At 37.0% G+C, this 72,089-nt stretch overlaps 3 protein-coding genes across 3 annotated transcripts; 2 read left to right on the top strand and 1 right to left on the bottom strand.

Moving 5' to 3' along the window:
- Positions 1–22,000: 22,000 nt before the first annotated feature.
- On the top strand, positions 22,001–24,585 carry LOC139693410 (uncharacterized). The gene is made up of 3 exons (XM_071591544.1): positions 22,001–22,231; positions 23,028–23,181; positions 23,745–24,585. The coding sequence occupies exons 1-3, from the start codon at positions 22,114–22,116 to the stop codon at positions 23,941–23,943; spliced, it is 471 nt and encodes a 156-aa protein (XP_071447645.1). The 5' UTR covers positions 22,001–22,113; the 3' UTR covers positions 23,944–24,585.
- A 4,429-nt stretch (positions 24,586–29,014) lies between these two features.
- Positions 29,015–41,188, top strand: LOC139693414 (integrator complex subunit 12-like). Its single transcript, XM_071591548.1, has 5 exons — positions 29,015–29,221; positions 29,608–29,906; positions 31,214–31,406; positions 35,499–35,682; positions 40,721–41,188. Exons 1-5 carry the CDS (start codon positions 29,066–29,068, stop codon positions 40,948–40,950), a joined length of 1,062 nt encoding a protein of 353 aa, XP_071447649.1. The 5' UTR covers positions 29,015–29,065; the 3' UTR covers positions 40,951–41,188.
- A 23,001-nt stretch (positions 41,189–64,189) lies between these two features.
- On the bottom strand, positions 64,190–67,694 carry LOC139693416 (uncharacterized). The gene is made up of 3 exons (XM_071591551.1): positions 67,607–67,694; positions 65,546–65,996; positions 64,190–64,424 (listed from the first exon to the last, which is right to left on the bottom strand). The coding sequence occupies exons 1-3, from the start codon at positions 67,692–67,694 to the stop codon at positions 64,418–64,420; spliced, it is 546 nt and encodes a 181-aa protein (XP_071447652.1). The 3' UTR covers positions 64,190–64,417.
- Positions 67,695–72,089: the final 4,395 nt, after the last annotated feature.

The raw sequence follows: 72,089 nt of genomic DNA, 5'->3' as shown, positions 1-72,089 counted from the left end.
CGAATTTTCGGATGTAGTTAATCACTTCTCCGAAAGTTACTGGGATGATAAATCAAAGTTTCCCTTCAATATTTTGGTAGGAATTGTTTGATTTAATATTCAGGTAAACAACACAAGTTAGTATGATAAGCTTTAACAGGTTAAAATGAAATAATAAATACTGAGAGGAAAAACTCCCTTGGGTAATCCTTCGTTGAATTCCATCAACAAAGAACTTATTTCCAAATATATATTTATTTATGAGAAAAGTAAAATATGCAAAAATGTTCACGGAGCCAATGCCGGTTTGTGAAAGCAATACCATTTGATAGCACTAGTTAATGTGTTTCCAAACCACTAACACGACTTCAAGTTTTTGCTGAAGAACAAAATTCTGATGCAAATATTGTGACCTACAAAGGTATGCCTACTTTTCGAAGAGATTTGACTGTGCGGACCTTGATGCCTAGAAACACTCAAAACTAGATAATATGTTAATTATTCAAAAATGGAAATGGAAGATAATGCACTCACAGGAGACGTCTCAGTATGGCAAATATGGTATTGACGATAAGTGATCCCCGCTTAAGAATGCCAAGTATTGTGCCCGATGGGTGGATCAGGAAAGTAGCTCTAGGATCGGGATTTGATGGAAGCGCGTGTAGGGGAAGGCGTGTGGGCGAGGGGGAATTAGGTGAGTGGAACACAGGGTAGATCAAATGTGGGAAAGCAAATAACGAAGAGAAAATCAAGAGCACGGACGTCAATTCATTTACATTTGATGGAAAATAAATGTTCGAAGGCGATAGAGCAATAAAAATATTACGTCTTGCTCTTTTGAGTTTCTTTAAAAATTTAATATTTTACCTCGTTACAACCTCTCCTTAAAACACTATTTTCATTCAGGAAGGCCATAAGCAATACATGAGCTGGAAAGGGAGGCCTTGGAATTACAGATTGTCTACATTCCTCTAGCTCCTCCAAGAGCAAAATTGTGAGGAATCTTGCTATTCAGTACCATCATCATCACGGGTTAGCGATCCTAGGATTCTTTTGTAGAAGCTCTTCAGAATATCCCCTGCCTTTTCCTGTCAATCTCTTCAATCCGTTATAACTCTTTTACCGACATTTTCCATCACCTACTTCTCGTAATTAATCTTTGGATTTCCTCTGTTATTTTACCCCTCCAAGTTTCCTTCAATGAGCTTCAGTAAAATTTCGTGCCCCAGAAAAAGTCCATTAAATTGACGTGTTCTTTAAGTTTGGTCTTTAGGCTTTTCTCTTCACCCACTACTCCAAGTACTCCTTCATTTCTTACACTGTTTATATTTACTGTATTATTCCAATATTAAACTTATGTTATTGCGAAATATACTAAAAAGGAAGAATGGATTTTGTTAAAAATTGGAATTGCACGTCGTGCAATTGATATAATTGGCGTCATTTTGTAAACACCTTTTTTGTAAAGCCTATTATTTGAAACGCCGAGGCAAGAAGATAGATTCCTCTTCCATTTAATCAATGGGGCTTTGCCTCAGCATCTCAATTCTCTTTTTTCTCATTTCGTAAGAAATATTGTCTTCATCGAGTAAATTTGTTCGATTAATAATGAATTTTCCCTCAATAATTCCTCTAAAGTGTACATTCAAGCATTCAACAAAAGGGGACTATGCATGGGTACCCAGTGAAAAAAAATTGTATCCTTGTATGGACTAGATAAATTGACCCTAAAAATACTGGACAGCATTGATATTGATACCCCTGAACACCGAATGTACTCAGGGGTATCAAGAAAATATTAGGGCTCTGGTGGTCCCTCTTCCATAACGTCCTTGGGGGCATCTAGTGAGTCTGAGTGCCTGAGTTCAGTGGTTCTCAAATGAGTACCTCTGCGCTGGAACGAAGCTGTAGGGGCATGAGAGTAGAAAGATGAATCTGCTCAATTTGTCATTTATTTAAGTGCTTTATGCGTAAAGTATCTATTTACCTAGTTGAATGTGATAATTTGACGACGTATTCGACGTGAGTGACCATTACTCTGGAAAGAACCGATATTAGGGCTATGGGAAGCAGCCCCCAGATTTGACGCTGTAGCTTCTGCAGTATTTTGACCTTTAGGATGACCGCAAAACTGTCGAGCATGGAATGCTCGAACACGAGCATTCCATTATTTTATTTGCCAATTACATAAGAATAAAATAAATGGCAGGCTTTTCATTGCCCTTTAACACCAAAATGTGCATGGGTTCGCACCGATTATCTGATTTTATGATCAATGATAATTGCGTGTTTTCCTACAGGAATCATCACAACTATGTTATCCTGATATGTCTAAATATTTAAGATTCACTCATGAGACATGTGTATTTTCAGGCAGTGAATTTATGGGCAGACTAATTGGTTGAAACTACGCGTTAATAGATGAAAGAAATTTTCTAAGTGGAGAAAAGATGGAGACGCGTATTCGTTTGGAATACGATAATGGTTTAAAATTAGCAAATGTGTCTTAGGTGGAAGTTTTAAATCGTTTGGATTTTGAATTTATTCAGATAATCCTCTTGAATATTTTACGGCGGTCACACATGAGGAGGTGCCTGAGTGAATCGACGTGGCAACGTTGTTCTGGTCCGGGAAACCCCCCGATATTCATAACTGCGATTCTGAAACGTATTTGAGAAGCGAAGGAGGCACTTCCGAGTTTCGGTGCTTACGGAGGACGGGAGTGGGGCCGGACGCACGACTATAATTAAAGCCCGCGCAATTCGTGGATTTCGGCAGCTAATGTATGTTTACTTTCCCAAATGACTTATGCTGTGCGGGTCGGCAGAAGTAAGGAGTATTTAGAAGGAGAGGAGCAATCATGCATTGTGAGAAAGATCGACTTCCGGCATTTCACCACATTGAAAATAACGCTCTGGTATGTTATAATTATTTACAATCAGCAAATAAGCTGTAAGTTGTTAAACATTTTTATGCGTTCCATTCCAACTATTATTTTAATTTTTTTAAAATCACATCTCACGTAAATTGAAGCTTAACTTTCACTAATTTCATCTATTGTTCTCGTAGAATGCACAATATCCCTATTCATCCCTATTTTTAATACGGATATGTGATGAAGCAATTGGTCTTAACCAAACTTGGGGTTGATTAATATAATGAGGATGTAATAAATAAGAGATCCTGGACTTATATTAACTCTGAAAGCTCCTTTATTATTTAAGAATTTATATCGTTGCAATTAGGCAAGTGGCAACGGCCAAGTCTGGTCAACGGTCACTCTTACAATGCACATGGATGCATACACAAGAACAGATATGAGACAAAATGGTCTTATATAGAATGACACTTAAAGATTACCAACCGCACCTTGACCATCACACAAGGGCTAGGCTCATGCCATATCTAGCGGAGAATTATAAAAGTAAACACGACATTATTCCTTTAAATGAAAAAAGATATCTGTAGCATAGTGACTTGAAAGCAGTGAAAAAGTACATTACAAAAAAAAAGCCAAGTTGAGAGATATGAACAGAAGAAATTCAGGTCCGAATTATAGGGAAAAGGTTTTATATTTTGAGGTTTATTTTGATGGTGTAAATTATTGTGTAAATTATATATAAATCACTGTGCGTGATTTCGTTACATTATTATTCCTTAGAGATGATGTTGTCCTTGACTTTTAACCCCGACAAGAAGCGAAAGACGACACTATCAGCATGCTCTGTTAACACGAGAGTGAACTTCCCTGCAAACCAGTCTATGCCCATCACGGCGAAAGAGACAAAGTCGAGAGCAGAATGATGTAGGCAAACGCGTAATAGTTCAACAGGCCATTTAGTTTTGCTAATTCGAGGAAATGTGTCCTATCGAGTATGCTAGAATGCAACATGTTAATAGTATGTTGGAAAAATATATAATGTGGACAATGTTGTGAAACAGAGAACTAGAAAATTCTAACGAGAAACGAGAATTAATGAATTATTCTATTAAATGGGTTGAAATAATTTTCTTTAAGAGTTGATATAATAATGAGAGCATAAATTTAGTTTTTCGTGCCACAAAGGTTGAATTCGACTTTCGACGTAAGCGGAATACATGTTACATCACGATATTATGTCCATACCACAGTCTAGGCTCGGCCTTCATTTTAGGCTGTAAGTACTTATGCCACCGAAATGGCTGAAGAGGCGGAAATAATTAAAAATTGACGGAAAAATACTAATGAAGAGAAGAGAGGCTTCGAAAAAAAGATGATTTCCAGTAAATGGTTAAGCACCTTCCTTTTGGCGAAGAAAAGCAATCACACTATTATCTTTGATTTCTCCTTTCTGAGATTTCGTGCTGCGTGTCCGTATAGTTCTACGCTCCTCATTTCTGAAATAATTCCATATTCATTTTTCCGTTCTACGGTCTTGTTCTACCATCTCAAATGTGGTTTGGAAAGAATAAAGAGAATTATAATCCTTTACGGAGGCATTTAGAATAACTGAATCAGTCAAATAGCCCAAAATCACAGTTATTAATCGGTGCCAACGATTTGTCAGATCAATACTCGTAGTTTACTGAAGTTAATTTTCATTCTACAAACTTAATCAGCCAAATTTAAACTCCATTTCTCGAAGCAATGAAATGCTTATTTTTATATTCAAGTGCAATTTACGATGAATGATTGATATGAGCAATGATTGGTAGGAAAATAATTTCATGAGAGGATTACGAGGTAACAAGTTTCCAAAGTTGGCATCAAAAAATCCAAAAGATTAGAAATCACCTCGGTGACTTTTTAAACATTTAAATTGAAAAAATACTTTTGAGTTTGTGCCATGGCACACGCCAGACGACAACAAAGGGAAGCCCAAAGCTATCAATGGGAGTATGCCTTCGAGGAACCTATTACGCGCGTGGATACCACGAGGCGAACGTGCCCGGCACAGTTTTCAAAACACTGATTTCTAGGAAAGAGCACCCTAAGCATTTGAGGTAGAAATGCGAAGCCTTAGGGAAACCGGATGGAGTGGGCAATGTGCTTATGAGCGAAGGTCAAGACTGTGGGCTGCGCGCGTATGACGTCTGCTGCTGGCAGCCACTTTAATTGTGATTCGAAGCGCTTACTTCGGCGGAAAACCCATCGGGCACTTCGCGTGGAGTGCGCGGAGAATTTTAATACAGGACAATGGTTTTTTGGCTTGTGCGGAATAAATATCAAAATTTTCGCTTCTCGCTGGAAAATAAATATGAATTTTTCCTCACAGAGTGTAAGGTAAACTGAAGTGCACGGAGTCGTTCAAATTTTGGCACGAGAGTTGGTGTTTTTTTCCTACATGCGTTTTTTGCTAACATAATGATTACCTTGACAACGTGTAAAACCACATTTTTATCTTCGCGGGTAGATTGATGTATTTATTTTCTAATACATAACTTCTGCCATTAATGTGTTGGCCTATCCTTATGATCGCATCATTTGTTTCGCTTTCTTTTGGTTGCATGTTTAAATTAAATTAATGCGTAAGATGTTGCTCATGTAAAACCATAAAACTAATAAATGAGATTCAAAACAGATGTATTTTTTATTCAAAATAGAGTACGTAAGTGCTGGACTGTTTCCGAACTTCGCCTGTTTGCTAACAGACAAATTCTAATGCATGTAAATAATCTGTTTTCCCCGAAATATTTTTCCAGAAAAAATGTAAGCCATCTACTCGCAAATATTCTCCAAGAACTTATCGTCGTTCAAGGTTAATTATTAGTCCAAGGGAAATTAGATGGATACCTCTTTACACCAAGGACTTTTTCCTTAAATTTTCGTTCTTTTATCATTTTCTATTATTATTTCATTACGGAGCTCGTCATAGATGAGCCTACCAGAATATACGAGTATAAATTCATTATTATATATATATATATATATATATATATATATATATATATATATATATATATATATATATATATGTGTGTGTGTGTGTGTGTGTGTGTGTGGGTCGCGGTAGTCCAGTGGGTAGAGTGTTGGACTGCTGACCAGAGGGGGGTCCCGGGTTCCATTCCCGGGCAAGGCACTCTCGGCACCTGCAGCTCCACCTAAGCTACATTTTTCGGGTATCAGATCTTCCTGGAAAACCATAACCGGCACAGGGAAAGGAATTGGCCCCCCTACCCTGATGTGTGAATTTCACACGCCGTCGGGCTTAGTACTGGGTGAACTCTAGCATCACCTACTAAACCGACCTTCGGGTTGATTACTGTGTTTATGGTTTTTTATGGTATATATATATATATATATATATATATATATATATATATATAGCATATATATAAACCATAGTAGCTCCCACTATATATGTATACTATAATTATATATAGATTTCTATATAGTGGGGTAAGTGGAAGGATACAGATTACAAGTGGAAAAAAGATTTCAAGACCGAGGTTTATATATACGATGCATATAATTTAATGTATATAACAAAACACAGAGAAACGCATAAAATTGAAACTAACACGTATTCTAAATTTTCGGTGGCCGTACCACCTTCCTCTGGGGAAAGAAGTAACTGTTCCTTCTTTCCCCCGAGGAAACACACCATCTACATATATAACATATATACATGTATCTCGTATGTTCTATGCGAGGTGTAGGCGGTGCGTGTACAGATAAAAATTGGTTTGATCTTTTACTGTTGAGTATTATTTCCGAGGTGTATTAGATTCCGGAAAGACTACCCGACAGGGGTTATCTGAAGTTTCCCTCATGCACACAAAACGCATCTGAACTTTAGACCTTAGGCTCTTAACTTCGCCACACTTAACAATTTGTATCATTAACTATATAACATCGAATGGAATAATATGGATCATTTGGAATTTTTTATTGGTTTCATAAATCCTTAGTTCAATTTGCGAATATTATATAGTATGGCGAGACACATTCTATGAATGTTTTCCAGGTAAAGCTCATAGGCTTCTCTAGGAATTTGTGCACTGCAGCACTTTAGAATGGATCAATGAATAAAGAAGATAGAGCCTGTGTTAGAGATTTTTTTACATTAAGATTGATTTCTAGTTTGCATATATGAAATTACGATAAGAAAATTTGGATGGATATACAAAAAATGGTAAGACGTTAAAATGCGAATCAGGAATGTGAGGAATGCTAATTTAATGTATTCCTTCGCCTTTTGGAAAATATTATTTTTCAGCTGATTAAAAATTGGATTAGTTTAAGATAACAGTTATTTTACATTTTATTCGCTCTTACTAGCCTTTTGTGTTGCAAAATAGCTATTGATTTGCGAGTTGCGTCAATATGGATGATATTTGTAAAATTACCGCTCAATTTTTTCTTCTACCAGTCCTTTTATTATTTGTTTGCATCGTTATGCTTTGACCCGTTATTTGAGATAGAAACTTTGCCCTCAACTTGATATGAATTCGATATACACTGGGAAAAATTATTGTAAAACTAAAGTTAACTTTCCTCAGTCATATAATCAGGTTTGTTTTTTCGTAATTAAAATATTGATGCTATGCATTTATTTTCAGTGGGATGTGTTAACGCAAATACCAGCAGGCGGACAGGAGAGGAGTTACTACTAATGCTGGTTGTTTTACGATCCTCTCAACGATGTCCCTATTTAGTGAGAATATCTCTCCGGGAAGTGCAAGTTGCGTATGCATGCCTTAAGGTTCAAGTAGTTCTTCACTCTTTGATTTATGTTTATCGACAGTACCTAGTAATTTCCGGCTACAATGTATCGACTTCTCAAGCAGCACTACCCAGCGTGATTAGTTCAATAGTCGCCGTGGTAGCCGCCCCGGAAGGGAAGTATTCGTTTGGAATCTCGTAAACACTCGTAAACAATTTTTATTTTCTTAATTCTAAAAAGGCAAGACGTGAGCTTCTGCATGGAGGTATTCTCAAACGGGTTCATCACTATCAGTTACATGAATTACATGATAAAATTTCCGTTTTTGTAGTAAATAATAGGCAACTCACTCAGCGAAATTGTAGAGCGATTACGGGATTGAAAGATGAAGACGAGTTCTTCATTACCTCCGACACCATTAAACCTTCGTGAATTTCGATGGGTAATGTATGTTAATTACAGATACAAACCCATATATTTTAACAAGACGTTACATTGCTATTGCATTTGACTGAAATGGGTGTTAGCATTCATAAAACATTGACATATAACTAGAATGGAAATTACACTCAAGCGTGCACATCTGATACCAGCTGACGTTGTGTTTGGCTAACGTCTTGCTGTACTTTGTATTCATTTGAAAGGGAGTACCTTGAAAATATCTTGGGGCGACTTTCTTTCTTAGAGGCCGCTACCAAACAACGAATGTCTTGGAAATTCAACCCATTTTAAAGCATTCCCTTATGCAAGGACAAATTTTACATGAAAAGATCACTCTTTTGCTTTGGTAATTAACTAAGTTTTGAAATCTGCTCTAGGATATAGCTATTTTTAACTAAACACTGCCTCTAAACTTCCAATAAAACCTATACACCTTGTTGACAGAAGAAATGCGTCCGCACGTTTAGGGATTATTTTATTACGTAACTGTGCCCGGGATTCCCTTACAATACTTAACATTATGCAAAATGAAATAACCTATTAGTATCTTCAGTTTCCCTTAATGCAGATTAAATTTTTTCAACTAAACCACTAGTTATGTAAACGTCCTAATATTTACCTCAGCACAAAACATTTTTTTAAGAGCAACATATTTTACTTTAATGCCCAACATTCCAAGACTCTATAGGAAAACGAAAGAATTAAAGATATTGATGATTATATATATGTCATATTTAGAAGATAAATCAAATAAATGCCCCGGCCCTTAGCAGTTCATATTTTGTTTGTAAGTTAATGTGGTAAGTATTTGGTGGGAATTAATTATGCAATTAAATGGAATTTTGACTATTCCCAAGTTTAAATGGCATGCGACGCGTTTCTACGCCGAAATGAATCAATGCTAAGCACAATTATAGGTTTTTTCTCTTCAATATCTTCATGCAGCTAAAATGTAAGCTGGGAATATACAAAGAATAGGGTATTGTAGAGTGGGTTAGGCAAAGGAAAACAGGATCTCACCAGTTTAAATATCAGAATACGGAAGAAGTATACAAGGCTAGCGCCAGAATGGGGAGAGTAATCTTATGAGCAATAATAGTTTCAAAAGTTATGATTTATGATCATGTTGATTATTATTAAAAATCTGTTGAAGTACATCCGATTTGTGGTCTTTAAGTTCGAAGTGTGTGAATTCAGGAATAAGCGTTATGCGAGGATTCCGTTCTTACCATTAATGATGACGGGTCATTTGTCTCCACTCCTTTCATTTAAAATCTTGCATATCAATATCGAAGCGTTTGGCACGCAATAAAATAATGTAGGACTAATTTTTTTTAGATTTTTATATAAACGTCATCTCACGAAATATTGGAATTTAACTCATCGCTCATTTTTTTGGGTAAATGCTGTTTCCAAATGTTCTTTCCATAGAAAAATTACCTCATTTTATTCTCTTTAAGTGGATGTTGTCAAATCAATCGAGGAGAATATAATGTGATACGTTGAAACGGATATTCTTTCGATGACCTTGCCCTTAAATGAAAATGTTGACCTGAACCAATAATCAAATTGAAAATGTCATTGCCCTCGAACATCCGGAATTTCAAGAGGAATACATCCGCATATGGCAGACAATTTTGATTGGCTCTTAATCTTTACGAGAACTGACCCAATTTTGAGAATCATGGACTGCAGCACTTTTTGAATACTCTCCGAGAACACTAAATTTGACGTATTTTTTACATTCTGTGACGGTGAAATACGACCATGAAAATACTGCTTTGTGTGGGAGAACGCCAATTTAACGGGATCACCCTCTGCGTCTAACTGTCGTGCCGGCCATGTTGGTAATGGTATTCCCCATAGCGGAGAAAGAAAACAATTTTGATTCAAAATATGTCTGTAAACAACCGGTATTGAGGAATGTGAGTTCCACCGCGATTCCGATGACTGACAACACGAATCAAGCGATTTCCTAGAGGACTTCCCAAACCGGGAAATCCTAAAGCTGGGAAAATACTCACGGGTGTTCATTACCACCTGGCTCTATGTTTATCGTTTCTGCACCCAATCTCATCCAGATAGTAATATATGCAATTGATATTCTCTGCATTCTAATTGATGCTTTGAAGAAACGTTATCGTCTTATAGGTCTATTTTTTAAACACGAAGTAGCTCAGCATCAGTCATGGAAAATGTATTTTAAGATGCTTCTTAGGACAGATTTAAAGTTGACAATATTGACTTTTGGAGCGAGGAATTAACTTCAGTTCAATGTCAGAAAGCTATTCCTGTCTCAAGCAGTAGGTATTTGTCATATCAAACGCCCAAATTCAGTCACATTTGCTTGGATCAATAACAACCAATGACCTACGCGATATAGGAAATTGATCAATTTCATTCCACAGAGCAATAATTTTATTTATGCCTGCTGTGAATTCTGATTTCTGCTGGTGAGTAAAATATTTTTGTCGTTCAAACGTTTTGTTGTTTTCACTGACGCTTTGACGAATGAGAAGAAAAATATTAAGAGAAAAATGACAAAAAGATTAAAGTTTTGAGTTGATCAGGATCCTAATTTCCCATTCCAAGGTCTCGAAATATACTATTCTCAGGGAATCGATATGAGAATCAAACGAACTTTCAGGCCAATTATACCCACTTAACTTCACGTTGTGCAAAAGTATTTTAACGGTACTATGCCACTCGTGGAATATAACATTAAACTTCATTCTTTATGAAATACCTTTATTATTAATAACTTGGGTAAACATGTTTCCTCCCATCGTACCTTATCCAAGGATCGGACTTCATCACTCTGTGGAGTATCAGGAGGGAAAAATGCTGTGGTGATCACGTCTGCGGAATAGGTGGCTATCCTGCTCTCTGTCAATAGGATGTGCCCGTAGAGTTTGACCTTCTGTATGTCCGCTGAAAGAATATCCGTTTTCGATCTGCAGGGTGGGAAATCACTTGATTCTCTTTTAGTCTTAATATTATATAAATCCGTGGAAACCCACCTAAAAGCTTCCGGCAAACTGTCTTTCGTGGCCGTCACAATGGCAGGAGCCTCCAGAGGGAAGTTGCGCTTGGGTAATTACGCTCGCCGCTGCCGGATTGGTGGGCACAACGCAGTCAGGTCATGCACTCGGAGCGAAGCAAGAGGACGGCCTTCAGCGTTCCCACTGCATTGTGCATCCGCCTTGGACCTGCAGGCTAGGATGCAGTTCAGCGAGATTGTTAAATCCTCCGAACATGTGTAAAATCAAAACTTTTGGTTTCGCAGAGTATCCCGGTAAGGTACACTTACCTAAATTTGCAGAGAAGACCATGATACTTCGTCCATTCCCTTTCTTCCCCCTCGTATCAATATTAATTCCAGCCGAAGCTGAAAAGTCGCCTACGAACATGGAATACGTCAAGTGGTTGGTCTAAATAATAATGATAAGATAAACCAATCGTGTCATTGTCTACATTTGTAGAAATCCACCTCCGAGTCCCTGAGGTTATCATAGTAATTTTAATGATATAAAGTGCGAACTGATCCCGAAACCAAGCTTTTATCTTCCTATTCCTCATACACTTGCCAAATTATGGAGAAGTTCTCGATGGCGAAATTGACCTAGAGGTTCTTAGACAACATCCTCGAAATAACTACGGATGCTTTTAAATCAGAGGGTGTCGTTCCAGCGTTCCAGCGCAGAAGGCGCGATGCAGCGACAAAATATAAATGCGCTGAATCAGCAGTTAATAGGTAGATAATGCCTGCCTGAGAAATTTTCAACGTTATCTCATTTCTCGTTTGGAAGTAGGTATTCCCCAGAAGTCTACATCCTGTCCTACTTCCTGTGGGGTCAACGCGCAGGTAATCGTTGTAATGCCCCTACCCGTCCACACATCACGTCGTCATTTTAAAATAAAAGTTTTCAGGAATTTGTTCGTGCAGTGTTATCTATATAACTTTGCTCGAATACGGATATCCAAAATAAAGTTTATTTCAGGAGTAGTGATATTACCTAACCCTGAATTGTAGATAAACAGAATCAAAACAGGATTTGTTTAATTTATAAAATAGTTACAGATACAGGACAAATTATCTCTGTAATCACTCCACGAAAGCCTAAATATATTTTTACGATGACGATATATACGTGAATTAAACTTTAATGTTCAAACGCCAAATAGTTCCGAGGCATGATTACTACGAATCATCACAATATTTCACATAGAATGAATTTCGCGAGTTTCGATGCAAATTGAAACATTGCGGATGCTTTTCTAACTATGCGCAAAGGCTTATGGCTGCCGCCTCATTCTATTGCTCTTGCTTATGCAAGTACTCGAGTTTCTCCGTAATTCCGTCCCACCTAGACAAGCGGCAGTTCCTTCGAAGTTTCGCGGAAAATCTGTAGACGTTGACTGGGATTGTGAAAGGTGGCGATAGAGCTGAAAGAAGTAGGAAGGCGTGATAATATTCATTCAAGTTTGGAGGAGTCGTTTTTCTACTTGTTTACCAAAATATAACCAATAAACTACCAGGATTTGGCTCTTCATTGTGGTTTGACATCACCTGGATTTGGGTAACTACACCTCCCGGGTCCCAAGTCCTTAGAAACTGGGAGATCTATGACTACAATTGAAGTACTAGTGGGCGTAAAATAAATGGCACTACTGAATCTCATAATAGTTTCGCCGAATTTTTTTCCATTAACGCAATAAGTAAAAGAAGGATATAAAAATGGTGGTGATTTTCTCAAAATAATTTTGAATGTGCTCAAAATCGCTGAAAATCATTGTGCATATTTTTGCAGGAAATAATGTCTTGAATTTATTGAAGCTGAACATAGAGGCTGCCGGAAAACCAAATGCTTCAACCAAAATTTGAGTCAGCAGTCAAGCTAGAGAACAAGGAAATAGGTGAGAGGGTGCAATGCAACCGTAACTTTCAGCAAAAACTTCGAGAATACAAATAAATGATACGAAAAATGAAAAAAAAAAGAATTAACATCCTTGGAGAAAAAGAAGGATCTGACATTTTTTAGGCGATATAGTTCTAGAGTGGCAAACAGAGTTCCAAATGTAGATGGTGGTATGGTACTTATGTTGCCAATCGTACACACCGTGCGCTCATCGCCAAAATGTCTCGTACGTAGGCAACCACTATGACAGATAGTCAAATTTGATATGTCACCAGTCTGAAAATTACTTAATTTGCATATTTTCAGATTTTTCAAACAACATATGTTTATCGGAGATAGAAAAATTTATTGTTATATGCATTGCATTGTTTCCTTCAAAAATACTCATTTGTGAGAAAATAGCTTGCAGGCATATTTAAGGATGACTCTCCGATCATCGAAATGACAGATCAGTTTCAAATGACAATCTCAGGGATGAAAACAAATGAAATGAACTAGTGAAAATAGGATTTGTGGGAAGATTTATGGATAAGCACTTGACCAATATTTACAAACTTATGATTGGAGAACAGCTCTACTTAAAAAATAAATACTATTCTACGAGGGTCATCCGGAAAGTAGTACCCGTTCGTGCCGCATGAAGTGCTGACGACGCGAGTAGCCGCTGGACGAGGTCAGATAGCTTCAGTGGCTTGTCTGCCTTCTCTGAGCCAAGTTGCGTGACGCTAGCATTGCCTGTGTTGTTTCTGTGATTGTTTACAATGTTTAAAAAAATTGAGAACGCCGCCAGTTGTGAAGTGAGGGCAGTGATTAAATTCCTCAATGCAAGAAACGTTCGCCCATGTGATATTCATCGCCAATTAAAGGAGGTGTATGGAGACAATGTAATGGACGAGTCGTCTGTTCGGCGGTGGTGTCGCAACTTCAACATGGGGAGGGGGAACACACACGACGATGAGCGTTCGGAGAGACCGTCTGTCATTACAGACCAACTGGTGAGCTCAGTTGACGAATTCGTGAGGAACGATCGGCGCGTCACAATTGATGACATCTGTGAGCATTTTCCCAATGTTTCTCGAACAATTGTTCATGAAATTGTTAAACACCATCTGCATTATGCAAAAATTTGTGCAAGATGGGTCCCTCGCGTATCTCAATGAGCTGGCGGCGAAGGACTATGCAGCAGGAATACAGAAACTTGTCACACGTTATGACAAATGCCTTAATTTGCTTGGAGATTATGTTGAGAAGTAGTTTAAAGTATCCTCTTTCAAATAAAATTTTTTATGTTTGTTAATATTTACTTTTGTGTCTTTATTTCACGAACGGGTACTACTTTCCGGATGACCCTCGTACTTAATGTGCTCTTTTTTATAATGCATAGCAAGGCTTATTTTCCTTTCGGTAATATCTGAGAACTATCATGGTTATGACAAAGGTAATAATTATTATAATAACAATTGTATTCATCAAAGGTAAGGACGAAATTCTGGTGTGATCTCATACGGTTCATGTTAGACCTATTTATTTCATTTAATATAGTTGTACATACAGGGCTCAATATACATTCTTACATTCCCATATAGTTTTATTTATATAATTTTCTCTCACGACTCTCTTCCAATTAATTTCATTTATCTACATCTTCTCATGCCTCGGAGTGTGCCGGTAATGCGCTTTCCATCACGTCACTCCTCTCTTCATAATAAAACAAGTACAGGTATATAGCACTTTTCATTGCTTTATTATTGATTCCTTCCACTACATCACCCCTGGAACTGTGAATCTTATCCCTCTATTCGTCTTCTGCTAGCATTGCTGATTCCATGTTTCGTTGCTTATTCATTTCGCCCTTTGAAATGAATGTGCAGGATAAGAAATAACTATTCCTTATTGCGACTATGATCCAATATTTCGACGTGTCATCGAGATGCATCTGTCCTACCAGCGAGGAAATAACTCACCTTTGTTTAGGAGAAAATATCTTAATTCTTTCATCAAAATGATTGATTTCTGTTCCTCCATTTAAAAAATTATAATATTCTGCAAGCTTCATTTAATGCATAAAAATATTCTATAACAGAGGAAATTCAGCTTTTGACATGTACAATTCGTAATTTCAGGTTCAAATGTTATTGTAAAATTTACAGCGACATTAAAACTTTCCATGAAACAAATACAAGTTTATCGTTTTAGGGTGTCACGTGTAAAGAACATAACTGTAATATTTTGATATGAAATAAAGTGTAGCTGGCTGAAAATCGCTTGACGAATATACAATTGGAAAAACCGAGCACCTCGTGGGGATGAATGAAAATACTATTTAAACACTTTTTTAACATTAGAATGAAATAAATACCACCATTTATTTGTTTTTATTTATGATATATTCTTTAAATATTAAATTATATGAAGTCCATTTTCCCTCTTTAGTAATACTGCATCAACTTTCATTTTTGGAATTCATACGAGAAACGAATCTTCTTTCCTGTCTTATAAATGTGGAACGCAATATATAAAGAGAAAGAAGGTTGGAAAGAAGAAATTCGGGAGAAGATAGGACCCGAAGCACACACACAACACAAAACTAATAAAATGTTCGAAGGCAGAGATCCAATAGGCAACATGAGTATTAAGCTTGGGGATCAAAAACTAGATGCGGAAGATTTCTGCTATCTGGGGAAAAAAGTTTTAACAGCAACGGATAAACGAAAAGGTCGTAGTTTTCATCGAAGCATAAGCTAAGAAGACATTCCGTAAGAAAAAAATATATTCTCTTAGCTCAAAGTATTGGTAAATACTATAAATGAGCAAACACAGATGCTAGACATACTGGGTGAATAGATGCTAGTGGCACATTGACTGGCAGCAGATGAGGCTAGAGGAGCGAAATCAAAAAGGATGCTGTTTTGCAGGAGAATATTAAGTAAAATGTACGGTTCAATCGACCAGAAAAGTTCTACGAAGAGAAGGCGAAGAAAGAAGCCTACAGGAAGCACTGGAAAGATACAGGGATAAGCTCATTGGAAATAATTTGAGATAAAAACATTCAAACACGATAGCCTGCTCAAGAATATTATGGAAGGCAAAGAGGAAGAGAGAGCTATGGGGGAATATTTTGGATGCAATGCATGACAAAGGAAATGAGAGACGTGAAGCGAAGAAATATGAGCACAGGAAGAGATCAGCAGATAGGAGAGTCTGTAGAGTTGCATCAAGCCACGCAACCCTATTTGTTGACTGCTAATGACGATGACTATAACGCGAAAGTTTGCGGTAAGGATGTAGAGCTTACATCGTGTCATTGTTTGCGTATTCAGATCACGTATTTAGAACGTAGGATTCTTATTTGGAATAAGGTACTTCGATTTGTATGTTCATGGAATGTCAGTGGTTAATTACAGTGATCCTCACATTATTAAATGTAATGTATAATTATTCTCTCGGTATTTCAAATTGATCGAAATGGTTGGAAATTTTCCTTAGGATTGCTAAGGAGGAAATCAAATAGTTTTGAGCGTTCTTCGCTTCCGCATCCATTGCAAAACTATGCTCCATGTTGTTTTACCTTGGACCAACGGAAAAAAACTCAATGACAACAGAGAGAGAGATATAGACGGAGTGGACGAGTCAGCGATTCACAGCCCCTCCGATGTGGCCAATGTAACTAAGGCAAAACTGAAGAGGGGATTCGCTCGATCAGTGACAATGCCCTCTCGTCACTCCGGTTGGGTCTCATTGCCAGGCCAAGATCCGCGGAGTCACAGATAACTGCGAGGAGCGTGAAGATTGCGAGGCGACATTCTGACCTCGACTTCTTGATCCTTCACATGACGCGTGTTCCCGGGAGTCGTGCCTTCAGCTAGCTAGATAGTAAATGGTCCGAAGTGTAAGGCGCACTTTCAGTGGCGGTCCACACGGTGCCTCTAGAATGTTGGTGGCGAGTGAATCATGTGCCGTCGCAGTTGCATCAAATTGAACCGCCGAGGAAAGTTAAATGTTAGAATTTCGGCGTGGTTAATAAAGACATCATTACCTATTCACACATTTTAAGGCATGCACAATAATGAGCTTTTGGGTATAAAAATATTTAATTGCCATCAAAAAGGAGTGATAAAATAAAAAGGAAGAAACATCGATAAAAGTCATATATAGTAGTGGTACTTGCCTCCAAACATTTCAGTAGTGCCTACAAGTGGTAGAAGAATATGGGGGTCTGCCTTTAAAATCTTTGACTTCCATCAAACGTGTGCTGGTAACTCTGATGAAAGACGCAGGAATGTTCATATTTCAGATGAATCAGGCAAACTCTTAAATAAGTGAGAGGTTTTAAGATCAATTGGAGAAAGCATTAATTAAAGAACTAGATGGAGTAAAAAAAACCGATTCCCCGTGTTTGAGAAAAGTTATTACGAGGAAAAATGCGCGACGGGATGGTTGCTGGAGAAACTGGAATGGGAGTCCCTCCAGCATGATAAGACCTAGCGAGATTAAGTATAACTTTCAGAAAGATACCGAGCAGAAGAGTTTCATTGTGACACCGAGGACTTCTCAATTTATCGGCAGATTAGACCATCCAAATAAAAATGAGAAAACAAGATCCCAGCTCTGGTTGATTGAAAAACCTGTCCTTCCCGTGCACGATTTGCGATCTTAGAAAAACTAGAGGTAAGTGCTTCAAGAATTACTTCGGTAAAAAAACTTTCATCTCACCTAACGTCCTTTTGCAAATACATCACTTAAAGCCAAAATTACACGATAAAGTTTGGAATTGTGATGTGTTGTGTGCTATAAGGCGTAAATGAAGAGATACATCATGAAGTGAGGTAACGTACCTAGGTTATACTGGGAAAAGATTATTCCACCTAAGCATATATAGTATTCATATAAGTGTTTTTCCAAGCTCATGGTAAGCTTTTCTTCCGTTTTGCCAATGAGATTGTTTTCACACCTGAGAAGATTTTGAATAAAATTCCTCGGGACAAAAACAAGAGAGTAACGTAATTTTGAAGTTACTAAAATGTCTCGTAATTTAAAGTGCAGTTTTTGAAAAAATCTTTGAAAACAATTTCAGCACGATACGTAATTTTTACTCAGCAATGTAATTCAAATGTCCTCCGAATCCAGGTCATTTAATTGTTAAACAAGTAACAAGTGCGGAATTCAAGCAATTAAAAGGCCCTAATAAGCTGTAATTTAATAACCTGAGTTTAGCGATTATTAAATTCAGTTGCGTTTGGAAGCAAACTTCAGTCTCATAATCATTAACAGCTCGGCAACTAGAAATATGTCTTTCGGTCTTAATTATCTTTTAATAATTCTGCAGTATTATGAGCAAAATAAATGTTCCTAAATGCAACCCGTGCAAGATATACAGGGTTCGTCCGGAAAATAAGTGTACTGACTCCTGGGCTGGGCGCGCCGCTCCAGGCGCGCCCAGCACCGCTCTGACGGGCTGCGATTGGAGGGGGGTATGTTGGCAAGCGACGCTGAAAAAGGCAGTCGGCTCTGAGCTGTGGTGTAGTGAGGAGCTCTGTTAACGCGAACCTCCACGCTCGACCCACGTCACGGAACGCGATGCCGAAGTTTTTGGAGCAGCGTTATTCCATCAAATTTGCGGTAAAGCTTGGGAAATCGTCTACCGAAACTGTCGGTATGATTAACCAGGCTTACGGGGAGTCAGCCATGTCCAGAAACATGATCTTTCGGTGGCACAAGATGTTCGTGGAGGGCAGAGAAGAGGTCGACGACGAGTCTTCGAGAGGTTCCCGATGATGCCTTCGCGGGAGCGTTCCAGGAATGGGAACGCCGCTGGAACAAGTGTATCGACTCACAAGGGTCCTATTTTGAGGAATATTAGCTTAAGATATGTAAAAGTGTAATAAATTTTTTTTCCTGAGCTCAGTACACTTATTTTCCGGACGAACCCTGTAATTGATATCTGGTAACAAAAAGTAACTTACGACACCTACTATATGACGGCTGTACACATGCTGTATGCAATATCTAGCATAAATATATAATCATATTTTCATCAATGACAATGGTTGTCGTCTATTTGCAAGAACGCATTTAATTTGATGGCAGATATTAATTAGTACAGATAATTCAACTTTATTTAAGAGATTATTGCTTTGAATGGACCAACTATTGGCATTGCCTAGGGTTAAATGAACAACTCTGAATGAGTCTAAGTTATTGATTATACACGTTTTTTGTTTACAATTATCTCCCAAAACCTGAGCACCTTCACATAATCTTGGATCATTTCTCAACTCTTCAGATATCCCTTTCACGTCTTCAATAATTATTCAGAATATTTCCAAAACTTATAATTTGAAGAAAAAATATGTGATACCCGAATGGCAGAAAAAAAATATTTAAAAATTACAATTACCCCTTGTCAATTCACAAATACTGTCTTGAGAAATTTATAAGTTTGGTCAGAGAAATCAATAAAACTTTGATTTGAATTTTGATAAAATGCTATCCACATCATCCGATCATGTTTTCATAACTCTAATCAGCGTTTCATGCATGCATAACAACGTTAAATACCAACTTTCTTCTAGCCTAGATTAATTGTATTTTTTTACTTTCGTTCCCAGGAGTCGCACAATCGGAGGCATGTTCAAAAGGTTTTGGGCAGGCCTAAAGAGGGTCACACTACCTCTGAAAATCCAAAGTTTAGAATGATGTACTATCTTCGTACTAGTAATGAAGTAAATAATAAAATCAAATATGTTTTGAATATTTTACGCTTACACTTAAAAACAAGAGATCTCGATAGTTTAAATGCGGTATGCACAATTAAGATTGCGTGTGAGAATATCTTATGAACTTAAATTTTAATTCGTTTTCATTTTAAAGATATTTTTGAAAACATTTTAACTTAAATATTGTAGAATTTATGCTCACTTTTTCCAGAATTGAAAATATTGCATTTTTAAACGATTTATAAATGCAAACTCGATACTTAGAAAAAATGTACGCTAAGAGGAAAGGCCCTATACTTTTACATTCATAATTTTAGCGCGCATTGAACTGACGTCATTGAGTAAGTCCTATCGCGAAAAAGGGAATGTATTACAACTTTCACAGTAGAAAAATGTATAGCCATAAAGGTGAAATTAATTCTTCAACTAAGAATAAATATGTGAATTCAAGAGTAATAATTTAAGGGGCCCTTACAGATGGGCGCAGGGAATGTTGAAATGCATAACATATTCAGGCGATATCGTTACAGTCAGTAGCATTACGGCATGTATATTAACTTTTTGATTAGGTTAAAGTTGAATGCCATACAGTTAATATTATTTCTCAAGAACACTATTTGGGGGACATTACTTGGGACACATGGGGTAATAATGGTGAATGTCGTGTTAGAAAGTGGAACTGGTATAAGGAATAAAGAGGGAAGGATTAAAGTTACTTAAATGGAAACAATATTAATCGCGTAACATGCACTTTGACAGAGTTTAGTTACGTAAGTTATTCCAAGAAACTGCGGGATATGTTGCGACAGTAAATTATCATATTAGTTACTTGATTAATTAGAAATAGGAAACGGTTTGTTTACTAGAATTGATCATTACTTTTCTCTTAAAGATGCCGTGCTTATTTCATATTGTAGCCAAAATGACTTTATCTTGAGTCATATTTTGCTCCAGTTTTGCACTTTTTATGAGAGATTTTCTGTATCATCAGGTACGCTGAAGCGTTGAAATCAGATGGTATTTATGAATTTAAAATTTATAAAATTGCTATTTCTCTTTTGGAAATCCTAGAGTTTCGGCGAGTAATGAAAGAATCATTTCTAAAAATAATGAGGTCCACAATGAACTTCATGGTTAAACGAATTCCGCTGATAGATTTGTCACGTTACCGCTCCAGAAGAGAGGAGAGGAGTTTTCAACATTGTATCTAAATTTGTCTCTGAGTCACGAACCAATGACTAACACCAACTGGATTGCCTTATTTGGACTACAGAACACTCGAGCATTAAGCACATATTTGGATTCGGATACGGGAAGGAGGTGATTTAAAAAGAGAATTACATATATGCTGACGATCAAATTACTCGAGCCGCCGTCATACATACGTACGTACGACCGTGAATTATATTAGTAAAATGGTACATATTTCCACCGTAGAGTACTTTATTAAATAATTATAATGAATCGCGACAAATTTTATGTTGGTTTTCAACCAATCAGCGGTGGATTTAGATCAAAATAGTGAAAAAAATCGTCGTCGCAGTTTGCAGGTGGCAGAGCGTTGAAACTTCCCGCACTTATTATTTGACTCGCGCGCAGAGATTAATATCCTGAAACTCAGTCTCTAAATAAGAATGAACGTTTCCACGCACCCCATTCGATGACTGGCTGACGTAGTTCGCCGGTTTAGGTCCCTCGTTATCCGTTTCGCACGCCCGCAACACCGACGACGGCGGTGACCCGTCCGATTGATAGGCTTCCTGGAACTCTCCTTAAGCCTCTCGCTCGTTCCTCCTAAAGCGGGCCAAGCGATCACCTATCTCCCTCGGAAACTTTCCCGAAACGGACTGAGGGACGATGCCTCCTCCACCTCCCTCCCTCAGTTTCCCTCTCTCCATTCCCTCCTCTTCCCATCCGCCCCGCTTGGAGCATGATCACCGGCACCAAATCGCCCTCCCGCCCCATCCCTCCACGGATAAACCCAAGAGTCCACGACGAAAGTGGATGAACGACGCGAGGGGGCGGGGCAGGAGGCGGGGTGGACCCCCGAGCGAACTCGTGGCTTTTCCTCTCCCTACGTCTCTTTCGCCCACACTCTCTCCCAACCCCGGCCTCCTCGGGAAGATCCCACCGCCCACGGCGGATAGCATAAATGCGAGCGAGGGAGAGAAGGGAGGGATGGATGGATGTGTCGGGGGGGAGGGAGGGGGGTTGGACGGGAGGGACTGGGAGAAGGAGCGGAGAGAGGGGAGCAAGGGAGTTGTGAGCGAGGAATATAAAAGCCTAACTGAGAGAGAGACGAAAGCACATTTCCAGTCAGTCCTCGTCTTGAGAAGGAACCGTTTCGCGCCATCCAAAATTTTAAGAAAAAGTACGCAGTGCACAGTGAATAAAATCTTTCTTCTCTCTGCGATGGCGTCTCGAAAAATTACCACGGGTGGGTCCACCCTTTTCTTCGCCGCTGCCTTCGCCGCGCTCAGCACGACTTGCTTCGCGGCCATCGCATGGGAGAAAGCAAGGGAGCACCCCGGTGAGTAGTGTCGTAATTGCACGTATGGTGTTGCGCCTATCTATGCGGAGTGAGTGAAATTGCTCGTTCGATCCTTCGAAACAACTTCGTCAGAGAAAATTTTGACGATTTTAACGCCAATTAAGGATTTGCCTGTTTTTTGAAATGACCTAATCGATTATTTTAAGCTAAATAGGACCATGGTATGACGTCAAAAAATATTTGCTTAAGTCGGAACGCGTGTGGTATAAAATGGTCAATTGAACAAGGTAGACATTCTTTTTCGCATCAAAGTGCGCAGTATTTCTTTTGCGCCAGATTTTTACCCAAGAAGTAGCTTCCTTTTCATAAATTATTTGAAGGGAAACTCCTATGAAAAATACCATAAGATAAACACTTAGAAAAAACCAAGAGGGATGTGGAAAAGAAAATCAGAGAGGGCGTTAAGAGAAATTGCATTGGCCACGTGAAAATTGAGAACTGTTGTAATTCTAGCATTGGATTTTAAAAACTTACGAACGCATGTTGTTTATATTGTTCGTTAATTTTTAACGTGTTCTTTATCAAGTGTTTTAAATTGATCCTTCTTTCGTCATGAGAACAAATAAATAATTCCAATCAATATAGAGCGATAAGTAATCGAATTAATCATAAATAACATTTAAATATGAAATTCAATCGTGGCTATAAGCCACTTCTATCGGCTGTTTCCATGTCATAATTCGATTTGATAATTAGTGGATAAAGAACTGAATAACTGTTTAATTTAGCCAATTCTTTCCTAATGATCATGATTTATTTAATTTTTTAATTATAGAATTCCCAGGACTCTGCATGTGGGGAGGAAAAATCGGGTCTTTTAATGCGCAAGACGCTGTGATATACCAGGAAGGAGAATCGTGGGACACTGGAGACTGCATACGAGCCACTTGCGCTAAGCTGAGTGATGGGCTGTACATCCAATATGCGTCGTAAGTATACATTTTCCTTTAGGTTAATATTAGTCTCCTTTTTTAAGGTACGAAAGCAAATATAAATATGAAGTTTCAGCCAGTCACCTGCTAAGTGTCTAGTTCAAGGATGTACAACTCGTGTCCCCATCGTTTCCAATCTTGGCATCCATTTAAGGGATATGAGATGCACTTTTCACCATCTCAATATAAACTATTAAGCTCTCCATCGAATAGGTTACTGCATTTGGCCTAAACGTCTCCTTTGGTTGATGTTTTAAATTGATTTTTGCATATTTTAGACCCGAACAAAACGCCTTTAAAGTTATGAGGGTAAAAAGAAACTTAATATTCCCACAATAAAGATTTAATATTTCACGACCCTGGTTTCGATGCTGCGCATCATCATCAGGTGATGGTCGTGAAATATTAAATCTTTACTGTGGAAATGTTAAGTTTCTTTTTACCCTCATATTGAAGGAATTCCACAAAATTAAACCAGAAACTGTTATGCCTTTAAAGTTAATTTTTACCCTTTCTGCGGCCATTCATTTATATCCTTCTCGTTTGTTTCATATTTATAGGTGTGGAGTCGTAGGTACGGAGCCTCCATGCATCATTGTCCCCGGCAACCGTTCTCTACCTTACCCAGAGTGCTGCCCCAGGCCGTGGTGCCCAGAGCTTCCTCCTCAACTAACAGAGGATCCATTGCTGACCACCAACGAAATTGAAAAGGATAATGAAATCACTGAAAGATTTTATCAGAGTCCACTACGATTTTAGTGGAAGGCTGAAAACACACTGTGAGATTGATAAAACATTGGAAATCACCGTCGACAACGGTAAAACTTACTGGTGAAGAGAAGGAAGGCATACTTTTGAATAACATTCAGAACCACCTACCTCCTGCAGCCTGTGGATATTTGGTCGTTCGAATTTCTCTCTCAGGAAGTGCAGCCTAAGATTATAAATTTTACTGTGTGCCGAGAAACGTGACCAAGCTGAAATCAGATAAAAGATAGTGACCAGCGGATACCATCACTCCGTAAACGTTACTTCGTGTTTTCATTCTCAAATTCGTCATACGAATATATATGGGACGGATGTGCCTAAATCATGGGACTCAAGGTTAGCCAATTCATTGATTGTGAAGTCACGGATAATTGATGCGTACATGTATAATAGTATGGTCATGCCAATACTGAACTACATCCGATGCCTGCCCATTCCCATCCGTCCTAACATGGTGCTCGTTGTTGCTGTTGTTACCTTATGTTGCATGTATTTATTTGAAAGCTGTGATTGAATGTGAAGATTTATTTTTTACGAATGAATGTAAAACCTAGTGAGTATGAATATTGAGTGACTATTTAATGAAATATGAAACAAATATTGTGAAGTATAATGTATTATTAAAGATTTTAATTCATATTATCTTCTGATAATTTCCTAAACTAAGTTTTCCTGCATCACCATTATGACTAGGAGTATTTGTAGGGGGTAACCTTAACAACTTTTTTAACGCGGTTTTTTCAAACTTTGAATCGCTCTCATCAGCGATGTTTTCTTCATGGGTTTTCCAACCTTAGGATACATTATTCCCGCTGCTATTTGATGTGTTTTCTTTAGGTAGAATCGAAGAGAACAAAATCGCATATGCTAGTTTCGAACGCCAATCCAATTCCACAAATTCAACGAAACTTACCATTATTAGGGCCTCTTGAAGGAATTAGCTCACGTAATCTGAAGCAATCTGTGGGCACAGAAATGGCATGTGTACTAAATTTACTGGATAGCAAACTTACTTAAGATAACAAAGATAACAAAATTCTAATATCCTTAAAAACGGATTCACCGTTATTAAAGCGTTGAAATACTATTAATTTTTGCCACCGTTTCTTTCACAGACTCGTTTAGATGTGGAATAATATAATCCGTTATTATAATTTCGAAATAATAAACATATCATCAAATCCTGCTTCGCAGTCTTGAAAAAATAAATTACATTATTTCAAGTTTAATTCAGGAAATGTTGGCGAATTTTCCCGCTCTCCGAAACACCTTTAATCCTTATTTTGATAATGTCTTTAATAAAATTAATTCATTTAGATAAACGCAGAGAATTAAAATCTTCCACAACGATTCCATTTTAATGCCCCTCTCCCAAGCCAAATAATATTTCTTCTCTAGTGGAACCGTCTTCAAATTTATTTGCGCTGAATAATCCATGCAATGGGATTTTCTGATAGAATAGTTGTAAAAATCATTTGATTACAGTAAATAAAAAAATGATTAGGAATCGTCCAGTTTCATTATCTAATTATTACTAATCCTGTTCGCTTATGAAGGGTATTATGCTTCGATGCCCTAGACCAGCCTGCTACTTTCGGCCTTAGTATTGTGACGCAAAATATTAAATTTAGTAAATTACTTTAAGCAATATTTTCCGATTATTTTTATATGATTTTAAGAATATTATACACCATTATTTTTTTCAGATGAAGTAGCAATTTTATTTCCAAAATTTCTAACTTAGAAATCACGAATTATCTGCGTTTACTTGTATTTCCGAAGATTAAAACAAAATAAACCTAACAAGATCAGGCTTCACTTCGTGGAAGCTTTGTGTAGTCGTATTTCAAATGAAAAAGGAACGTACTTTTCCGTAGAAGATTTTGGGCAAAAGGCGTTCCCCGTGACACGGTACCATCAATTGGCTGTATCATCATCAATCACGCCCATCGCGTCGTGCCCAATTAATTCTGTGAAAAGTACGTTCTCTCTTTCATTTTAAATATGGATAACACAAAATAGTTTTTCAGTTAATATTTTAATGTGATTTATACCAAATTATTGGAAGGGATGAAGTTCAACTTGAAGCTCTTTGTTTTCCTAATACCGTAGTTTTCATAAATACTGCTTATTTTTACCCCTGAATATGATCACCGTTGTAGCACTTTTTCCAGGTTTAATTAAAAAACATTTTCTTCCTGTGCACTTTCATGATCCGTAATTATGATCCGCAATAATTTGAGGGAAAACCCTTTGTTGGCAACAGGGTGCAAACCCAATTGAAAACGTTACGTAACGTTTCACAGCTAAGTGCGCTCAAAATTTTGATGGCGGCAGGAACTTTATGGAGGACGTTATTGCCAAACGTTCGCTCCGTGCGCTCACCGCCACAGTGTAGGCAACCGCGAACAATTTATGTCAAATTTGACTTATTACCAATCTGAGAATTATTTAATTTGCACATTCTCAGATTTTTCAGACAAACTATGGTGAAATTCACACATCAGGGTAGGGGGGCCATTTCCTTTCCCTGTGCCGGTTATGGTTTCCCAGGAAGATCTGGTACCCGAAAAATCACATACTATAGCTTGGGTGGAGCAGTCCAACGCTCTACCCCCTGGACTACCGCGATATATATATATATATATATATATATATATATATATATATATATATATATATATTCTTTCGGATCGGGGCGCTTGGCGACAAATTAGACCCACGGACCTCGGGGTAAATTACGTTTCCTCGATAGCTCAAGTGGTTAAGAGCATCCGCCCGGCAAGTGGAAATATCCGGTGTTTGAATCCCGGTCAAGGAAATATTTTTACTCTTGTGATCCGTTCGATTCCGCCTTCCCCACCTTTATTGTGTTCGTCCTTCATGTGTGTTCCTATCCCTTATATCTGTTTCTATATAAATGAATATTTATTCGCCGTTTGGCGGGATTTCGTGTTTGAATGTATGTGTATATGTGTGTGTGTGTCAGGGATGACAGCAAAATTATAATCAACTTATTGCGTTCTTTTCATGATATATTCCGGGACCTGTTTTCCCTAGATTAATTATTGAGAACTTTCATGCCTATGTCAAGAGAAATAATAATATATAAAAATATATGTATTTTTCAAAGGTAAGAATGAAAGTTCGGCGTCCTTTCATATGTTTAAAAATATTTGTAATAATATTCCTCGGAGTGTGCCAATAATGCGCTTCCTATGATATTATTCCTTTCTTCATCCTCTGCTATCATCGCTGATTTAAGGTGTCATATTTCGTCGTTTATTTATTTATTCCTATGAAACGACTCTGGATGATATGGAATGAATAATCCCTATTGTGGCTTGTATAGTCCACTACTTCGACGCCGGCGGATGCGTCTGCACTGCCACCGGGGATAAGCATTTGGTAAACACATAGCGGTAGTTTCGGAAAGCTATAAATGAGAAGGAATTGTTTTGTTAACACCTTTATTTTCACTGCTTCTTGCGGCCTTAAAGTGCGATGATAGTAGTTGTGTTATTTCAAACTTGGTAAACCCCCCGGGGCTTCGGGAATCTCAAGTACTTCTGGGCTGCCCTCGATATTACATCAATTGTGCTTATGTTCTAAAAGTGGCCAGTAACAATGGGATATTGTTATAATATTTTTCATGCGATTAATTTTTACTGAGATGAATAATAATTTAGGGAAAAAATGCCACTCAAAAGCACTGAGCCAATGCCTTTCCTCTCGACACTGAATTTTGATCCAAAAGTTTATAATTTAGAACTCAACTTTTCATCCGTTGACACCTGTATTTTAGAAGGTTATATTATTTCTTCTCCGCCATTCCTGGAGCTCTAAGATTACGATCAAGAGCATAATTTGCCCCGTAGAATCCTAATAACTATCCAAAATGAATCCCTACTTTGAATCTTCCTCCTGTGAGTCTTAAGACTTATGAAGTTAGGTTAGAAAAGCATGGGGTCAAAATTGCGGGGCGGATGAATGAAGAACCTTGTTCGAGTGAGTACGTCGTCCATCGGATGGAATTTTTCATTGTGGACCCCTAAGTGCTTTTCGTTAAGAGTAGGTGAATACTGACGTTGGGTTTCTCAAGGCCAAAAATAGTCCTTCAGCCTACTCACACTCCCACACTCTAAAATATCTTTACTATGATAAACCTGCAAATCACACAAACAATAAAAATACCTGAAAGCAGACAAGATTGAAACAAGTCGTAGATAACCGATGGGTTAGGAACGACATCTGCTAGGTTTCAAAGATAGAAGGTAGTTCGGTTCAACCCATCCTTGATTCCCTCAAACATTCCACCCATACCAGATTACCCACTCATCCCTTTTGGCGCAAATGATCTCTGCTGTCGGTTGCCTTTCCTAGTAACTACTAGTGCTTAACATTTTTTGTGTTAGCTTCATCTTCCGAATTGTTTTGCATAATAATTTACTTTCTTCCACTGGATGAATACGAAACGTTACCTTACGATTTGTTTAGCATAATAATTTACTTCCTTCCTCTGGATGGGTACGAAACATTACTTTCCGCTTTAAACCACTTTTGTACTCCAATCTCAGTAAATATATTTTCCCAGTAATAATTTCTGATAAGAAATTAGAATAAAGCCTCTTCTTGATAAAAACTTGAAAATTACAGCAAAGACGCTTAGACTGAGGTGTTGTTATGTAATAAGTAGACCCATGAACGCCACGGAGGACATGTTGATATATACTTTTTATATTTCAAAGAGTGTTAATTTACAGGCATTATAGAAAAGAAATGCCACAAGAGGAGATAACTGAGATTTTGATGAATGTTTATTAGTCGATGACTTTATTAATAAATGTTGCATTTCTCAAGGGTAACAATTTTCGGAGCATAAACTAAGAAATTTCTAACTAAACCATACACTTCTCCTTAATCCTATCAATTAACACAGGTATCTGCCTAGTCTCACCGGAAATCTCAATCTAAATACCCCGCCGTTGTGAACACGCATATCACCAGTCATTTGACTCTGGGTTTTTCAATTTCTGTGTTCATACTGCCGGTGCAAGGGAAAGTTGTTGCTCTCTGTTGTTCCAGTTGTTGAAGGTTTGCAATTGATTATCAAATGGCTACTTATGAATTAGATCCTCAGTTTAGTCTGGCACTCAAGCTACTTCATTCGAAATCGAAAGATTCTGCTGAGCAGTTACGATTATTACTAGAGGAAGTGACAAAGCAGAAGTATGGTGGAAGTCGTCGACTGCCACCTGCAACGAAAAGGGTGAGCTTACTCGACTCGTTATATATTTTATGTCTCTTTTCATGCTCATATGCTTCTCTTTATAATTTCCTTTCATCAGCAGTTCGTGAAATATACGTAGGCATGCATGTATTTTCTCCCAAATCACAATTCTCACTCAATTACTCCAAAAATGCATTCTATGCCGGAATTTTCATGTTCTCTAGCGATAGCGGGGCGAAATCTTTTCATCCAAAGGATATTATTTCGAACTTTTTCGCTAGGGACATGAAAAATATGCTTAATTTTATTTGCTGTCGCTAGTGGGATTAATGAATCATTATAAAATGTTCTGCCTGTAATAAGTACTCGTTATTCCTATGTGTGATAATTTTTGTAAAATTATGGGAAAGTGCAATTTTTTGTAGGCTGGTGAAGAGAGATTTGAGTCATGCAAAAGCGGAGGTGGAGAGCTCTCGTCTAAATCTAGTTCATCCAAGACGGGGACCAACATTCAGCAGCCTCCCCTTCACGTAGGTCTTCCAAGCTCATCTGGTGCTCCAGCTTTGCCACACTCCAAAGTTGAAGACGTTGGAGGCTCTGGAGACACAGTGAGCAGCTCAAGAGTCATTGGTACTAGGCATGGGAGTGATGGTTCGGATTCAGATGCTACAGATGATCTTGCTCTTGAAATACTTGAAGAAGATCTAATGTGTGTTGTGTGCAGGTATGAAATTAAGTTTAGTACTTATATTACATAAAAATGCGTAAATAAACTGTTTGGTCGAGCAGGAATTCAGTCCAAATAAAAAGCCTGGTGGCCAGCGTAAATATTTCTGGCTACAAAATAAACTAATAAGATCCCAGTTTCTTTGGAAAAGAAATATCATTATTAAATGCGAAAGCAAAGTGAATGACCACAGTTATCAACATAGTGGATGCCTCTATTAAAGTTACTGTTATGGTATATTTTGTAGTTTATTTTAATTTGGGTTTTGGAAGTGAAAAATAGTAACTTTGTGATTGCACTGAAAAATTTTTATTACGAGACGACCCGGGTCTCGATGTTCAATGTTATCTGCAGGTTACGAAGTTACTATTTTTCATATTTCTAATATGAATCGATTCCATAAAGTTACGCCGGAAACCATCAATTGAATTTGGATGTGTTTCATCTTTCTTCACAATTGACTTAATTAGAAAAACAAATGGTTAATTGTTTTTGCACATTGATTAAAAATGTATTAAAGGCAGTTTTATATGAATGGTAATGGACTTTAATATCATTATATACAAGATATCAGAGAGGCTAATACCAGTTACTGGATACGAATAGTTTTTTTATATCCAATGGAAAACATTGGCATATATGTGCATATATTTTGCCCACCCCTAGTTTTCATCTTCTCTCTTCTGCATTTCAGATTTTTTTTCCACTTGAATTGAATACTATTGTTTTTAAATACTTTTTTACATGATATGAAAGGCAGACAATATTGCACTTTTAAATCATTTTGTTAGGGTTAATTTTTCAATCAGTTACCATTTTCCATGTTCATTACTGCCTCATTTTGCCAAAAATAGGTGCATATGAGTATTAAATTTGGTATTAGGACAGGTTTATATTTGAATTTTGTGGGACAAAATGAGGAAAAATGAAGAGAGAAAGTAGTTGTCAACAGTAAAACCTATGAACGAGACAAATCATTCCGCATTGGAAATTATTTCATCAAATTATTGATCACAGGTCTTTTACAGTGCATGGCCTTATCACCAATCAATGCAGTATTTTTAATCTTCTTAAAAGTGTTTTTGTATTTCATTTTCTATGGGAATACTTTCATATTTCTTCATTGCTAATCTTACATTTTTAAATGGCAGAAAAGAAATATTTTTAAAATGAGTAATGTGATTTTTGTTCAGGAGCAGGCAAAGTTAAATATGATGTGAAATTACAAATGCGGATCCTAGGCATTTTCATTTCCTCTGCAAATGCATAATAATATTTGTTATATATTTCCATATTTATAATAGGGGCATGGATGTTGGTGTTCGAAATAGGCTTGTGGAATGTGTAGAATGCCATTCCCTATACCACCAAGAATGCCACCGACCAACTATACAAGAGGCCCATGCATCAGATCCAAGGAGGGTCTGGACTTGTTCTGCATGTGCTAAACCTCAGTCTCACCAGCAGTCAACAGCTTCAAAAACACCACCAGTTAGAGTATGCTCTTTGTTTTATTATTTTTATCTATTATTTACAGCTAAAATTTATTTTAGCTCTACTAAAATTCAAACAAATGAAAGAGGTATAGTGCTAAAAGTTTCCCTGAAATCAGAATCTTGCAATGAAACGACATAAAAATTATTCACGTGGAAAACTTTTTAAGAATTAAAATACTTCTTCCTTGATGTTAGTGGTGATGTTCTGTTGACTAGAACGATCTAATGTAGTGAATATTAGAATAAATATCCCCCCACTCTATTTGTGATCCCTGCTGCTCAACTTGTGTAAATAACTTGTTACTGTGCCAATCTATGATATTTTTGGCATCACAAAACTTGCACTTAATTTATTTTTTGGTGGAAGAGTTTTTGGCTAAAATATTGGGGGAGCTAAGGCAGCACTGCGTGCACTATAGTACCTGAAATCACTCTCCTTCATTGTCAACCTAAAAAAAATGCTGTTAATCTTCTTAATTGATAAGAATTAATTGTTCAAAGTGGTTTACATTTATTATAAACAGAAAATGTAATTTAATTTTTAATAACTAAGAATAATTCCTTCACAACATCATAGAATATGCAATTATTAAGTAATTTATTGGTTAAGGTAGATTTTGGATGGACACAACTACCCAATGAATAACATTTGTTGTCTCAGGCGTAACTTTATGGAATTTGCATAACATATTGAAGTGTAATGAAATAAATCCAACAAACCTACTCTACATCAAGTCCCTCTTCATCCCTGTGCACTTCCTTCCTCCCTTCATCTGGTCCAACATCCCTATCCTATTCCTGCCCTTTCCTCGTTTGCCTAGTATTCTCCCATCTATTACAGTCTTCAACATCCCAGTGCCAGTCAATACACCCTTCATCCATTTTTCCTACCTCCTTAGGATTTCTCCCAACAAATCCCTCTCCTACCTCACTATACCTACTACTTCCTCATTTGTTTTCCTTTCAGTTCATTTTACCATCTCCATTCTCCTCTCGGTTCCCTCAGGCATTCTCTTCCTTTCAAACTTCACCCTCCATGGTGTCATGCTCCATGAATAGAAGTGTCATCAAGTTTTGCTCAGCCCTTAATTTCTTATCCTACTATTCATGGAGAAAAACCCCATTCTCTAGTTTCTAATCCATTGATCCTTGTAACCTACCACTTCTTAGATGGTACTTTATTGTCTCCATGTTTATATTATTACTTCCCATTAATTAAAGTTTATCTCCCATACAACATACTGTTAATTCCATTGCCACATCAGATATTTCATCACCATCCTTTTAAGCCACAAGTGTGGGAACTGTATAAAAAGCTTTCCTAGGAAACAGACAGCATGCTGTTGGACAGATTTCCATGTGATTTTTTTGTTTAATGCAAAATAAAATAAAAAAGACCCTCAGTTGTATTCTAGGTTTTTCATAATACTTTTGATTGAAATAATTAAATGTTCAGGTAATATTTACCTCATCAAATGAACAAGTTGGTAGAACATATAAAGGTAGCTCATAGTCTATTTTTCATGACCCCATCAAGTCCTAATATTCTTTCATTTGAATAAGAAAATAGCTGATAGTTAATATTTAACATTTTTTAATTCAAATGAATGATATTTGGCCTAAAGGGTGAATTTCAGGGTAGACAAGCTCAAAATTGAAAACTTAACTATGGGAAAATATAGGGAGATTATTTGAAATCCAGCAGTTGCCAGGGTCATGTTGAAATTTGACCAACCATACCCGGGGATGCAAGGGTTACATTATGCCAATCTTATCAAGGATTATATAAAATTAAATGCGACAGTTAATGAGATGTAATATTTATGCTAAGAAATAGCTAAATTAGCTTGACTGAAACCAGCCACCAACATTAAAAAGATAGTAACAGCAAGGTTGATCTGTATAAGAGATTTTGTTGCTATTTTAATTAATCAAATGTCAGGTTTTTTACAATTACTGTAGAACAAAAATAATGTGATATTAAAATCATAAATTTACATATTGTATTATTGGCATTAAAAATTGATTTTAGGATATCTTTGAAATCCTGAAAGATCATAAGAGTTTTTTATGTTGCCATTATAATTGCTGTGTCACCCTCTTCCTTTAAAATGCATTTGATGCTGTTACTGGAAACCTGGGATGACAGAAACAAAGCTTTATGAGACCAGTTGTTTTAATCTGTTAATGTCATGCTCATGTATCAGCTGAAAACAATCATGCTTAATTGCACACCAATATTGCCAGCCCTCATGTGTCATTAATTTTATCATCATGTTAAGTATTTAATCGCACAATTTGTAACATCATACTCATCTTCAGAAAGAGACTTAGGGAATCAGCTCTAGGAAACAACAAAGTTCCTAATCATTTACCTATACATCATCATTAGCAGTAATCTTGATTCATGAATGTATTATGATTGGATATGTATGTTTTGATACTTTTTGCTATTGACCAAAATTTAAAGAGATGAACAGATTGTACTTTTATTAGATAATGATTCATTGGATGCTCTTGGTGAATTATTTTAATCTGCTTTTCTTGTCTGTATGACAATTACCATAGTGGCAAATGCACCTGTGATGTCCCATCCCTTACCATCAGTAAGGCAAAATTGATGGTTAGTTTTTATGGTGTTTGTTTTTTGTGCAATATATGCAATTTAAAATAATTAAGGGGCGTTTGCTTAATACAAGTATTAACGTAATGTCAAGATGATATGCAACCCACTGACTACCTTTTTTATAGAGGTTACTGATTTAATTATTGTTTAAATTATGAAACTATTTTGGGTAATGCTGTACATTAAGAGTAGGTATCTTTCATTGCATATCCTTTTCTCATCCCCAGAGGCCTTTATGGATGGCAAAAAGGTCTGCTGGCAATGCCTAGTACAATGAGTTTAGTCAAACTTTTTTATTGCAGAAGTCGTTGATACATTGCAAAGCAATTACTTTTTTCACTGTTTGAATAGCAGTAAAATTATAATGGTACTCTTTTTGTGAACAGTGGCTTGTAGACCTGTGACACATGGGTACTCGAGACTCATGCTTGGGTCCTAAAAGAAACCTTAAGAAGACTATCATTTTTCATTAAAATAGGTGAAATCCTAATTAAAAAATATGTACTTTTTATTATAACTGATTCATAGTTTGAAGTTTGTACGTTTAGCTCAAGCCTTCAAATTCATATTTAAAAATGTATGCATTATAAATTATTAATAGTTGCTAAAATTATGTGTTATTAACATGTTGTAACAATAGAGATTTCAAAATCCTCAGTATCAAAAGACATCAGCATGGTGAAACATGTTACTGGTGGTATCTCTCATTAAATAAATTTGAGGTTTGTTTAGCATTGTTTTTTGAGTAATATACTTGATTTAATAAATTATTTTTTTTTCAGGAAAATTAGCTTTTGTATTTTTTGGATTTGGTATTTTTTTGTTTATTGATGCAATCTCAGATTGTATGTATATTAATCATGTTGCCTGCTCCCTGTTCAGCAATTTATAAAGTATGATGCACGGGCCATCACTGCAAAAGACAATTGCATCTATATTATTGTTGAATTGGGACTTATAAAAGTAATGGTATATGATTAGACATCAGTGTACCAAATGCGTAATTCAAGCATGATTTATTATTAACAGCCATTTCAAATAACATTTCAGTACTATTGACGGAATTGCATTCACTGGATATCAGTTTTAGTCATATTCCAAGATAGTATTTGGAATACATTGAGAAATCGAGTTTATATATTATGTATTTTATAAAGTTCCATCAGATAGGAGGCTCTGAGGTTCTAAAGATTCCAGTTTCACAGATCCTTTTCTTAAGTAGAGCATTATCAATCATAATTACAACTAGGTACTCAAAATGACCAAAGTTAAATTGACTTCCTTGAGAATCTGGTTTGATGTCAACAAAAGTTAATGAGACACTGTTGATGAATCGGTTGGCAAACTTGGTGGTGGATAAATAAAAATAGTGCACACATGTCTGCACATGCTGAATAATGTGAAATTTGATTTTGGCTCAATTTTTTGTCTCTAATTATGACTTTGAATTCTTATATTTTATCACAGGTGGGTGGTGGAAAACCAATTTCTTGCATCACAAGTAAGAAATCTGAGTTGAAGTCTCAAAGTCCATTAAGTAATGCACCTATTCAACAGTCTCCTATTAAATCTGGATCAAGCAGTAGTAATACCAAGTCTTCATTTTCATCATCGTCTAGTAAAAGTTCATCTAGCAGTTCTTCCTCAAAAGGTAAATATGCCTTATATTTTTATATTGTGATGTGTATATGTGGAGAAAGAGTAGATGCAGACGGAAAATTCATTAAAAATAAGCAGAGCCAGTGAAAAGAGGCCTTTGACTTGACTATACTATATGTAATGTGTTTTCATCTTCCTCAGTGGTAACATTATTTTTTACTTCAGTTTTACATGTCAATAAATAATGGGTAGGTCATTTAGTGATATTGATTCAATATTATATAAGTTTGTTATTTTGCACACCATTTATTTCTGCAGTATAAGCTGGTACCTTATATCTGCTAGACAAAAGTATTATTGCCAACTTTTGAAATTGCACTAAATTTCAATCAGAATCTGTTAAATATTAATATTGGCCTTAAAGATTATGAGAATTTATAAAACTAAGAAGGCTGGGATAACAATTTAATTTGAGGGGCATAAACTAGAGTATGTGGAACAGTTCATCTATGTCAGGAGTGTTGTGGGTGTAGATTGTTTAAGTATTTGTAATATAAGGAGAGGATGAATCAGATTAGGCAAAAAGCTTTTACAAAGAGTAGCGAGCTAATGGCAAGAAGCTTGGGTAAAGATATAAAGAAAAGGTTAGTATTGACTTGTATGTAGATTGTATTTTTGTACAGCATGGAACTTGGTTGTTTAATAATATTGATACTGTTTATGATTACTCCAAGATACTATAAATTAATAATCCAAGCATTAAAGGAGGATAGGCATAGTTGGCATATATGCATAAAAGGCTGGTCCCCCAACTCCCCCACAATGCCCTTGTATTTGCTTATTGGGTATTGTGTTGATGTAGAAATGTGGAAATGGAGAAGAATGAAAAAAGTAAAATGAATGTGAGGGACAGCAATCAAAGAGGGGCTAGGTATGTTAAGGGTGGAGCAAGTGTCATTCAAATAACTTCAAAAGGGAGAAGTACAAAGGAGGCAAGAAACATGAATTCTGGGTGATCTGGCTGGGGTCTTCCATCAGGTGAGAGTCTAAATTCTGGCCAACATTTCTATGCTCGACTTTTGCATTGTCCTCATGGCAATGGTGTCATTTATCCTTATTTGGCCACTGTATATCTGGTCTCCTCCAGATCAGGTGCGACATGATTGGCCAGTGTGGAAAGGTGGATGCCATGTGCTGAACAATTACCCAGAATCGAAATTGAAATTTCTCTTCTCTAATTAGATTAACTAAATTGTTTCACCAGGCGATCCCAATAGCTTAGGGAGCGCGTAAGTATTTTGGTTTAATAAAACCAGGTGGAATGGTCACTGCTGATGCAGTTTTCAGCAGTAGCTTTTTTCTTCTAATTTTTCCTAGAAGTTCCTTCAATTTCATCTTGATGGGAAAACAGGATGCACCTTTTGAGATGAGGTTGGAGGAGCATAAGTGGCACTTGCAGTTTGGGCAACCCGAAAAATAAGAAGAAAGCTACTGCCAAACCATGAATCAGCAGTGACCATTTCATCTGGTTTTGCGAAACCAAAATACTTCCCCGCACCCTAGGTTATTTGGATCACCTAGTAAAAAAATTCATTGACATTAGATTATAGAAGAGGATATACCATTGGGATTCCAGTTATTCACTCAGGAATGCCTTGAAATCTGTTTTGAATTGAATTCAGCAATCAAGGAAAAAAAAAATGTGGAAGGCATATGGATCCCACTTCAACCAATCACATGGCACCTGACCTGGAGAACAGACAAAAGGTGACCAAAAAGGGATACATAGCACTCTTCCCTGAAGACGAGGATGATTTGATTAATGATGTAATGTTGAAGGATTTGATTCAGGGAAGAATGTTAGGCAATTGAGGTAGAAGGAGACAAAAATAGTCATGTTGTATGGAATGGAGGGAGACAGTAAGGGTCTGTTGTGGTACAGTGTCACATAATGTGGGTTTTGGAAAAGCAGTGGTGGTGTGGCCATCAATTGATGGAAATTGATTTTGTTTAATAATTGAATATTTGCTTGTAGAGCAATGAAATAATTTTCTTAGATTGAATGATTTAGTTTCCAACTAAAGTGGTCACACTTTTCTGTATTTTATTTCTTGTATTCCAAATAGTTCATGATTAAATTTTCATATTTGACAGTGGCTAAAAACATTCTTAAGGCTACAAAAATTTAACAGGATACAAAGCATGAAAACATTAATAATAATAACTGAGTCATATACAGTGGAATAATTTAAGAAGTAATGTTAATAAGAATATTGCATCATTATTTGGTAGATAGCATTTTGGAAAAACATACCTCAGTGATCTCTGGATATACCTCTAGTATCATTTCATAGAGAATGTGGTTTTGCTTTTAGGAGAAATAGCTACTCATTTGAAGATTTATGAAGTGCCTTAATTTTAAGGAAAGTCAGATGTGAGAATTCTTTATCATGAGAGGTATATGTAATGAAAAAATAATTAGTGTGAAAAAAATGTATTTCACTTAATTTAAAGAAGTTGAAATTGGTATTTACTATATATGTTTCTGTAACATTAAATGATTCTACAATAGAAACTTGGATTCCATGAGAAATATTTTTTTATCATTGTAGAAAACATCACGACTTGGCATAGAGAGATGAATAAATTAATTTTCATAATACATTGGAAGTGATAGAAACCATAGGATAATTCTTTGCCAATATAATTTTTAATGTTTTAATTTATAAAGCATGTTTTAATGAGCAAGTGTCATGAATTGGCTGTGACTATGGTTTTCAAATGATTTAATCACAGAATCTTGTTTAGGACTGGTAATGCAGCTAGTTGGCAAGCTTATATACTTTTTATGGCTCTTGCCCAAGTAGTTTAGGTTAGCACCAGAAGGGGATTCAGTGCCAAGTGTTTGAACTCAACATAATTTTCCTTGGAAGAAAGCATTAACTTCAAATTAGTAAATTCTATTAGGTTTAAAATTTGGTAATTATATATGGGAATACTTTAAATTTAATGTATCAACCAAATCCTTGATTCAATAATTGGTGATTAGATGTTTAGAGCTGTAAAATGGGTGTTGCATTTAGTAGGCAATAAATTGAAATGAAAAACTTGTGACATTCCACACTGTTTACATTTATTGTCTAGTAAGTTTTCAATGTGATAGGGTAGAACTATTTTATACAATTACCACAATGAGCCCACTGCACTCACATGATAAAGCACTAATATTTGGAAGGATGGACACATGATAATAAGTGTTGCTCAGAGGAGATACAAAATTAAGTTGCAAGTGTATGTATAATACATCACATAGCCTTTATGTAATCACACTTTTTGCTATTACTTAACATGGAGAATGACTACAAAGGTGGATTACAATTACTATATGTTGTCTTCTAGTTAGGTTGCTTATTATTCCTTTGTGCCACTAGATAAATTTATCCTTGCAACATGTGGTTCCAAATAACTAACACAGCATATTGTGTATTTGAAAGGTAGTCTAGTACTTTGAAAGGTAGGTTTTGGATGGAAACAAACCAACACACATTACATTTCTAAGCCTCTAAACATAACAAGACACAACCTGACACCTTATCTTTCAAAAAACACTTTCGATTCCACGAACTCTCCCTCCCTTCATTCCATCCAGGATGCCCATTATTTTCCTCCCTTGCAACCGAGAAAAGATGAAATATAGAAGTAATGATAAATTGAAAATATCTCAATGTCAGAAATTATCATTGAAAATTCACTGAAACTACACTGCATATTATGATATGATATCACTACTACACTTGTAATTGTAGAATTTTATTTCCAAACATCCCAACCAAAGTTCAAAGACAGTTGGCTTAAGGAACCTTTGAATGTCATTGATAGATGATAAATACTCCTTAATTTTAATGTACAATTGATGAATTCATTGAGTAATTAGAATGATAAGGGAACTGCTTACATTTAAGTATGGAGATTGTGAAATGGACTGATTTGACCTTTGAAAACTGTTTTCCTTAAATCAGAAGACAGCATTAACAGATACATGTTTAACTAACAGAATGAAATATAAATAATAACATGTCATATGTGTAATGAGATTAGTGCATCAAAGAATTTTCAAATGATATGTTTCTTTGCCTCTCAACTCTGATCAGAAAATTAATAACTACCTTCTTTTGTCTTGCATCCCTGCATCATGGGTCTTCAAGACCCAATACTTTTTTAATCCCACAATCAAATGAAGAGTCAGCTTGACAAAAGTAAGAAGTGAAGATTCTCAGGTATGAGATATAAATAGCAAGACTATGGCAAACTATCTATCACAACACCTAGTTGCAATGAACACAATGCACTTCAAAGAGAAACATTAGATAACCAATTCCTGCCGGCTTGTATTCTGGCAAGGTTGGGGTAGGGAGAGTAGGGTAAGTTGCCCCCACCACAAAGGCCATTTCCTCTTCTCTTTGTGGTTGACAGCAGACAGCACCAGATTTCTATATCTACCAGCACCTTATGCATGTTTTACGGGCCTGATGATACTCAAGCTCAAGTTTAGCAAATTATTGTACTGTTTCCTTTTTTTTCTTACTTTTTATGTCTTCAAGTATGTGTTTTCCTCTGCTGGGTTCACTTTTGCACCTGGCAGAGCATATATTTTTTTCATCTCTATGCAAAATATATGTGGAGATGTTTAGCTCGGGCCCAGGGCCTGAAAAATATTTTATGCCCAAAATGGATGTCTGGCTATCAATATTACAAAAACCAAAAATTAATTCATAATAATTAGAACATTAAGGTGATGATCACAGTTAACTATCTAAACCATTGGTACCATAAAGAAAAATATGGTGAGGTACCAAGAATTAACTACCTCTTTCTATAATATGGAATCATTCCGCAAAATCAGGGCTGAATCCATTAATATATTCTGACTGTGGGCTTAAACTCCTTTATAGCTCTTTAGGACATTTATAGCTCAAACAATGCAGTAGCTTTAGTGTTTGCTTCAATATTGTCAGGAGGAAAATTCTTTGTTCTGCTATTTTTTTGAGAAAAATCATTAAATATGTATTCATGTGTGTATTTCCATCAAGGATCTTCAAGCAAGAGTGTGGATCAGAATCCTTCATCCAAATCTTCAGGATCAAGTTCTTCGTCATTGACATCCAGTAGTGGCAGTTCATCTGGCAGTAGTGGAAATAGCAGCAGTGGCAATAGTAACAGCAAAGTGTCATTATCAATGATTGCTCATGCTGACAAGCGCATTCAGATAATGAAGAAAAAAGCTGCCAAAATGCAAGAGAAAAGGAAATTGTCGAAGTGAATTCACTTTGATGCAATCTATATCAGTGTGTTCAAGAATTTTCTCGAATGTTTCTTTGATGAAATAGGTGGAATAAGTTTTGCTGTTGCTAAACTGCACTAAAATGTTGCCCAATAAACATAATTTGCCTCATTTTGTTGGTATAATTCCAAAGAAAAATCACTGTATTTAAAAAAATTTTAATCAGTTAGTTGCTCTGTTAAAATTATGCATTTATATAATTAAATTTTCTCAATCATGCTCCTAGTTTTCTTCAAAGTGGTTTTAATTATTTCTGTTTATTTCACCTGCTTATTAGTTCTCTTGCAGTCTCCCTTTTCAACCTTATAAATTGCAGTTTGGGGATGGAATAAGATAGTGAGGTTCTAAAAATATCAAGTTGCAAGTGTCATTTAAAGCTATAATGAATGTACATTAAAGTATGGAGTATTTCTTTCACTTCTGATATCCTAATAACAATGAGTCTTTCAATATGTAGCTCCCTGAGAAATATATCATATTGAACTAAGCTCAAGTTTTCACAGATTTCTTCAACCATCATTAACCAAGAAGAATTGGTCACTACATATTAATGTATCTTGGCATATAAGAATCAGCTCTTTTCAGCAGCTCTAAGATATTGTTTTTCGTGACTTGTGACTTACATTCTTAAATACATTTACTAAGACTATGGAAGTAGGTATTAAGAATTTTTATATTTGGCAGTTAAATTATTCAATTTTTTTAAAGGTCTATAATTCTTATACTTTCTAAAATAAAGCCATCATTAGACTCAAGAACATGTTTAAGAAACATTTTTTTCACCTGATAAGTCTTAGTATATTTCAATTTTTTAATATCTCCATTTCTACGTAAATTCCTGATAAAATTTTTCAGACAATTTGTGGTGATGATGTGCAATAAAATTACTGTTGATGTTTAAAAGAAATTAATATTTATACATGTAAAACTAGTTCTACATCTGATTATTTCTTATGGTCCAGCAGTATCCATTGGAAGGCTTAAATTTTAATATTAAACTGATGCAATAAAAATGAACTTTGGGAAATCTAGTAGGAAATGCATAATGCTGATATATTGGCTCAAACATAAGCCATTTTTTAATCTCTCTAATTTTTTATTGTGTTTTGTGTGTAGCTTCTCTAATCAAAGATGTCTCAGCTTTGTACATAATTTAAATTAATTTTCTATTTTAAATACCTTTCGTATGGTACGAGGGTTGCTATTTATATTTTAAGCCTAATAATGAAAAACAGCAATTTATCGTTGAAATGCCTTTATTGTTTTTCAAAGTATTCTCCATGATAATCAATACTTTTTTGCATGAGCTTGAACCAATATTCGTAACACGTTGTCCACTCCAATTGAGGTACATTCAAAACATGGTTTTTGAATGCATCAACTGCTTCTTCAGATGCTGAAAAACATTGGCCACACCATTTTTTCTTGATAAACGGGTATAAAAAGGAGTCATTTGTTGCTAAATCAGGGCTGTATGTAGGATGACCCATCAATGTGACCTGATGGCCAGTGAAATAGGTAATTGTTTCAGCCGATCTCTGAGAGCTGGCATTGTCATGATGAAGAATGATACTTTGTTGCCACTTCTTTTTCTGTATTTCAGCAGGCACTTCTGGAAAACCAATGCTTGGTACCATTCAGAATTCACGGTTCTATGTTGCTCTAACGGTATGGTTGCCACATGCCCAGTTATTCCGAAGAAGCAGGCAATTATTTGCTTCAATGTGTTTCATGCATGAATCTTTTTTGTTGGATTTGGCTCGTCTTGGAAGACCCATACAGTGGATGGCTGTTTTGTTTTGGGCTCATTCGCATGGATCCAAAATTCGTCACCTGTGTAGATGCTATACACAGCTCTTTTGATGCACCGCAATTGTATTTCTTGAGCTTTTCTTTGCACCAATTGACACAAGCATCTTTTTGAGCTTTTGTCAAATTATGCAACCCAAACAAATTTTTTTCACAGCTAAATGTTCATGCAATATCTTATTGATGCTGGTCATACCAATCCCCAAGGATGCCTCAATCTCACATTAAGTCACATGACGATCTTCCTTTACTAGTTCTTGCCCAGGGTTAATGTTTTCTGGCACAACAACTGATTTGGACGACTTTCATCACTGAGTGAACGGTGACCCTGATGGAATTCGTTATACCAGCTTTTCACATTGGCAAAGGATGCGGCTTCATCGCCAGAAGTGGAGGTAAGTTGATTGATGCACTCCTGTTTTGATAATCAACGTCGAAAGTCATAAAAAATCATCTCACGAAAGTGTTCATGAGTAAGCTCTCAGTTTTTTGCTGGGACAAAGTTTTCGAGTCACTGTAAACAACACAAGTATTGATCAAACGACAAAATGTTCTGAAGAAAGTTACCCTTAAGAGGGTCAAACTTTCAGATGGAAACGTCAAATGGCACTTAGAGCAATAAGTGTTGTCAAGGTTCATGATAAAAATGAAAACCGTAATTTAAATCTTAGTGTAATTTTTTCATTGAACTGTTAACATGTGGGGAAGGTCAGTCTAATACTGTACTCTTTTCTTTTGCTGAGTGGCCTTTTCACTATGACATCTCACTGAAAGGCTAATCTGTTTCATGCTGCAAACTTTTGAATGCCTTACGATGAAAATATTTTGATACAAACTACTAAGACTTGGGTGGTACAACACTAGTGAAAGCATTACTATACAAACATACTGCTTTCCCTTGATTTATGTCCTAGGTAATCATTTGGGCTCTGTCATGTGATAACATTGTAAGCATTTCTCTTTCTAACAGCACTTTCTTTTACTGCCTTGAAATAGAAAGTAAATTGTAGGTAGTATGTGAAGAACACAGTTGGTTTTCTCTTGACTTGAGTTTGTGCTGTTTTTCCCTTGCAAGTGTGTGGTTGAATCAAGCAAAATTTCAAGCAGATATGTATTTTTTTGTTCGGTTTGGTTAATTACAATGGCAACTAAAATCACTTCAAAAACTATATTAGATGAAGAATTGGTGAAATACTTGTCATCACTTAGTGATGGTGATTGCTCTGAGGAATATGATGAGAGTGAGTGTCTGAGTGATGATATTAATTTGCATGCAGATAACTCTTGACATTGTGATTCAGGGAAAAAACCAAGAATTATAGAGGAAAGTAGAAAGATGACATAAGTAGTGATGTGACAGATACTAATCCACCACCATCCATAAATTTATCTAATAGTTGCATGGGAGGGATAGATATAGCTGACAAGATGGTGTATTCATACTAGAATGAAAGGTGCAGTCTAAAATTCTGGAAAAAGGTTGCTTTTACTGTTATTGCCCGTACGGTGATCAATTCTTACATCACATAAAAAGAAAATAGTCCGACGACAGTGATGACAAGGCATCATTACATTTCAAGCATCATTGAGTATCTTGAGATGGAATGCCTTGGGGAGACAGAGGGTGGCAGATCTCATGTAGGCAGATCAAATGCCGGAGTGGATCGACTCCCAGCTAGAAAAGAAAAGAATTGTGTAATTTTTATTGGAATACATGGCCAGGAAAGGGAAAAGGTCTCGAGCAGGGTGCATACAATATAAAAAAGGTGTGTATAGCAATTGTTTGGTTAGCCATGGATGCCAGATGAATGGGCCAACAAAACCTGTAAGAAGAGGCTTTTTTACAAAATATGACTGTGAAGATGTAGGCAGAAAGTTATGCAGCTCAAAAGTTATTCTTTATTTTTGCATAAATTTTTCCACTTGTCTTTTTGGTTAATTTTTTAATGTAAAAATAGTGGTTTCATGAAAAATGTTGTAAACAATGTATTGCTATTATTTCTTAAAATCCAATTTTTACCGCTAAATAAATATTGTTTATATTAAGTTGACTGAAATAATTACTATTGCTTTGTAAGATGACATAAAATTCATTCATAAATATTGCCTAATTCAGTACATATATTATATAAAACTGCATATGGATATCTTTGAAAATAACTTCAAATTGATTTTTTCCCTCGGATGATAAATTTGATAAAATTGTCTGCACTTTTTCCAAGTACCGCTGGTAGCACACAGCACTAAAAGGGTTAAATAGTTATTTCAGGTGGGTATTGAGTCTCTCATTGTAGAAGTTGCATTAGAACCAATATTTAGTGATGTTAGGATATTGGGTTTGTCCATAGGGGCACCAAAAGTAACGATGAGCAAAATATCTTGAAAATAATTTTCTTTTATGATATAGGTTCCCTGAAAGTTATTGTATTAAATGTACGGTAGGTCTTAATTGGCACTTTTTCACCATTGAGTCTTTCAAACTTAATCCTCATAACATTCTATCTACCTCTTTTATTGTTAGCATAAAGCTTGTGACACTTATCTTTTATTTTAGAAAGATTACACAGTGTCATTTACATAAAAATGCTTTCTTCTCTTCACAACATAAATCTCATTTTCATCATTTTTTTAAATTAGAACTAATCCACAAAAGACATTTTTTGGCTGTTACATGGGATTGTTAACATATAACCGCACATAGAGGTAATTTCAAAAAATGCAAGATTTAGGTGGGAAATAAACCTGCATCCTCACGATTGGCAGTTGAGGATATTACCCGGTCAGCAAATATTAACAAAATATATCCTTCTTCAGATTCGGGATCGTTTTTCAGATAACATAATTTTCATCTCCCATTGTGAGTTCAAAATGGTACTTTATCTTTTAATACCACAAGCTTGTCTCTCTAGCATTCATCCTTTTTTGTTTCCAAAATACCATTTCCTTCTTAATATTCCATGTATCCACCTTTCATCAAACATCATGTATTACTCCACCAAAGACATTTTTTCCTCTATGTCCATCTTCATTTCACCATCCTTTTCCTTACCAACATTGATAGCTTCCAATATGCATGTCTGCCTTCTTGCAATTACAATCAGTGAAATAAGCTAATGGCATGTATTCAAGTTTGCACTGCTATTTCTTTGCAATAAAATCAACTTGATTTCTCAATCAACGATTTTCTTTTCTTATAAAAGCTTCTTCAAACAAATTTCTTATTTCCAAAATTTTATTCCTGCTTCGGCCATTTTCATATAAGATACAGTCCAAACCAGTGAATTGTGCAAATATTAGGCTGAATAACTAATTAAATTAATATACTTCCTTCTATCAATTGAGGCACATTGAGAAGCCAAAAGTGACTGTCTGATTGATTAACTTGATATTTGTAGCAGACTATATACCCCATGAATTCAACACAAAAGGAAACATTTATGAAGCCACTACCATGATTAGTAAATGCTATTTTAGAAGCAAATGGGAACAATTAATATCCTGCAGAAATTTGAAATTCCTTGAAAATTGTGATTACAGCTTCCTTTTTCAAATTTGCTCTTAAAGGTAACTTGAAAAATTATGGTACCTATACTCTGGATTAAAGTTGGATGGATTGGTATGGTTGCTGTTTTCGAGAAAATGATGTAGATGATCAAACCTTATACTGCTACCAACGTCAAAATATATTTATAAATTTGTATAAATGTTCATGTAAACAGGTTCTAGAGAAATAGTTCCATGTCTCTTTAAATATTTTGATTCTTAGATGAATAATTCCATTTAGTAATTACTTGCTACGCATTAAAATCGAACAATTATAGCTCTCTTCCCATCTTGTGGCATTGAATTACATAAGTCCTTTTCTTAAAATGAAATAAAAACTTTGCAAATGCAATGTTATTTCAAAGCGTTCAGTGAATTCGAAAGGAAAACGTAGGTACGCGAATTAAGAGGCACTACTAATACATGGCGCTACACCGTACGATGCGGAGGCAAATACTGGAATGAAAATTAACTTTGGAATTAATCCGACAATGGTTATTCCGTTATGAAGTTTAAGAATAGATCAGCCCAATGGAATATTTCCATCGAAAACGGTTGTCATTCCCCGGAATAAAAAATAAATCATAGAAGCAATAATAGGTAATCTCACTACAAGGTACCTACCAATCGCTTTTTAATCTTAAAAACTCTGCTAAAAATAGAGTGGTAATACATTCAATTTAAAATGGAGCTATTCAAGAAGAAACGAGATGATTATTCATTGGAAATATATTGCAAGTTTTTATTATCAGCAGACAACACATGAATAGTAATTTGTTTATTTCCCATCATGCCTTCTGTTCACGTATGACCACAGGTGCCTGAGGAAAGATTTATTTCAAAATTGCCGGCAGGTGTCAAACACCAGAAGTTTTGGAGGTCAGGTTGTAACACCTATAGTTCATTTCGTGGCCTTTCGTTTCACATGGGTGAGTGTGGCATCGGAATTAGTTTAACTCAGCTTCCGGCTCATCACTGGAATAACATTTTTCTGTGATGTTTCATTTCAAATTGTGCTGCATGAAACATTATGCGTTAAAGTGTACTTTATTGCTACAAGTTTTGGGAATTTTTTAGTTGTCAACGGTGTGATTTTTTAAATGTAGAACTTTCAATGCTGATATCGGTAAGGTAAAATTCAGTGACTGCATTGTAATGATAGTTCTAGAAGTGCTGATTTGCAGAAATGAGCTTCAAAGATTCGGGCCTGATATGACTTCATACGAGTCTCAAAGCCAAGAACTTGATATTAAATTAAGTTAGCTTACGTTGAGTTTTCAGGACGATTTTACATGTTTGTCAGTGATTGAGTGCTTAATAAAGTGTCACCTGGTATTAAGGCCTCCGTGGGAAAACAATGAATGCAGTAATACGTAAACGTATGAAGTGAAATTCAAGAATGGAGGAAACTTAAACCATGGATTCAAAAAGGAAGATTACTGCGAGGACTATGACTGATGTAAGTTCTATTTATTTCATTGCTTGCTCTGAAAGTAATTTTCAGGAAAGACATCGAATTGGAGTCTTTTCGTCATAGTTCTTATATGCATGGTCTTATAAAATCAAAGGGTTACAGTTGCATTTGACTAATACCTAATCACGATATTGCACGGCATCATGAAGTAATTTTTGTTCGAAGTATTATTAGAGCGGGCCCAGTTCCAATTCCAGTGGGTCATTTATTCATATTCTGGGTAATCACTCAATTTCAGGATTTTCTATTACCCAAAGTAAAAGCGATAGTCCAATCGCCAACTGATTTACTAGGTCGCGGATCCAAAGAATAGCCTATCGGTGCTTTTGTTCATGGTTGCTAGGGTGATGTGTTTACAGCTTAACTTGGCCTATGTAAAAATGAAATTTTTTCATCAGTAACGACAGAACTTGAAATTGTAGAGGTTTCTTGTTCCGCTCTGAGAATTCAAGGTACACCAATTAAAACGTGGCGAATATAAATTTTAAACTTTTATTATATATCTTTAACTAATTTCATACATTTTTTCATTTGCTATATACCAGGCTTTTCATAAATTTACAATGTGCGTAATCATTTTCTCAGCAGGTAGCTTCTTCCATTGATATCGTAGGCTTGTCCGTTGTGGTGTCCGGGAGTTCCTAGAGAGGCAAGGGATAATAAGTTAGCATTAATTATTATGTAGCCGGTGGTATGAATTTGAAGCTCTTTTATGAGAAACAACTAGTGATTATTTTTCGTCACAATTTACCGGGTAATTAATCTAGGTATCTCTTTTGACTGTTGGTATCCTTACCCGGGGTTGACCATAAACGTCATTTAGTTTTGGTTTGAATTTAATCGTCGCTGGCTTTTACCATGATATAACTACGTTGCCCTAGGTAGTTGGTCACTGTTTTTTCAATTCGGTCGCGCAGAATTCATTGCTTTTGAATTGCATTTCATATTATCGTGACCTTCGGGCAATGTGCTATGTTTAACTAGAAACTTTAGTATTCATTGAAGTTGCTTGCCATAGGCACTCTGCAACTATGTGCCCACCTCTAATAATACGTTTCTTAAACTTATTTTAAATTATTTTAAAGAATTTTTTTTAGAATTAAGGTCCGCTCACATCCTTTCATGTGCTTGGCGAGCGTAAATAGCGTGAGCCTCTGTTTTGATGGATTTATTTTGGCACCCGTGAAAGCATATTTATAAATGAAGTTCCGTATCGATAGTTGATTTTATTTCTCTTTTCACTCGGCTGTTGGAGTCATTAGGATGTAATATCTGCTCATTTCATCTTTCGGAAACACGATGATATTGCATCGAAGTAGCACAATCAACCAACTGAAGTGTCCGGTATCCAAAGCCACTTTTCCTTTTGAAATAACTGTTATCCTCATGACTTCAAATTATTAACGCATTCAAATTAAGGAAAATCGTTTCCCTAATTTACTGTGACACGGAAATGAGAATTATTTTGAATCGTTACTGGAAACGGCAAAATTTCACCGATGTAGGATTTTTTCTAAAGATTCTTACCTTTTTTCTTGCAATATGATAGTGGTATGCACGATCGATTCGGTATGTACCGGATAAAAAGTTATTTATGCATCCACTTGGTACTCTAATTAGGTTGTACACGATACTTATGCTGTGCGTAGACAGAAAATGTCCGGTATCACGCTTGCGTGTGGCTCGATCCCGCGACCGAGGGAATTCGTAAACCACCGATGCAGGATTGTCGAGGGCTCGCAGTTTCAACTTGGAAACACTTGATGACTGTAAACCCGTAGTCATTCATCGTTGCAGTAACGCTAAGAAATATGCCAACTGTACATTCTGAAAATGAATATTCAAATATTTTATTGCCAAAAGTCATTAAATGTGAGTGGTACATTTTAATTCTAATTAAAGCCCCAAATCTAATCAGGTGTGCTGAGTAAGAGCTGAATATCAAATTTTTACCTCTTTTGCGTAAACTTTCAGCAGGACTAGAAACAACAAATACAGTACCGTGTTGGAATTTCGGAAAATTTTAAATACACTGATTCATGGTATGGGTGAATCATAATTCATGAGCTTTGCTGTTCTTTGTTTGCTGTAGCTTTTCCCAACTTAATTTTTCTGCTTTAAAGAGTACTTTTGACAAAAAACCTGCTGCAAGTGGAGCTGCACTTGCAAATTCATGAACTGTTTCGTAATCCATGAACTCTTACGACCCTTGGTGGCGGTCCCGAGATAGTTGGTAGCTACGGGGTTTTTACGCAAGTATTTTGGAATATGTGGGGGATTATACAGACAGGTAGAACATTTCGCGTAATTTTGAGGATAGCGTTCGTATTCGAGATAGTAGTGGTAGGAATATTAAGGGAAAGCTTGCGTTAGCTCTTAAATAAAAATGTGAAGGAGAGTTTAGTAAAGACTTGAATGGAACCGTAGAGCTGTGTGGATCCGAAGCCAAGTACTTGATGAATAAGGGTGGGCATGAATGAGAGTCCTTTGAAATACTGTTATTTAGAAAAAAATGAGAAAATAAGTTGAACATGGTGGAAAACTAAAGACAAAATTCTGACTATGGCAGGGGCCGACAGGAGTGTACAGGTGAATTTCGAAGAAGGCAGAAAAAGTGAGTTGAGGACTTATTGAGAGGTAGGACAGAGAGGATTTTAAAGGCCGTCACAGGAGAAAGGATGCCAGGCAAGCGGTGAAACGGAAGGGAAAGAATATTCATGAAACGCGACAGAGTATGAAGAACTGTGGTAGAAAATAATACATGCTAAATAAGAGGACGTATGGCATTAAAGTCGTTTGGAGCTGTTCACAATTTTCTGTTGCCAGTGATAGTGATTAGGCAAGCGAATATTTCAGAGCACGCATGCTTCTCATTGTGTTGCTTTTACATTGTTCATTAGCGCCCCATGCAATTTTTTTCCTGAGACGGGTTAAGCTCACCGCCTGCCCTCTTCTTGTTTCTGTCCGTTATCAAAACATTTATTTCGCTTTGACGTTTAATTTATAGCATCGAAGTTGGCCACAGAAGATCTGGCTGTTCGTCGTTCTACTAAACGACTGTGGCTTCCACATAGATCTGTGGACGTCGAAGGTGTGCCATCTAGCAGGGCTACGCCATATCGATGGGTAACAGGGCCAGATCGCGGATTAGCTGAGCAAAACTGTCTTTCTGTGATTGGCGCTATTCAACTCTTGCTATTGCTGTGTCGGAAGCATTCTATTTCATTACGTCTTTTCACTATCATCAATGGACTAATAGTTAATAACTTCGGAACCTCGTTTCTGTTTCGGTATAGCATGGTATTTCAGTTTTACACGTACGGTTTAAGAAAAATGACTATATATTTTTAATTAGGTGATTCTAGCGATTATCACCGTAATTGACGAAAGAGATTACAATGCTGAGTATTTACAAGCAAGGGAATGCTCCAAAAGTAACATTTCGATCATCAGGTAGCCATAACTGTCAGTGCCACCTATGCGAAAGCGATCCGGGACGCATTTCTCAAAACTGCAAGATGATGTGTTATTCCCCTGAAAATCGTTATGACTATAATGCAATACTTTCATATTTGCTTACTATATCATGTGGGAAAGTAACAAATGCTGCAGTATGAATTTCAAACTGTAGGCTCCGTGGTGCACCTTATGAACTTGTAAAGTGGCTTTTAGCTTTTAGAAGCGACCCCTGGAAAGATACTCTTTCTCATTACAGTGCCACCTGATGCCAAAATACTAGTAAATTAGTGTTCCCTTCCCTATATTGGCATAGGATTCTTTTAACTAAATACCACATTCTAGCCAATAGCTCGCCTGCATCATTATTCAAACAAAGGTTGTTTGCAACGTTCGAAAGTCCACCATGTGTACGAGATATAAAGCATTTTTTAGGATCTGTTCAAAACCGACTGTTTAGATAGAGTTTTGTGAATTTCCCACTCAGTGGACGTTATTCCAGTAGTATTAGCTTTACATATCTTCGGGTATATCACAGTGGCATTTGTTTGGTTATGGCACACAGGAAGGTTCAAGACCTCTAATTGAAGCCCAGTTCTTTTTCTTTCCATTTCGATTGCGGCGCTTGATGTGTTAGCGAATCCGTCGATTTTCGTATTTATGACAATAACGCACTTACTATTTCCCGAAGCTGAAAGATTGTGCCTGGCTCGAAGCGTGTGAGTTGGGTCCTTTGCTGAAGCTGGCGGCACTGGCGGCTGAAGAGCTGAAGGACCCTCCTCTCTTGGAATTGCCATGGGCGGGAGCGGCCCCCGGGTGCGACTGCCCGCTACCGTTGCCATTTTCGTGTTCTGTGTTACTTGGCTTTCTCTCCCTCTGAGCAAGTCCATTCTGGAACGTACTCTCTGGGGAGCCCTCGACGAACATTTCCGGCACTACCATGGCCATCTCGTCGTTTCCGTGGGACTCGACCGGGTGCTCCAGGCCCTCTTCAGCGGGTACTGCTGCTGCTTTTTCGGGGTGGTCTTCATGCACCTCTTCCACCTTCTGTTCCTCTATCATCTTCTCTGCGTTCGTTTTCATTATGTCCAGAACTTCGGCGTCCTTCTCGCCAGTCTTTCCGGTGGCGAGGATGTCCTCGAAGGAGGTCGTCGGAGGCAGGGCATCTTGGGTTAACTCGCCATCATTGATGTCTGTAACAAATAAAGGAAATGGAAGTCAAAAATTCTAAAAAGTATTTACCGTTGCAATTCAATGGGTCACTTTGCTACCTATATAAACTACTCTTTTTAACTCTCATAACGGTAGAAAACATCTTGTATGACAATTCAAAATAGCCGGAAATCAAATATCTCCGAATGTTATAAATCACCGATTACTCTAATTGCTGGTGGCAAAATACCGCCTGCTACAACCCATTGTGATGACTTGAAAAAGTATCGGGGGTTCATTTTGGGGGCAAATGAAGATACGATAGAGATACATCTAGGAGTAACTTTGAAGGACCCATATTGACTTACTATTTGGTCTTTGGGCATTTTAGATGAGTGCTCAAAATTGGGCCTGACAAGATAAAGCGAGCAGTGGTGTAATCTTTTAAATCTATTATACCAAAAATATTTTTAACAAAATCCAATGTTTAATTAATTTACCTTTAATCTTAAGAGCTTATGAATTGCAAGAAATTGTGTGCGTTAATGTTACCCGAAGAGGCTTCTAGCCCTCATCGATATTATGGTTTCCGAATGAAGTTACATGAAAACTCCCTAGGGCATTTTCTCTTTTCGTTGCAACATGTCTGATAAGGATTTTTAAGAGTAGAACGTTTCTCCGGCGGAATATTGGCAAGAAAGCAAAATTTCAGGGACGGATCGAGAACGGCGTAATGGAAACGTTTGCCTGATTTGAAGCTCTCCGACAGTTTGTATCTCCTAATTCCCCGTTCAAAGGTGATTATTTGTAAGATATACGGCATTATCAAATATGATAGTAAAAATATTTTTTTTTCTATTCGGTGTATCCATAATTGGCTACGATAACCTGGCTATCGGAAAGAAATTTGACATAGAAGGTAGTTTGATGGAATACATAAAATATTATAGAGACCCCGCTTGGGTACTCTGTAAACAAATACATCGGCTAAGTTAATGTTGACAATGAGAATGGCCAGTGATAGTTTTTTGTGTTGCGAAGTTTCATTCCCTATTAATACTGATATGAACAAAATAAGGGAAAATGATTTGAAATTTAGCAAGTGAAAAAATATTGACCTCTAAATTTTCTGAGATCGTGTTCATTAACTCCAAACTGAGTGTAATGATAGAAATGGAATGTATCCCAATTAGGAATAAATTAAAGACTCTTGAATGCATTCGTAGAAATTATCATCTTCCTCTGAAATATAATAAATAATTTCTCGACTGATTTTTGATAATCAGAGTGACATCTGAAATTATTCTTTCGCGAATCATAAGGAACGCAACATTTCTATTTCATGCTTCTGTTCAGGGAACTGGCCCAAAAGAATTGAGGTCACCCGGCGGTAAATACCGAACATGCCCCTTGAGAGACTGGTATTTTCTTCTACGGTGACTCGAAAAGTGTGAATGAGAGCGTATTAATTTCTTCACCGTTAATAATCCATTATCCATTTCAATGTATTCAGCGTCACATAGTTCGAGGCATATGAGATAAGATAAATGGAGAAGTTGCAACCTCACCTTTTCCTAATGGTTTTCCGTTCGATGTGCGCATGGTTGCGGCGGCGGAGAGACCGAGCAGTGCGATGAATACGGCAATGGATGGCATGGTGGTTCGCTGGTTGTTTTTTTCGCGGTGTGCTGGAAGGGAATAACTCACTGTTTGTTAATGCCTGTCGATGGCTGCGTTTGCTCTGCGTTTGGTGCTCGTGGTGGTGACCGTTTTATACCAAATTTCACCCCTCGAACTCCCCCTTCGACACTCTTTTACCTCGAAAACCCGTCCTCACGTAATCACCAAATCGATTCGCACGGGGAATGACAACGAAGGTCTCGAAAGCCGAGAATGGGGGCGCAGGGTTGGAAGCTGGAGAAACATCCGATGATGCGTGCGGCATTGACCCCCGCACCCACCGCCGCTCAGCGTTTCAAAGCTGTGCACTTACTAGATTCGGCGCCAAAATATGTTCTAAGGTCACCCGACCCAGGTGTGATATTGGAGAATAATCCACAGGTGATATTGCATGACCGGAGGTATTAGTTTTCGGCTTACGGTTATTTTAACAAAGAGTCAACACCCCATTAACAATAAAAAATGAACATTATTAAATATTTGACCCGCAGGCATTACATTTTATGTATGTTTTGAAACTACGGCGGCATAACTTTTCTATGCATAACTTTGTGAATTACTAGTTTGGCTAACTACTGCGCTGATCTAAAAAATACACAGCAGGTGACTTTCCAAATTTAATAGACTAACAGAACGGTGAAAGGTGTAATAAAATACAGAACTCACGTAATTATTACCTACAATGAAAAATGTGTATTTGTCAATGAAACCTTCGTAAACTCTCATGCCACTGATAATCTCACGATATCTTAATTCTCAAGCATGGAGACGCCCTTCAACCGTTTTAACTAACCATTAGTTATTCTACATCTTGTTAAGAAGCTCATCGTCACAAAAGGAAATAATAATGATTTTTACTGAAAGGGAGATGTTAATGAAAAACTTAGTTATTTTATGCAAAATCTTGGTTTTAGTATCCAATGAGTAGATAGATAATTCTTTCCGCCATGTTCTCATTTTACTGCAAAATGCAAACTGTGAAATGTATGTGTCATCTTCAACTTCAAACGTTAATTCATTTAGTATTGCAACATATTTTCTTTTTTTCACACTATGATTAATTTTCTATCAGTTTTCGTTTGGGACTTTATCCTACATTTCACATTTCCTACATGAAAAAAGCATTTCATATCTGTCGATGGTTTTGATTTAAACGCCGAAGAGAATTTCGTACATGGTTGGTGGGATGGGTGGCAATGCACTACGTAATCTTTGGACTTTTCTCTAGAAGTACATAATGGGATGAGAGTTATTAGTGTTGATGATCGCGAAAAATTAAATCTTGCTGGAAGTCTTCTTAAATTTGTGTCAGAAAACGTACATTTTCTGGATTTCTTTAAGAAAAATAATTCTCCTTAAGTGCCTAATTCTCATCAGGGAAATATTCTTCAGGATGTAGTATCATATCAAGATGTTACTCGCAATATGTTTACTCCACGGGCAAATGCTTATTTCCCATGTACATCGTTCACATAAATATTCTTATTTATCCAATAGGTTCTGCGAATAACTAAAGTATTTTCAAAAAACTTCGTCGAAGAGATCAGTGTATCTTCTGCTATTTTATTGCCATGGTTGTTTTTCTCTTTGAAATTCATCAGTATATTCTCGTATTTAAAGCAACTATAATGCATGAATTGTAAAACTATAAAATAATAAATCAAGTAAATTAGCGTATAGCGAAAACTATCGGCTTAATAGAATTAAAAAAATGTAAAACAGTGCATTGCTAACGTTTGTATCCTCTGTTTTGTGTATTTGAAGCGCTCCAGCGGACTCATTTTTATTTCCTCTGGGTAGCTTAAATAGTTTCTATAAATAAACATCTCTTATTTGGCGTGCAAATATTAAAATGTTCCAGACATCAAATAATTCGTTCGATATATATAAATAAATACTCTTCCAATAAAAATAGTCGGTCAATTCTAATTGAATGTAAATATAAATATTCTCATCGTTTTTAAAAACTAAATAAATCGTGATCGATAGCGACGGCGTTCTCTTTTGTTTTTTTATATTCAGCTGTCTCGCATTAATGACTACTTCGAAAGTTTTGGGCTACCGTGGATGAGGTTTCGTTGGGTTGAACCACTATTCCTGCAGATGTGCTTTGCCCACGCGGTATTGAGTTTTTTAAAGGTGCTCGGAGGGTTGCGTTCGCACTGCAAATGCAATGTTACCATTGCGCGCCATCGCTACTTTCCTGTCCTAGGCGGGATGCGAGCCGAGGATTAGTTGAAATACATTCTCCATGCTTTCTGGTTTTACATCTAATATACAAGTAGGCCTTGTTACATCTTTGAGTATCACTTCCTTATCAGCGGCCATTTGTACACCAGGGAGAGAATCTATTGATGAGGCCGACCCCAAGAGACAGGCGCTACAGCTGTTGAATGCCAGATATCCTAATATTTTTCGAAATCTATTTACAAGAACAAGATATTAAGTTCAAGTTGTCCGTCGAACTAGTCACTGCTTGTAGTCTGCGTTATTTTAGGATTATCCGAAGCTTGCGGGTTCAAATTCCGTATCGGAAGTAGCCGTTGAGTATGGATTTAATTAATTAATATTGTCATTAAATTTATAAAATTCATTAGATAATATTAATCCAGTTTATAATAGTGACTACGAGATTATCACAAAACATTATTCTTTCTCCCCGTTTCCCTTTTTCCTATTGAAGAATAATCGTGATATAATAAAACATAATGCCTTCGAGAGCGCACAGCAATCGATGGTGCTTCTAGAGTGAGGAAATTCGTTTTTCAGTAGTGCAAGGCCCCTGATGGCCGTATTTTGTTTCATGAGGGTCATATTGATTCGGTTTGTTATCATTCTGCATGCGCCACAAAAAATCTGGACGTGAGCCGTGGTTTTTAGTATAGTAAACACATTAGTTCGCAGATGCACACACTGGCACGCGTCGGATGTCCCCTTCAAATGCCCCTCCCAAGTCTCGATGTGACCTCGTGTGTACGAATTCGAGATGTTCAATGGGCACTCTCGCCTTCACGACTCTATTCTCTTCGTCTTTTTTTTTGGAGGTCTTCCACCTGGGGTCCCTCTGCTCCTGTTACGTGAATCATCGAAAACATCCACTCTTTTTGGGACGACGCGGAGGGTGAACCAATTTGGGACGTGGATAGTAAATATGAAGTCTTTCAGCATTTATGGGGGTATATGTTTAATTGAACATACTCTTACCCAACTTAGTGTCGTCGTGTTAATTACGGAAATATTTCCAGTCCCTAGATGAAGAAAATCAGATGTGCCGGAGGAGCTTTTCATGCACGCATACATACATACCGTTATTCATCAGAATGTGGCTAAGGATCCAATTCTTTACCATTTCTCCATTTGTTTTGGGAGTGAATTAGTTGGCCATCGGTTATTTAAGGGCTAAAAACATGTTTTATTGATTCCTGTGCACACCCAATGACTAACGACTCTACCTATGATGTATTTTTATTCCAAGAATCTATTCTACAATAGTCTACCGATCAAATATAATTTTTTGGGCAGATCGTGAAAACTATTACTAAAGCTTTGCTTAACGTTACAATAAATTGATAACGAGACGAAAATTCTTGCAAGTTTCTACTTAATATAGATTAATTATCGACTAATTTCGATGTACTTCACCATTCTCAAGTAAAGATTTCAATTTACGGAGTCTAATGTATATAAAAAACTTGGGAGGTGGGGAAACCGGGGTGTCCTCACGTGTTAGGTGGGGTTGTGGGAGAGAGGTGAGATGAAAACCGGAAGTTATTGAGGATGGGGGAAAACTTAGTTCAAGGGGGGGAGGAGGTTGAAGGTTTTTAAGGGATGAGGGATAAGCAAAGGAGCAAGTAGATTTCGGTCGGTTGTAATGAGATGGTCTTCTTTCCTTATCTGGGGCTCCTTGCAGCGTCTATCGTCGTGTCTTCTCACGGTGTGTGGGGAAGGAAGGTGTAAATATATGTTAGTAAACAATTAAAAAATTAATTTTTATTGAGTGGAGAATTTTTAGAGTTTTCGTCTCTGTTATTATGGAACGGTTCCAGTACATCACACCTGAATCTGTAATTTATTATAAATTGATGAATGCTTGCATTACACTTAACCATTCATCGGCTCCAAGAATTTTCTGCCATGATTCATGCCTTTTAAAATACTTATGTATTCCTTCTCCTGCCTCGGTCACCCAACATTCTCAATTCAAACCCGATATTTTCCGCCCTGCATTTTCTCTCAAAATCTATTGAAAATGTTCCTGTATTCTAGAACGTTCTCCCAACAACTTTATCAATTACTTCCCCTGGATTGCGTAATATCCTCTTTGGTTTTCCTCTACGTCCAATTTTTCTTCACACGAGCATTCAGGTCTAAGTCAATTCTTATTACCGATCAAGTTATTCTAAGTCCCAGTTCAAGGAATACATTGATCTTATCTTTGCGTCCTTACTCGAGGTTCCAGTCATGAGCTTCTTCCTCTTTGTAAATGCATCCTTAACCAACGAGTGCACTCATTTCCCTACTTCTATGCCGACTTCCGTCTAAAAGTGTTCAGCTTGCTCCACTGACATTAACGGGTATTTATGTACTATTCTTCTGCGTATCGCTACCCATGGAGATTCTCTATTAGCCAACTCTACTTACGCCTCTTGTGGTGAGCTCATTTCGAATTAATCATATCGCGATTCATCATATCTGCGTCTGTATGGTATACATTTTATTCATTAAATTTGTGTATAAATAATGTAAATTTGCCACAAATATTTCTCAAACGCCATCTTGAATTACACCATGCAAATTTAAATATACTGGTTTTATTCTAACTTCCTTTTGTTTTCACAACTGCTAAGGCTTGATACACCTCTCGTTATTTTGTAAAACCAAACCGACTTCCGCCGAAATAGTCGTTTGCCCTCTTCGTGATATTTTTGCTGATAATTCTTAATATTATCTTTGCCGCACGCGAAATTGATTTATGGTGCTTACGTCCTCACATATTGCTTTTTTCGGAATGTAGTTAAACTTGGTCTAACGACATCTTCTAGCCAAACCTTTTTTTCCAGATATTCTACGAATCGGGCCTACGTTGAAGCCCTTTCTTCCATTTTCCCTCAACTAGTGTAATTTTCAAGATGTAAACCATTTAAACTATCTTCTTCGCCCTCTATGCTCGTTCTGATTATTTACTTCTCCAAGCCCAGTCTTCCTGAACCTAATACTCTAAAATCTCCTAACATTTGTTCTATATTTTGTCTGAATTTCTTTTGCTTTAATTACTACTTCGATTTTATTACCGTATTATTCATATTAGATTACCTCTTTGGCCGCTTATCAGTGAGCATAGAAATTCCTCTAATTATTGCTGCAAGTCTTTCACTTTCCAGGATATCACACCTTTTTATCTCTATATATGTTAGTTCTCCATATTCTTGCGCTGATCTTTATAACACGTTTCCTTCGTCAATTAGTTTTTCTCCATGGTTTATCATTTAGTTATCTGCAATTTTTCTCTTTAGCTCCGTTTTCCAGTTGTTTTATTCTTTCTGCCTTCCACCTTCCCAATTATCTCTTCTGTATTCCATGGTTTAATAACCAATTTTCCTATGTACCAATCCTATAGTTTCTTTTTCTGCATTTGAAAATCCTTACTTTAAGATAGGGCCACTAAGATTCTACTGTGCCCGTCCGCTTATCCTTGCCGGCCTCGGTGGCGGCGGGGTAACGTCCTCGCCAACCAACCCAGAGGTCGTGGGTTCGATTCCCACCTAGGTGGATATTCCTCCATCTAGGGCTTGGTTGTATGTGATTGTCGTCAAATGTCTGTAATGTAGGGTTAGGTGGAAGAAGGGACTATTAGTCCCAACCTCGCCCAATTAAGTCGATAATAATAATAATAATATTTCCAATTTTACCAACTACTTCCATATCCCTTAACTTATATTTGTTCCAGCTAGGGAGTTCTACTGCCCAATTTCGCAACGTTCTCATCTTGTTAATAGATTATCTGGGGTTTGAAGTTATTTTTCATGAGCATTTAACTATGAATCGAATTGGTATCTGCTTTGGAGAACTGCGAATTAATGAACTATTATTAAATTCCTATATAAAAATAAAATAAAATAATTTGCGGTTTCCTGCCTCTCCCATCCGTTTCTTTGTTTGTTATGTTATTTGAGCAAAGTATTATTTATTTTCAGGTTTAGGTTTACTAAACTCGTGCAGAACTGTATTGCATTCTCCCGCTGTTATTCCTTGTCCCTAAACTCCCTTCTTTCGCATCTCTCCTTTCACCCATTACTTCATTCCAATAGCCCATCACTGTTAACTTTTTCCTTGTAGGAAACTTACTTATTATTCCCTTCAGAATGACCTAACCGGTTTGTAATTGATACTTCCCATTTTTTCTTGACGGAATGTAGTTTATGTGCAGATTATTGTAATTAAGTTCATCCTCTTGAAAAAATTATTGCATACCGGGAAACACCCATGTAAGTTTTACTTCAAAATACAGTGTACCATTTCAATCCTTCTAATATATGCGCTTACTTCAACTGATGCTGAGAAAAAGGCGTTCCAGGAAGGAAAATGACTGCCTCAGATGGTCCAAGTATTACAGATACGGAAGCAATGAACATCAGTTTCTTATAATTTTGCCTTTCTTCGAGGTTTCAGTATACTAAAATTTGCTTTTGATCAGCTGTTTAAGGGATGCCTCTAAGGACGTGTGTGGCATGGAAAAACGGGACGCACACCTTGATCGAAAACAGCATTAATTTTCGTTAGTCATCGGCAGTTCTATTTAAAATTATTAAAGTCAAGATAATTAATGATCAGTCATTAGTGATAAAAAATGAAGAAATAAATACAATAAATTATATGATATATTGCAAGGTATAATCTAAATTTTGTTAATATTACAATAGCGTGGTGTACATATAATTATTGATCAAAATAAGTGGTTTCATATTTAATAATATACAATTACTGTCGTAACCTGTATTTACTGTACAATTCCTGGATTCATATTATGGATATATTTATTTGTCACATTGGCTGTTTGAATAGTGTAATATGGAGTATGAGGTACCTCAGATGTACATCTACATTGAATATTTTAATTTCAAAAGAGACTCGCATATCTGATGCCCGCACATATATGGATAGAAATTTCCGCCCAAAACAATGATTATTGATCTATTTCAACCGTTCACGGATTGGTGATCGATCCATACAGGCATATTTCACTTATCACTGGAACTAATATATCAACTAATATTATGGAATATTAGTTTAGCCGACAGCTGGCACCAATAGCCATAAGCGATTGGGATATGGCAGTTTTAAGTGGAAAACTTTCTTCAAGGAGAAGTGATATTCTGTGTCATGTTGATGCTAATTATATCATCTGTCGATTTTTTCTTTCTTTAATTTCTGCGACAGAAGTTTATCATAAAGTCCTAGGCCTTAATCTGATTCTTTCAGTTGACACTCTTTTTTTTATATCTCTTTCTCCCATCGACACAACCACCATATCCTCGGAAAATGCAAACTGCCAATTTTTCTCTTTAAGTACGCGCTCCGGAAAAATTCTGCATAGAACTCCTGTCTCAGTCAAGTAATCACTTCGTTGTTCCTATCAGCACGTTCCTCCTATTCAAATAACGATTTTTATTCCGAGTTTTCTTACGCGATGAAATTGTTCCAAATATTTTTCAATCTCTTGAGTAGATTTTAATCTCAAATAAAATTTCCCAATTTCACTGCCTCATATTAAGCAACTTAGCTGTATTCCTTGAAGTTGCTTCTCCCTGTCTTTCCTTTGAAGTGCCTTCTCCCTGTGTTTTCGGGCCAAATTAAGTATCATTTTACACTTGTTACGTGACGCAAACGATTTTAGGGAATCAGAATGAGGTGTTGCTGACCAATGAATCGGTTGCCTTTGATATGGAACCGGAAATGTATATTCTACTGACGCTGATGCCATTTTATTTCATTTTTCCGGCACAAAATTATGTCTCTGTGATGGAATTTCTATATTATTTTACATCGAATGTTGTTTTTAGAAATGCGTGGGTTTAGGGCTAATGAAGGGTTTTTTTTCTAATTTAATTAGTTAGAAGAATACGGCAAAGAAATTTAAGATTGTGCGAGGTTGTTTTAATTTTGAGTCGATGTTGCATCGTACAAGAAAATAAGTGAATTAATGACCGAATGCGTTAATTCCTCTCGGGTCCTCCACCGGGTTATATCGTCCATATTGGCCTGGACGAATGGAATTGGAATGGAATGGATTGGATGGGAATGAACGAATGCCTTCGATTGGGGGTGGATGAAGAATTGAAGGTTGTGCTTTCTTTCTTTTAGATATTTCGCCTGCTAACGACTTGACTTCATCATTCCGTATTATTTCTTGCATAATAATGCTACACAGGGAGTTGTATTGGGAAAGGAGAATTATTCTAATCAAGTGCTCATTTAAATCACTTGTTCACATCCTAAAAATTTATAAATTTCTAATAATCGGAGTGGCTATACTGTTTATAGGAGGAATTTCTTGGGATCGGTTATAGCTATGTATATGATATATACAGTGGGATCGAGTATAGGTATATAAAAATAAGTGGGTTGAATCATTTCTTTGCGAGTTGTTTAGTTGGAAAATAGCAAAATGATTGCTTACATTGAGGATCAACGTATATACTACCTTGATCAAAAATTTCCCGGAATTTATTCAGAAAATTAAAAATACAAGTTTATTCATCTAAATCTATATTGTCCCCTTCAAAGTAATCCCCATCGACTGCAACACACTTATGCCAGCGCTTGATCCAATCCTCGAAACATTTTTTATATTCGGTTTTCGGTATGTCCATCAGTGCTTCCTGCCATTTTTCCATTACTTCCTCTCGGCTGCTAAAACGCGTTCCCCGTAATGGTTTTTTAACTCGATTGAACAGAAAGAAGTCACAGGGAGCCAAATCAGGTGAATTCGGTGGCTGTTGGATGGTATTTGTTGCATTTTTCGTCAAAAAATTACGAATAATGATAGCACTGTGCGACGGTGCGTTATCATGGTGCAAAATCCACGAGTTTTCTGCCCACATTTCTGGTCTCTTTCGGCGAATTGCTTCACGCAAACGTCTCATAACGCCCAAATAATACTCTTTGTTTACTGTCTGGCCTTCTGGCAAAAATTCATGATGCACTACACCGTTGTAATCCATGAAAACCGTCAGCATTGCCTTCTTTTTTGACTGAAAACGACGTGGTTTTTTTGGTCTCGGCTCATTTGGTGAACGCCATTCACTTGCCTGATGTCTGGATTGCGTGTCGTACTCATAAACCCACGTCTCGTCTCCAGTAATGATCCTTTTGATGAATGTGGGATCGGATTCAGCCTCGCAAATCATGTCTTTTGCGACGTCAACACGGTCTCTTTTTTGCATGAAATTGAGGTACTTTGCTGCTACACGACGGAAACCCAAATCATTAACCACAATGTCTTGCGCGGATCCATAGGCAATGTTCAAGTCCTCCGCTATTTCTCTGATGGTTAATTTGCGGTTATTGACCAACATTTCTTTTACTTTATCAATTTTTTCACCGACTTTCGATGTCGATGGTCTGCCACTGCGTTCATCATCTTCGATTGACTCACGACCACTTCTGAACCGCTCGTGCCACTGGTAAACGACCGTTTTTTTTTAGAGAATCGTTGCCGAAACACTTTTCCAACATTTCCAACGTCCGTGCGCCACTAAATCCGTTTTTTACGCAAAATTTAATACAAGTTCGTTGTTGCAAATTTAAATCCATTTCTGAAATTGTAAAAAATCGCCAACACACACAGAGATAGATGTACTCTTGGCTACGTAACTTTTGCAAATGTCAAGTTATGACACTAAGATTTAAAGGGAATATCAACAACAGATGTACCAATTTAAAAAAAAAACAGAACTCAAATCGGAACGATGGGAGCGCCACACGGTGGTTATTCCGGGAACTTTTTGATCAAGGTAGTATTTCTGTTCTGGTTGTTGGAAGTAAAGAAGGAATTAAAAAATAGGAAAATATATTTTTATTTACTAATTACTAAAATCACTACAGTTGGTCTAGGACCATGATATGTTGTTGGATATCCAGTCACACATCCGTGTACATAAAAGCATGATGGCTGTTGTCATGGAATATAAGATGGGCTTCCAATAGTGTTTCTTGCCACCTTACTCAGTCGCAGTTCACGGACTAAGTCAGCCACACTCATTCTTCAGTTTATGCATAATCATAAATTCAGTGGGAGTATATATTGGAGGTAAATATGCTGTTGTCCTCAAGTTAGGATCTGTAAAAGAGAAAAAAATGCAAATTATAATTATCTATTTAAATTGATGAAAGACATTACCTTCTCATTTTATCAATTTTCCTTAATACTGCTGCAGTAAAGTCAATGCTCATTATACCATTAAGAATAGCCCAAACCATCAGGATTTTGTGAAAGTTCTGGGGTATTTTGAGGGGCCGCTACAGGAAACTTCGCAGTTGCAAGAGGGTGTATTAATTCTTTTTTATGGAAATGATATCATTATAACCATCAGCCATATTTTATAATTTTAGTATTTTCTATCATACCTTGAATATTTTTTCAAAGCACAATGGTACTGTTTTCGTGTTGTAGGTGGAAACTATGAAAATGAACATGCAAGTATTGGTCCATAATTATGCCATATCTTGAAAAAGATTAACTTTCAGTGCCCAGTTTGGGTTAGCTTAGGTGAAGACAGTAAAGGGCGATTGCAGTTAGAGGATCATAGTTAGGGCGTTCTAAAATTCTTCGATTGTTGTATTGCTTTCGTGCATCATCGTACATCTCCAGACATTCACTTAATTATCCAAAATATCTTTGGTTTTATATCAGTGAATTGTTAGTGTTTAGTTATGAAATTGTTTAAATAAATACACACAAACAGTTTCAGGTTTAAATAATTAAATTGTACTAAAATGACTCATGGAGGACATCTTAAAAATCAGCAAATTTCGAAATCGAAAATGGTACTCTGTATCGGCCCAATTAGAGCGTATGAAAAGTTTTTTGTGTTAGTTCTTTGTTTAAAATTATATTTTATTACGCCTCAATACTGGACTACTGACCGGAAGATTGGATTAAAGTCCTTGTGATTCTGGGCACCTAGATTACTCGGCTCCTCTCAAACTATATGACTTTAAGGGAATCTGATAGTTCTTGGAAGGAATTGGAAAGGGAACTGGCATCTCTATCCGGATGTGTGAATTTCATTCACCCTGGGATTTAGGATGAAGTGAGTTCTGCTCTGCACCTATTATACAACATTCATGTTGATATGAAACAACTCCCATGACGGGGACGATATTAGGAGACCGCGGGTTTTTTTTAGTATGGGGACGGGCGCATGTCCGCCGCAATAATTCGGCCTTCAGTATACCTACCCTTGGTTGAAACCTCCACTGAATGCCTGTGCCTGGCTGCTTGAGAATGTATTGGATCCTCTGCTGAAGCTGGTGGCACTGGCAGCAGCTGCGCTCCCGCCCCCCCTCTTGCCGTTGCCGTTGGTGGGCTCTGGATTGCCACCGGCAGGCTTCTTGGCCGGTTGGCTCGCGGCGTAAGGAATAGGTCCCATCATCGGCATATCGGGGAAGACCATAGCCATCATCCCGTTGGCGAACATGTTGTATGGGGGTTGCGGGCCCTCCTCCGCCGCATCCTCCTTCTGGTCGTCGACGGCTTCCTCGGCTTCCCGCGCACCTCTCTCCCCGGTCGCTTCTTCGTCAGCTTCCGCGGCTTCCGGTTCTTGGTGTCCGTGTTGTTGGGCGGCCATAAGGGCTCCGAAATCCATCATCGGGTTCAGAGAGTCTTGGGAGAACATATGTTCCATCATAGCTGCAGAGATGGGTGGAGAAAGGGAAAGAAAATGTGAGAAATAGGCACGTGGCCGAAATTATGGTGCGAGATAGTTCTTCCCCATCCAAGGAAGGAAGTCTGAGTACCGCCCTCTTTGAGGAGCTAAGTGCATTCCTAAATGTCCATCGTCGGCAGCCTGTTGAAACAGAATTATTTTCGTATGACTATGAGGAGGGTTCAAATTTCTTATTTGGAAGTTAATTATGATGTTCATTGATGATAGGGTGGACTTAGTTACTATCTGACTGCTGAAGCATAAATGATACTTAAAATATTATATTCGATTAATTAACGTTATAAAGGCTGTCATCATTTCAGGAAACTATTAATGGGGCTTTCCCCATTAATTATATTCTGAAATGGTGATGACCACTCACTAAATGAATATCGTTACATGATTCACTACAGCTTGAATATCTTTAGTTGTAATATTCTCAGGGAAGCTCTATTTTTATATAATTGTTCTGACCGCAGTGCACTTCTTACGTTTGCGACCTGTTTCATGGATCCTCTAGGAACTGTTCATTTTCATCGACAAACGATTCTGTTTTTTGTATATTCGTTATTGAAATGGTTGGAAATGCAACTAACGTCCCTTATGTGTTTCAACGTCACATCGTAATTAATTTTCCGTAGATGATATTCCAAATGCATAATCGCATCGTTTTGAATAATTAAATATAGATAAGCATGCGTCCATTCGTCATGTAATGACTCCTGGGGCATCAAACTTGACGGGGAATTCTTTGTTTCCTATTCATTAAAACATTTTGGCAATGACACACGTAAAATACGTTATTTATTTAGGAATTATAATTTTGTCGACGTACGATTTTCCTATTATTTTTCTCGCATTGGTCTACTTTTCAACATGTTTTCGTGCGGTATCCAGTATCCGGATTCTTACAGTGGTATTGAAAATAACATAAATGTACGTTTTGAACTCTCCTCCGATCATTCGATGATTTATATTATCTCTCGGAAATTTAACCATGGTATATATTGAGAATTCGTCGAAATGACTTACTGCCTGCCTTTTGATCTTTGATAAATCTTACCCTTAGTCCGAGCTACGCATTTTAGTCATTATTTCAACGGCAAAACTATTCGGAGATAACTACCCGAACATATAGCGCTTGACAAATTTAAATCAAATTGTTTTCTCATTCCCAAAAAGGGAAAACGATTAATATTTTTTCTTTCATCTTAAAACCTCATTACAATAATAAAAGGCTCACACCTTGCATTTAAAGTTAGGACATATATTGGCGCATATATTTAACTACGAAAAATTAATTCGGAGGCTAAAAATGAAGTTATTATTTGTGCCAATTAAGTATCGAAAACTTCGGTTAATTTCTTTTAAAAACTAAAATATAATGAAACCAAAAAACATCTTATGTCCCCGCATTGTTTTTTGAGATGCCTTCAAATCGCATGGGAATTATCATGGCAAGTACCCCACTCGCTATTTGCTTCTTACCTACGTGGTTACATTGAATACAAATCATTTTATAATTATACTATGTGCTCGTTACGGTGATAGCTGAAAATCGAAAGAATCCACGCTGAAATGGCGGGAAACTCACCTTTCTCGAGCTCCTTGTCGTCCATGGTCATGATTGTGGCGGCGGAGGAGACCGCGACGATGGCGAAAAGAATAGCGAGGGTCCTCATGTTGGTCGGTCGGAAGATACTTCGGCGGTGAAATTGAGATCAAGATTCACTCGAGGGGTTTGCGGCGTTGATGTGGTCGCTGACTGTCTTCTGGACGGCTGCTGTTCTTGTTCTCCTCGTCAAACACTCGTTGGATGCGCTTGCTCGGTCGCTCTGTGCTGGGATCCCGAGATGGTGTCCGTCTTATACCCCTTGCGGCCCCATCCCCTCTCGGGATTCACGTGAATTACTCCCACAACCGCTCTCCCTCTCCCGTGGTGCTTTCTGCACGTACTCACCAAAGTGATTCGTTCGGGGACTGTCAACGAAGAGCTCAGGGGCGGCGAGGGCGTGGTATGGGGGAGGGATGGGGGAAATAATGGATTTGGTTCCGGTGAGTCGCAGCCGATCTGTTTGACACGGTGCCAAGATAGTGTCGTCTCTTAATACATGCTCTCTCGGATGTCTCAGTAGTACCGGTCATGCATTACACTGAGTAAGTTTGTCCATAATTACCAATGAACATGAGATAGATGCGACTAGTCTTTTGTAATCTCAAAATAATGGTTTATCAGCTTCCTTCGATTTGAATGGCTACTTTGAATTCAATTTCAAGGTCAAATCAAAATGAAATAAAATTACATTTGGGAAAAAAAGTTGGGTCCCAGTGGGTAAATTGTATGAATTGTTTATATTGAATGCACATACTTATTTGACATTTCTGAAGTATATAATGTTATAATGCCGTATAAATAATAAAATATAGTCATTATTGGCCTGTCATATAGTCATTATGGAAATTGTTATGGTATTCTATGTAAATTACCATGGTACATCTTCCCTATGACGAGGATGAAATTCAGGTTTTTAACTTGGAAACCAATTAAGTAATCACACATTAGTTCCTAAATATATAAGCTGTTTAATCTCATTGCCGTATTTCAGTACTTAGCGTCTGTCCGTATCTCCATAAGTATAGTTTTACGAAAGAAGAGTCATCTTTATTGCATGGTAGTAGGGGTAGCTCGTAAGATAGAAATCGTAAGATAGTTTTCGTGTTTGCTCGGATTGCAGTTTTAATGATCACTTAGTACATGCTTGCCTTTACTGCGATGGGTTTCAAGAGATAAAAGGGGAAGAATTTAGAGAAATCTTGAATCTATGGTGCCCTGAGGCGTTAGTTCATTCTATCTTCTTGTTGAACACCTAAAGGGGTGAGAGGAATAAAATCGACGATACACTAACAAGTTATGCAAATAATTTAATTTTGTGGTTTTTGAGGGGTCTATAGCCCAGTTCTATGATATTCATTCATATGATAACATTGAGCTATGTACCCCACCCCAATTATAGTGCATATTCAACATTGAATGGGGGAGTGGTAGTCCAGAGGGTAGGGTGCTGGACTTGTGCCCGTATGGCCTGGGTTCGATTTCCGGGAAAGCCTCTGGGGACGCCTCAACTTCATCCAAATTTCATGATTTTTCGGTTTCGGTTCTTCTTGGGAAACCATATGTGGCCCAGAGAAAGGAACTGACATCCCTATACCGATTTGTGAATTTCACAAGCCTTTGGATTTTGTACTAGGTGATCTCTACACTCACCGATGAACCAACCTATCGGTTGATTATTGTGGTTTGTATTGAATACGGAAGAACAGAAGGTTAGAATAAACTTCGGATTGAAAGACGAGTGAATATATACTTGAATTTGAAGGTTTTATCAAGGATTATTTTTTAACCAAAAGAAACGTAGGTGGCCATCCATTGTTTTTTTTATGAATTTCGTTATTGTGTTTAAGTTGGTCGCGGTAGTCCAGTGGGTAGAGCGTTGGACTACTGACCGGAGGGTCCCGGGTTAGATTCCCGGGCAAGGCACTCTGGGCACCTGCAGCTCCACCCAAGCTATATGATTTTTCGGGTACCAGATTTTCCTGGGAAACCATAACCGGCACAAGGAAAGGAACTGCCCCCCCCCCCTACCCTGATGTGCACGCTGTTCACATGCCGTCGGGCGTCGGGCTTAGTATCGGGTGAACTCTACCATCACCTACTAAACCGACCTTCTGGTTGATTACTGTGTTTAATTCATTCGCCGTTTAAGGATAATAATATTGATCAAGATAGTTTAATTTAATCACTTTCCAGGAATTTTTATAGAATAGGCTGGTTTTGACTAATGCTAGAGCTTAAGTAAGCTTAGTTTTATCATGTAGTGTTATTTGAAACGCATCGGGTTTTACTTAGATTTCCAAATTTTTACTGCCGAAACTTGGGTTGTGGTCTAGCAGGAGTATTCTACCCAGCTGGGGTCACCGGCAGGGTAGAATACTCTGTAGTAGTCTCTGAAGGGATAGAAGTCTCTGAAGGGCTATCTTTGCTTAAATATTTACTTATTCAATTTTGTCTTTCTCCAATGGATCATAATTTTTCATCTAAGGATATTTCAAAAAGTCGTGTAATTGGAGGGGCATTATTCTCACTTTTAAATGTGGTCAGAATTATGGATATCAGTAATTCTATAAATGCAAGCATGTGGAACGTTTAGTTTTAAGGTTCATGAAGTAGTATTTTTATGGATATTTTCTTCTATCGTCGTCCAAAATAATACAATTTTCTGCCAAGAGGAATTAAAGGTTCTTTTATTGTACACAGAGATCAACCTGAAGGTTGGTTTTGATGGTTTAGGGTATTGCTCACAACGTATCAAGTCCTTAGGGTTGTGTAATTTATACTTTAACGATCCGATTGAGCCATTTTCTTTCGCTGTGCGTTTCTCTTCATTTAAAAACTATTTTCTAAGCTGCTGATGTAGAATAAGTTTTGGTTATTTTCTTACGCAAGTAATATTGTACCCTACTTGTGGTCACCCACGAAATCAAGGTATCCAGAAAATCAAATGCATGAAACAGCTACCTAATGTAAGTTCATTTTGATTTATAATGTACTTGCAGTCGTGATTGACTTGCAGGACAGACGGATAGAACTATGTAATTTCTGGTTCGAAATATGTTTAGAAATAATTATCCACCCTGAGATTAATTTCTTTAAATAACCAATCCATCGTAAACCTCAGAAAACCTCATATCTGTAACTAAATATACATTTTGCTATTATAAAACAATTTTAACATGATCTTTCTGATAATTTTTCGTGTTTAGAATACTAATTCTCGATTTTGTGAACGTTTCTTCTTTCAGTTTTTTTTATCTGATCAAGTAGTCTTCATCGCCTTGAGGCATCGCAAAAATCTTATTGGAATTCTTTACAAATATTTAAGTTGATACCCTATCGTCAATGAATATAGACATGTGATATACCTACATTATTGCAGACAGGAATCGTTTAATCATCTTCCCTGATCAGGCCTCAAGGCTACCGAATGCTTGGAGGTTTTGTTTTGAAGGGTGGAGTTCCGCCTTGCTCTTTTCCCCGCGGACTACGCGTCGTCGCGCGTGACTTGTCCGCCATTACGGCAGTTGCTGTTTGCACGTGGGGCTTGTCCTTCTGACTCCATTCACCGTTTTTTTGAAGGCAACTCATGGCCAAATTTAGTTCAACCAGAGCACGAATCTTAAATGATATTAGCTTTGGCTATGATTTCTGAGAGCATATGTTATCCTTTTAGAATATCATTTGCAATGAAATTAATTTTCTATCAATTTTATTCGATTTCCATCCGAATCGGTTCGTGCCCTAACTCTTCCGAAATTTGGAAGGAATTATGTCATTTCAAAATGTTGCCTTTATTTTACTTTATTAAAAAATCTCATTCAAAAGCCTATTCAAATGATTTGAAGTTAGTGGAAACCCATTGGATTTTGCAATTTCTCGAAATCATTTCAGAATATTTTAATTCAGAGACTTGGACCTAAGTTGTCTTCCCTTGCGTTGAGTATTTTGGGTGCCATTTCTGGTTTAGATGATCGCAAGATATGTGAAAATGAAATAAATAACACAGTCATTATCAATGACAGCAAAATAGCTCTCAAAAACTGAAAAAATAGAAATATTAATGGTAATATCTAACTTTTTTGCTCTAATGGCAGTTTCATGCATTGAAGTTAAATTGTTTGGTGTTGATAAGCCATGGTAAAAGAGAAGTAAAAATTCTTGTCCATACTGAGAATGAAAGAAGGCGTGAGACCTAAAATGATGCACTGGGCATAGATAGCACAGGATATGGGTTATGATGTACCAAAATGCAAAAATTTCAAAGTGTACAAATCATTCGCCTTGACTGGGATTAAAGGATGCAATACTATAATATACGAGGGTCATCCGGAAAGTAGTACCCGTTCGTGCCGCATGAAGTGCTGACGACGCGAGTAGCCGCTGGACGAGGTCAGATAGCTTCAGTGGCTTGTCTGCCTTCTCTGAGCCAAGTTGCGTGACGCTAGCATTGCCTGTGTTGTTT

This window comes from Hetaerina americana, unplaced genomic scaffold (genome assembly GCF_022747635.1).
Source record: "Hetaerina americana unplaced genomic scaffold, ioHetAmer1.1.p SCAF_49, whole genome shotgun sequence".
NCBI classification, from domain to species: domain Eukaryota; kingdom Metazoa; phylum Arthropoda; class Insecta; order Odonata; family Calopterygidae; genus Hetaerina; species Hetaerina americana.
The sequence above is the reverse complement of the archived record's forward strand: the minus strand, read 5'-3'. Positions and strand labels throughout refer to the sequence as shown.

Excerpts from the sequence above, each read along its gene's own strand:
- LOC139693410 (XM_071591544.1), top strand. The coding sequence starts at position 22,114 with ATGGCGTCTCGAAAAATTACCACGGGTGGGTCCACCCTTTTCTTCGCC. Across the intron at positions 22,232-23,027 it reads GAAAGCAAGGGAGCACCCCG|AATTCCCAGGACTCTGCATG; the intron begins GTGAGTAGTGTC and ends TTTTAATTATAG. Across the intron at positions 23,182-23,744 it reads CTGTACATCCAATATGCGTC|GTGTGGAGTCGTAGGTACGG; the intron begins GTAAGTATACAT and ends TCATATTTATAG.
- LOC139693414 (XM_071591548.1), top strand. The coding sequence starts at position 29,066 with ATGGCTACTTATGAATTAGATCCTCAGTTTAGTCTGGCACTCAAGCTA. Across the intron at positions 29,907-31,213 it reads CTAATGTGTGTTGTGTGCAG|GGGCATGGATGTTGGTGTTC; the intron begins GTATGAAATTAA and ends TATTTATAATAG. Across the intron at positions 31,407-35,498 it reads CAAAAACACCACCAGTTAGA|GTGGGTGGTGGAAAACCAAT; the intron begins GTATGCTCTTTG and ends ATTTTATCACAG.
- LOC139693416 (XM_071591551.1), bottom strand. The coding sequence starts at position 67,694 with ATGAGGACCCTCGCTATTCTTTTCGCCATCGTCGCGGTCTCCTCCGCC. Across the intron at positions 65,997-67,606 it reads CGACAAGGAGCTCGAGAAAG|CTATGATGGAACATATGTTC; the intron begins GTGAGTTTCCCG and ends CCATCTCTGCAG.